This window comes from Dromaius novaehollandiae, chromosome 3 (genome assembly GCF_036370855.1).
Source record: "Dromaius novaehollandiae isolate bDroNov1 chromosome 3, bDroNov1.hap1, whole genome shotgun sequence".
NCBI lineage: Eukaryota > Metazoa > Chordata > Aves > Casuariiformes > Dromaiidae > Dromaius > Dromaius novaehollandiae.
Window position 1 is genome coordinate 26,746,863 of NC_088100.1, and position 71,761 is coordinate 26,818,623.

General features: G+C 40.2%; 2 protein-coding genes and 1 long non-coding RNA gene across 5 annotated transcripts; 2 read left to right on the forward strand and 1 right to left on the reverse strand.

Moving 5' to 3' along the window:
• The first annotated feature begins 7,028 nt into the window (after positions 1-7,028).
• LOC135327828 (uncharacterized) lies at positions 7,029-14,580 on the forward strand. Its single transcript, XR_010388223.1, has 2 exons — positions 7,029-7,666; positions 9,488-14,580. It is a non-coding gene; the product is annotated as an uncharacterized LOC135327828 (long non-coding RNA).
• A 5,601-nt stretch (positions 14,581-20,181) lies between these two features.
• On the reverse strand, positions 20,182-41,402 carry KLHL31 (kelch like family member 31). Of its 2 annotated transcripts, XM_064508575.1 has the most exons (5): positions 41,202-41,402; positions 35,872-40,297; positions 32,075-32,135; positions 28,560-29,763; positions 20,182-26,654 (listed from the first exon to the last, which is right to left on the reverse strand). In XM_064508575.1, exons 4-5 carry the CDS (start codon positions 29,729-29,731, stop codon positions 25,922-25,924), a joined length of 1,905 nt encoding a protein of 634 aa, XP_064364645.1. In that variant the 5' UTR covers positions 29,732-29,763; positions 32,075-32,135; positions 35,872-40,297; positions 41,202-41,402; the 3' UTR covers positions 20,182-25,921. The 2 variants fall into 2 exon arrangements, with proteins under 2 accessions (XP_064364645.1, XP_025958869.1); XM_026103084.2 differs by lacking the exon at positions 35,872-40,297.
• Positions 40,644-60,084, forward strand: LOC112984893 (elongin-A-like). Of its 2 annotated transcripts, XM_064508576.1 has the most exons (11): positions 40,644-40,732; positions 48,717-48,773; positions 50,440-50,552; positions 51,670-52,366; positions 53,819-53,918; positions 54,780-54,944; positions 55,273-55,370; positions 56,153-56,333; positions 56,769-56,892; positions 59,616-59,734; positions 59,861-60,084. In XM_064508576.1, exons 1-11 carry the CDS (start codon positions 40,655-40,657, stop codon positions 59,920-59,922), a joined length of 1,794 nt encoding a protein of 597 aa, XP_064364646.1. In that variant the 5' UTR covers positions 40,644-40,654; the 3' UTR covers positions 59,923-60,084. The 2 variants fall into 2 exon arrangements, with proteins under 2 accessions (XP_064364646.1, XP_064364647.1); XM_064508577.1 differs by lacking the exons at positions 54,780-54,944; positions 55,273-55,370; positions 56,153-56,333.
• The last annotated feature ends 11,677 nt before the right edge of the window (positions 60,085-71,761 follow it).

Sequence of the window (71,761 nt, forward strand, 5' to 3'; positions counted from 1 at the left end):
AACTAATAAAATAATAAAGAAATTTCAAAATAGTTCTACACTTCTGTGTAACTGTGTATGTGCTAATAACCTTGCATATTAACTTTGTGCAACATTTATATTTCAGTTGTTTATATTCACTGGTTCAACTCAGGCTTTGTAATATATATGCCTTTCATGTGGCATTCACGGAGGTTTTTTATTTTAAGTATGAAGGAACAGTTAAAGCTTAGCAGGTGAGGTAAGAGTTGGTATCCAAACTGTGCTTTGCATTACTAAATCCCTAAAGGCTCCATTGTTCTAGTATTTAAGGTTTATAGAAAATAATTGCCTGGTTTCTCTTCAATGCCTGTAAATAATTATATGCGTCAAATTCTAACCCTTGCAAATACTGCCAGGAACAGTAATACAATGTCTATGTGGTAATCCAGTTGTTCACATCCATATCTTTTTTAATCTTTGTCCAGATCCTCATTTCTGCCAAAGAATGTATCAGATGCAAAGATAAGACTAGGGGAAATTTTACCCTTGCCCCAAATAACATGTAATGTACTGTAATGTTTTATCACAAGAATTGTACTTTGCTCAGTTGTATAAAAAGGAAACTGTCTCCCTGCCAACCTTGCAGTGCTCCCATGCTCGGTAGTGCTGACACCAGAATTACAGTCTGTTTTGCTCTTGGGATTAGCCGCTATTCACTGGCTCCTTCCAAAACTTGGATCATAGGATCAATCTGCTCTCTCACTCCCTGTGGAGACTGTAAGGCCCATGTTGAGACCAGTGCCAAGACCATGCTTCTGATGTTTTTTCTGCACAGTATAAATTCATGCCAAATGCAAAGGGTCAGAAAAGCCTGAAAGGATCACATGGGGCAGAAGCAGTCACATCTGTTGAGAGACACAACGTAGGCTATTCTAGTCATATAGGAGCAGAGGTGCAGAAGGAACGCCAGATGTAATAGCTAGACAAAAGACTCGGTCCTCCAAGTAATTTCATCTAATACTAGTTAATTTCTTCCTGGGCTTTGATACAGGGATTATGACACCTTATAACTTGCCTTTTAGTTGTTGACAGTACTACAGCTTGCAGTCATATAAATTATCCCATTAGAAACCTTTGTACTCATGAAATTTCCTGTAACTTCTATTCCACAAGCCTGCTCTAACTTTGCTTTGCACAAGCAAGAGCTGTATAATTTTGTGGCACTCCAACAAGGTTTTAACTAAATCATGAAATAGTTGTTCAAAATCCTAGAGACAATCTTGTTTATTACAGAAGATTACATTTGTTAATAAGCCTAAGCATGCTTCAGACATTTCAAGAGAAAAGGCATGCACTTAGCTTGGTCAACAAATACTAATGAAGCTAAAATGTCAATATGACCTTTCCATTCTGAGCAAGTAAACCAACTAGATCAAAAAAGGAAGTGTTTTTCTTCCACTGAGTAGTTCGAGTATTCAAATTTTAGATCCTACCTGTATTTTTCTTTCGCAGCTTGTATTCCTTAGAGAGATCTTCAGGTCCTGAAAAGAATGGATGGAATATGAAAGCAATAGCTCTATTCCCTGTGTGAAACTGTATTGTTTGAGGAACTGCTCTACAGGGTGCTGTCTCACCCCTGCTCCCATTCACTGCTCGCACTACTGTTAGAACAAGTAGCAAGGGCCATGGGCTGCAGTGGGCTTGGTGTTTGCACCACACTTGTTTCTCAGACTGCTGTAGAAAGAAAGACATGACCCTGAATGAGAAAGGAGGTTGTGTGGCGGTGAGGACCAGATTCTTGAAGACCGGGGTGCTACAGTTGAAAGTAAATGTACAACTCTCAAGGGATATCTAGATGCTTTGGAAAAAACCTACTAGACACTACTCTACATTTTAGGCTGCTAAATATATTTACTATCTGATCTCCAAATGAATCTTCTGAGTTCTTTATATCCCATTTATCATGTTATTGCTCAATCCTCTGAGCCAGGCTGTATGAATACTGCTGGGCTGCAGATGGCTGTCAGGACAAGTCTGCAGAGCAAGTAACAAAGAATGAGATTGTCTGCAACAGGGCTGCCATGGCTGAAGGTACATGTTAGGGCCTGAGATCACCTAGCAGCTCATTTCCCCACAGAGGAAGAGGCTCTGTGCCCTCTTCCCTCCTCTCCTCCTGTCTTGGCCCTCCTCCCCTCACTTGCACTGGCTTGTGTTTTTCAGACCCTGCACCAAGCCAATTCTGTTTACTGGAATCAAAACCAAATTAACCCGGAAAAAAGGTAAATCATTTTCTGACGAGTTATTGAGTTGACTCAGACATGCTAAAGAGCAATGGGGCTAATGCAAAGGATGGGATGGGATTGTATGGCTGGGACTGGGTGTAGGGAAAGGAAGAGGAGGAAAAGAAAATGAGATCTTTATGGTAGTGGCAAGCTGGTAAATCAGCTTTGTTGTAATGTGCCGCTACCCCCTAAATAACACACAACCAAGTCCCAGTCGTACACAACTCACCTTCAGCATCCTCCTGCACATGTTAATTTTATTTACCATTATGGATTTACCTTTCATGGAGTGAATATACATGGATAAAGCTGTGACTACAATATTACAGATTAGCCAGTGTGATAGCAGCAGCAATGGCTTGCTCTAAGGGAAGATGGTCAATAAAGGCTGGATATTTTGTAATCTCATCTCTCAGCTCCCTCTCAGAGATGTCAGCAATCTGTTTTGCCTGCTCCAGAAGACACAGGAAGGATTTTTTCCTCCATTTTTGTTAGTTTGCTTGTCTGAAGGTTTTCTTTTTCCTATCATATGTTTCTGGAAACAGATTGGCTTTTCATCTTCCTCTCAAAAATCTGTGGAGAAAGTATGAGGCTAGCCAGCAAATAAATAAATGGTAATGAAATGTACTTCCCATGAAAGATTTAACATGATTCAATCAGAGGAAAAGAAGGGAAGCTAAGGATTGTCAGCAATGAGTAATCACTCCAGTGTTCAAAGTTTTTTCAGATTTCCTCAGGCATTTTCTATTTCTATTGAAGTCAAAGGCAATATGTCCATTGGCTGAAGTCAGAGCAGTTTTAATCTCATAAGTTTTAAACTGTCATCTTTTTTTTTCTTAATCTAAAAAAATGAAATATGATATTATTTCATAACTGGATCAGTTGTCTGATGTGTGGAGTCATCATTCATTGTAATGCGTACTCTGCCTTCTTGTATGATTTTTGGTCAAGCCATCCACTTTCAGGATCCTTCTAGTTGTAATAAGCTAATAAAACTGCTGTTAAGGATTTAAGAGAAGAGTGAATTCTCCTGTGTGCATTCCTGTAGAAACTGGATATGGTGGTGAATTCTAGGGAAGATCAGAGGGAATTTCATGTTCTCAGTCTCACATTTCCCAGTGATATCCTTAGGTATTTTTCTGTACTCTGCAAACATACCCTAGTCAGTCAGTCAGCCAGTCAGAAATGAGGCAGCCTGAGGACACTGGGATAACTATGCCCAGTGAGGGGATAAAATGTACCTTTTCTGGGGCTAAGCTGGCAGCTGAAACAGGCTGTGCCCTGCAAGGGCTCTGCAGTATTTGCTGCAGAACGTGGGAGTTTTAGGGTTGTGTCAAGAACTTAAGAGAAGGAAGAGTGTCCCAGCCGATGCAGCTGGATGCTGCTGTAGAGATTTTGTCTCTATCCCTGTCCCTGCCACAAAACCTATGGGGGCAGGACTTCTCTTAAACTTCGCAAGAAAACAAACTTCTCACAGGTTGCGTATTCTTCATTTTTTTAGTTTCCTATTTTGAAATATTGGGTGCTAGCAATCACAACTGCACCTGAATCTTACCGGAACTTTCAAAATAATAACATAAAATATTACTCTTTTAATATAATAAGAGCTATATTGGAAAAAAGTTCAGTAAACAGAGCAGGGTGCTGTGGTCTGAATGACAGCACTAATAGAAATCCTGGCAAGATTCTCATTAAGAATTCCCTGCTGCTGTATACTGAATGAAGTAGGGATCTCTAGAAAAGAAGAGAATGCAACTGTATCACTAAAAGGTTTATCATAATATATACACAACAGGGTGCCACATTAAGCTTCTAGAGCAAACTTAATTTTGGCATTTCATGGCGTTAGAAGGACTGACTTTGCAATGTTAATTTTCGTGTAATGCAGGCCCATATTTGTGGTGAGGGTATGTGTGTCATTTCCTGGGTTTAAAAATGGAAGGTGAAAATGCAGACATACTATGTCTATCCTATGCATATTGCCACAGTCAGCAGCAAGTTAGACATTTTAGATTCACAGCACTTACCTCTGCCATGTGTGCTGTACTACAGTTATACAGAACCAGTAAAGCATGTTTATCACAATAAACTACATCACTGTATAAGTCAGCAGCAGTACTATGAAAATCAGACCTTTAATTAGTTGGTAGTCAGAGAGCTAATATGATCAGTTTTGAATAATCTAAAAGGATCTAATCTTCTTCATTAAGAAAATAAATGAGTAGATCCTTTCTGAGCTCATTTTGTTTTTCTGTTGACATATCAATAAAAGCAGCCAGAAGGATATGGACTTTATTCTGGAGGAAACTCATCTATTTGCTGCAACTCAGGCTGCTCTCCCATGATTGAGCTGTGTCGTGTTGCTTCACTATGCTAATAACCCAGGTCACTCATTCAGCATCCATGGTTTATGATTCAATATCAAGTGAAGAACTGGGACAGCTTGTCGACATTTTGTCCTAATGGTAATGTATTATTTTAAGGGGAGTCCAAAGGGCAGCCTTCTGGAATGTGAATAGATGACTACCTTTAGCTTTAACTAGTTTTAAGTTGTCTGCTTATTTTCCAGATGGCACCTGTTCTCCCTAAATGACTTTAATTCCTTGTTTGAATTGAAAGATCAAATTTGTCACAGACTTTGCCAGTTTCCTACCAATAGTGGTAGGTAGCAGTGTGAAACCAGGAAATGGATAACTGTGACAACGGAGGTTTTCTCTTCTGACTAATGAGTTGATTTATTTTAATCCTGTGCACTGTAAATTATTTCTAAAAGCTTCAAGTGGAAAATCCAAATGCAAACAGACGTTTAATACTTAAAGGGAGTGCAGTTTGCACAATAGTTTCAGGAGAAGGGTAGTTTCAGTAGTTAAACTAACAGGAAAATCAGTGACTTTCTTTTTAAAGTGCCTTTCTATGCTTGTGGGGAGAAACCCAGAGGAGGCAGCCTTCAAATTATGGTAGGGAGTTCACAGCGTGGCAGCGCCAGGGAGTTTCCTAGGACCTCACCAGCGCAGGGCCCTCCTGGCCCGAGAGCCGCCTCGGAGGCAGAGCGGCTCCTCGGGTTCCTCATACCCATGTCAACGAGCACGGAGGTGCCTTTTGGATGTGTTGTGGTCTCCTACTGCCTGAAACTGCTAATTCATTTCGCAGAGGAGGAAATGAGAAGTTGTCAAGTTGCTCAGTCACTACCAATTTGAAACATAGTTAAAATAATGGCTGGAAGAGTAAAAAGCTGAAAATACTGTTATCCATGTAATAGATTCCTCCCCCTCTCCGGTCTCCTCTCCTCTCCTCTCCTCTTGAGTTTAGGGTAAATTTCATTCAAACTTGAAAACTTGAGTTTGTTTGTAATATGGTTCTAAATTGGCCAAAGGATACCCTTAGACAACTTTTGTGTTAATCTTAAATTCTCTGCAAAAATGCACAGGAGAACATCCCTCTTCTCAGGTTATGATGAGGGTCACATACCATGTGCAAGTCTATAATGTGAAAGGTCCCTGTAATTTCTGTCCAGTCATGCTCTCTTGGCTTTGTTTCACATGAGCAAACTTGCTAGCAAACCAGCTATTTCATATTTGCACATTATACTGAGCATAAAACCCTGAGAGCCACGTGGCTCTGGGATAGTCTGGCATTGCACAACTCCCCTGTGCTATCAACCCAAGAAAGCTGACACTTGCTCACTAGGGTAATAGGTAACAGTTCTGAAGACACTGGAGAAGGCCTTCATTTTATTAAATTGCATGTCTTTCTAACACAATATAAGGACCGTTGTCATTTTTCTAGCTATTTAAACCTATCTTAAATCTTTATCTTAATACTCCAATTTTAACTGCCACAAAATGGCGGCTTTCTGCAACTCTCAGTGGACCCAGCAACTGAAATTGGATTTCTGTGGGTCTGTTCCTTGGGATTTAGAAGATGCTCCTTTGGCAGAGTGGGCCTCTGCCGCAGGCTAATCACCGCATTGCTGAACCCCTTCCTCATCCCTCCATAAACAGAAATCCTGGCCGCCGGGCCGGGGACTTCGGGGGAGCAGGTGCCTGCAGACACAATCAGGGGAAATTTGCCAAATGCTTGATCTTTCACAGGAAACTGCAGATTCGTTGAAGACAACATTTCATAGACGCATATCAGTTCTGACCAATGTTTCAAACCAGAGGGGTCTCCTGGGAAAGTGCCAGCTCACCTGGGGAACTGCTGGGATGGGGACACGGGCAGGACACAGCCTCGCTGTGCTGGCTGACTGTGGGCTGACACCTCAGGCTTTCCTGCTGCAGAGCTGGGGGGGTGGAAAGCGGGAGATCCCCAGCTTTGTGAGAAGGTTTTGCAGGTTTGTGCTTGGATCCAGAAGGGTCAGCCTGCAAGGCTAGCTGCTTCGGCTCGCGCTCTGCCCTTCAGTCCCATGGGAAGGACGCTGCTGTGCTCTGGGCACTGCCCAGGAGGAATCCCAAGTGATGGCTGATGGCTTCATTTAGCTTTTCAGAAACCTGGTGACTTTTGCAAAATAAATACTTCCAGAGTCTCCTCTCCTAGGACTTTTAGATTGCGTTCCATTGCAAAACAGCTGTTACTATTTGCAAACCATATGACTTGCACAGCCCAGTCACAGAAGCAGTCAAGCGGCCTCCACTTTCAGGAAGCAGAAAGCTGAAAGGGGTGGCTTAGGGGAGGGTGAGAAGTCAGCTGAGGTTACACATTATATTGTTATGCTGACATTAACCAAAATCGCTGCCAAAAGATGTAGCACTCCCTCCCTAACCTGCTCATTCCCACCCTGTCCCCTGTGTTTGCACAAGCCTGCGATAAATGACAGAGGAGCTGATGGGTGAAATCTGAGCCAGCAAGAACAAAACTGCAAGTAAAAGCCTGGCTCCGGTTCTTGGTCTGCTTTCAAATGTGGCCACACAGGCGCGTGGGCTCTCCCAAGGCAGCGCTGAGGGGCAGGAGCCAACTGCCTGTAGTGGCTGCAGAGGTCAGGAAGAAACACGCAGGGCTGCATCTTTTGCTGGCTGTGCTGCCTTCTGCTTCCTGAAAGTGTATGCAAAGCTTTAGCGCAAGGGGGAGGTTACATGAGACGGCCAAGCTTGTGGAAGCCTGTTACCCTGGGGACAACGATGTCCATTTCCACCAAAACCTTCTGACCCTTGGTGAAATCCTTCCAATTCTCACTCCCCCTTGCGCCAAGGACGCATGGTGCCCATACGAGCACCAAGCCTGGCACCACGGCCTGCCAAGGTGGAGGTGAGCGCTGGAGCAGCAAGCGCACCACCCCTGAGGAATAGCCGCGGTGGGGATTTCCTGGGCTGTCCCCGCGATTGCAGAAATGGGCATGTGGCAACCCAGGCTGAGTGTGAAAAGCGATGTGTAGGAGAAGCTGGAAGGTGCCCACAGCCCAGCTGTCCTAGGGTTTCATACATGAGGTAAGTGGTGAGAATTTATCGTACAACCATGTGTTTCAGCTCTCCTTTTCATGATGAAGTTGAATAAGGCAGATTTTTTGCGTTGAAAAACTCCAGGCTCGCAGAGACAGGCATGTGGAAACTCAGGCTGAGCTCAAAAAGGGACATGCAGGAGAGAGTTTCAAGGTCCTTTACAAGTTAATGGCCATTTTTTTCCATTTTCTGACATGTAACAACTAAATATTCTCTTCTTCTTAAAACTCATGTGTCTCATGTGACTTCTCTTCCATCCTCTCGCTTTCATCACTTTCTTTCTTCATGACTGGAAGAATATATGTTAATTCCTGGAAAACCTTGCAAAAACCAAAAAGGTAAGTGAACTAACAGAGGGAATGGCAGTTCATCTCTGTAGAATAAGTTAGCTTTCTGGTGCTTGCAGTTAAATAACACATGGTGGTTTTAAATGCTGGGAAAACCAGTGTTGGGGTGCCTTGCTCTAGTGCCTGCCCTCATATAGGGGTTTTGAGCAGAGGGAGAGGGCTCAGAAAAGAGGCATAGAATGGCCTGAGGTGTGGGAAACCTGCTGTATAGACGCTCAGTTTTTTTTAACCTATTAAAGGGATAAATGCAGTTTTCTGAATTTTAATTTTTCGAAGAAAAAAAGTCCTTAATTTGAGATTTGCTATCTTTTTCATTACCTTCTCTAATTTAATGAGCATTTGTGAATTTTAAGTAGGAAATATTGGGTGCAGCTTTATGAAATTTATTATGTGGGACCTTAATTATTCAAATCTGATGAACAGGCATAGAATCTAAAACAGACTGAGTGATTCACAATAAATAATTTCTTCATTGAATTTAGCATCTTTTTCTGTTGAAATAGACACAAATATATTTTTACTTTCTCACACGTCCCCAAAACTTTTTGATTTTTCAGATCCTATGGAAAGAAGGCTTAGGCAATCACACTGTCTATTCATCTGTCCTGCTCTAATAGCTTTTAAACCAACTGCCAAATTTTAACACCACATAATAGTGTGACACACATCTCAAAAGAATTATGGTAGGATTCATTTCACCTAAGTTTAGACCTGTACAGTATCAATGTCTTCATCTGAGATAGTCACCTTGGTTCTCCTCAGAGTTGGTGGAGACCAGCTGGCACTTTTAAACATGATTCAAGTGACCTAATTTAGACATCTATTCTGGGATGGGCTGAATCACAGACCAAGAGTGCCTGTTTCTCTCTATTGCTTAGTAGGGGTGATCAGCGGAGATGACAAATAGTGGAATAGTGGAATTTTCTACAAGACTTTTGAGGGCAGGATCTGGTTAAGAAAGGAAATCTAAAATACTATCTCCACTGAGGCAAAAGCTAAAGTAAGTGCTCAGCAGTAGCTGCTGTGTTTGGCCGCAGGCCAGTCGCACTGTAGGTCTCAGGCTGCCAGCCAGCATGTCCCCTGGTAGGGACCGGAGGGAGCACACGCTGCTTTTCACTCCATGAGCGCTTAGAGGAGGTGAGAGGAAGACAAGCCTACTGTTGAGGTGAGCAGGAAGTCATACAGAGTGTTAGGGTCAGAGGAGCTGCCAGAGCTACTGCACTGGGTGATTAAGAAAGACACTAATTCGTAACAAACAAGGATCCACTGGGCTCACTGCTGACAACATGAGTTGCTTATTCCCATGAACTGACCGCAACCCTGCATGCTGTGACTGCTCAGCTAAAAAAAGCCATAAAATAACCCATTCAGCCTTTAGAGCTACTCTGGTCAGCTTATGATGTGAATTTCCTTTTCCAACTTCATAATTTTCAAACAAGCATTTTTGTGTTTTTCCCCACAGGAACTCTCTTCTCTGCAAATGTCACTGTGAGCACGCTTGCTCCTTTTCCTCAAAATTTCTGAGAAATTCCTCAGCCTACTGAAGCCCTGACAATGGTTATGCAGTTGCTTTGCTGAGCCGCTGCCTGAGAAGCATGACTGAGCAGTGCCTGCAGGATGGGCAGCCACCGGCAGCAACATCTCGTGGGAGGGAACAATAAACAGGGGAGGGCCATAAATGTTCTCAGGAGCCTTGCTAATCCCTGTGATGTCAGTGAATGAAGAGAGTCACCATCACCTTAATAACCTTAACAACAATTTGTGCCTTGTCATGGTGACTTTGAGTATTTAATCAGGCCGGGCATTATTTGAGATCTCTGCCTTAGCCAAAACGTAATTGCTCCCACCAGCAAGTTCTCTTCTTAGGATCACTCATTAATGAATATTTATTTTGTGATTTACCTCCTGGAAATAATGCCATCCATGTTCACTTTTTTTTTATCAGTAAAGCATAACTCATTAATGCTGTTTTCAGAGTGCACAGCGGAGATACCGAGTGATGTGGTCACTCGCTGCAAGCCGTGGAGTGGGTCAGTGACTCACTGGAATGGCAGCTCTATGGTGGGCAGTTTTTGTTTAGATTTCATTGCAGGAAAACCAAAATAAGTAATACAGGCTGGGAGAAAAGCTTCAAAACAAATGAACCGGAACAATCACTCCCAAACCAGTGCTATTCAGAATTTGGTTGAGTCTTATGTTGCATGATAAACAGTGACCACTGGATCCTCTTGTCATGTTCAAAAATAAAGTGATAACCAGTAAATGCAGAAGTCTGTCAAAGAAAAGGGCTAAATTTTCAAGTGATAGAAGCCTAATTAGAACAGGGGAAGGAAGTTTAGCCTCCGCGTGATCTTCCTTCCCATGCAGTCTTTGTTTTAATAAAGTTAAACACCACCTAGTAACCCCAGCTCTTCTTCGCGCTGATGTGATTTGAAAGCGTTGTGCTGGGGGTGACAGGGGATCCTAACAACCGGCAGTGAATTGTCTTGGTAACAGGAAAACAATGACAGCCGGCAGCGAACTGAAATAGCATAGTAGAAACCACATTTTCCTCTTTTCTAGACCCATATGAATTTTAGTTAGATTGAGCAGGTCGTGCTACTGTATTCCTGCAAAAAGTCTGTGAGTAGTTTCCGTGCTTAGTTTCACAAGGAGCAGGGCACTTTATATTAGAAAAAGAGGAAGCTCTGAGAGGTCTGAACCTATTCAGGTAGGATTTCCCCTGATGGAGTACAGCTGTAGGAAACTAATATAGCAAAATGCAGTGCAAAACCGTATGGAAGGGGCAAGGGATGGGAATTTTATTTTAGAGAGCCCTAAGTGAGCTGATTCAACCCATCACACTCTCACACCCACATACTCACAAGCACCGACGTGTGTATTCAAGGTGTCTGGCCAGGAGCCCTTGTGTGTGATATGGAGGACAAGCAGTGCTGCTCTTGGGTCCGCACCACTTCTCTTGGCTTAATCCTGACTGGCAGTGCTGACCTGTTGCTTGAACAGGCCTCTTATACCCTGTAGGAGTGATATAGTTGCTGTTATGGTGTGATCTTTTTGCCTCATAATCTTGTTTACTTCACTCTCTATGAATCTCAGGAAAGGTTACTGCCTGTTGGCCATGGTTGCTCTTTTTGGGTGGTATCTTAGTCTGTCCTGGTGGGGCAGCAGAAAGCAGCGTTGGACAGGATGTGCCATAACCCTGCTGCCTTCCACCTGTCATCAGAGCACTGGCTGTCTGGCCATGAAGTGAGCACACAACTCATTTCTCTGCGGTCTCCAGTTTGACTGCTGTCAGTTGTATCCTTAGTTATGAGTATGGATTGCTCTTTTGCCCTTGCTTTATATTTTCATCTGATGCTCTCACATATTTTCATTCCTACCTCACTCATAGCTATCTAAATTTTTTCATCTTTGAAGAGTGAAGGAGGGCATCCAGCTGCCTTCCAGTGACTTTCTTAGAAAACTTGGATGATGCCAGTGGCTCCAGTGTTCAGCCGTCTGCTGTGGGCTGGGGTTAAGAAGGCTCAAAAGGGGTCTTGAAACACTGAACCACCTGTGTGCTTGTGTGTCTGTTCTGCACCAGCCTTGTGGCTTAATAACACCTCAAACTGTTATACTTCTTTATCAAACTTTGTGTCTTATTAAACCTTGTAGCTTAATAATTTAAACTGTTGCTGAAAAGTGTTTCAGATTGCTTCGCAATGGATAAAAGAGAGCATGTGGTATTCAGCAAGCAATAGGCACAACAACCTCAAAGCAAAACTTGAAGCCAAAAAATCTTCAAGTACAGAGAGAGATATGCAATATCTAGAGTGGAATTCGGCTCTAGATGGAGGCTCTTATATTAATGTGTCTGCCTGTGGGTGTATACAAATATGCTTGGTGTCTAGTTTTTCACTATGGCCAGAAGAGATTAGTAGCTCAATTCAGTTGCCTAAATGTTGGTGCCAGAAGTTCAAGACGTGTAGTTGGCACATACAACAAAGGGGAAACCCATGTCTTTTTGGAGCAGCTGGATGCCAGGCAGGACACCCCCGCCGTCAAAACACATTCATGTGTGAATCGTGTCTCTAGCCAGTACAGTCAGTAAAGCCTACAGAGCAGCACAGCTCATCCTACAGCAGAATCTCATGGGTGACTGAATAAATCAGTTATAGGCTCCTTGGACTGCATTGACTATAACTGGAGGTTAAATATCTAGTGCATATATAGATACCTAAATATAAGTGTCCTGACCTTCAGTTGCTCTCAGTGTGAAAAAAGGCAATGCTGATTGCATTCAGCATGCTTGTTTCGAAAGAACAGTGGGAGATATGAAAACGTTTAGGTTACCTAACAGATAGTGCCAGCAACTACTGAATTTTGTGACTTGCATGACTAATCTGGCCTTTTATAAGTGGTCTGTCCTTCCAAAGAGATATGATCACATGGGAATTCTTTGAGCACTCATTTCTCATATGAACGGATCCAACTTTTGATGGCATGACCCAAACTTGGATATCTTCCTACTCTGCTTCTGCTGGGTGAAACAGTCCCTTTTCTATGACTCCCAGCAAGAATTTCAGTTTAGGAGATACGCATATCTTTTGTTTCAAAGGGTGGTTTGGTAAAGAAGTATTTAAGCTGTGACCAACAGCTTGAGGTGTTATTTATTACTCACACAGCACCACAAGAGTGCTCTGCATTGAGTTTTAATACATGGCTTATGATCTCTGCTTTGAGTTACTTTCAACTTTTGCTAGGCTTCTTTTGGAATTGGAGTGCTTTGCTATTCCTCTGGCTTCAAGCTTCTGCCTCTCCTTCAGAAAAGCTGATCTGTTAGTTCTGACACTGTGACCAACGTGTCCTTTCGTCAGAACTTGTTTGACTCCAGCAATGAAGCAAAGAGACCCTGAAATGTCACTGACTGCTGCACGGGCTGCTTCAGTGCATTCGCTATTGTTCCAGTGAGTGTGAGCTAATGGAAAGCAGAACATGCTTATTACAGCAAGCCATAATTCACTGGCTGAACTCTCCCAGTGTATGCAGTGACCAGCATAACAGCTTCAGAACAGCAGCTGGGCCAGAAATCTGTTGGCTGCACCATTCTCCCAGCAACATGGGAAAGAACTATTTTTCCCATCTGCTGAACTTTTGTAATTTCAAAAACGTATCCATGTTGCACTGTGCTGAATGAGAAAAAAAATCATGCAGGTGTTGTCCTGGAACAACCAAGACACTGGTGCTTTGGACTCTGCTTTGGGAGGCAGGAAACAAGTCTGCTCACACTGCCTCTCCAAGGGTGGTAAATATTAAATTATTCGTACGAACTGGGACAGACCTGACAGAGGATATTGAGAAAAAGAAACTTTCAAATAGTTTGGGGTCATATCACATATCTGAAATGTCCAGATAAAGTTCCTGGTCTGAGCTAAAAAGATGAAAGACGTATGTCCTCTCCAGTCAGGGCTGAGTGTCTTTTTATTGACTTCTGTGGGGATGATGTTCTTTTGTTGTGACCAGAAATTCATCCTGGAGCTGAAAAGCCTTTTCCTAACGGAACTGTTACCAAACCTGGTGCATTGCTATGAACTTTGATTTTAATGAATATTAATTTTCCAGCCTATCCGTATTGAATTATACCTCCTGTTTTTTAGATCATTTCTCCAATCTATTGGGATCCTCCTGAGTTGTAGTGTTCTTCCCAAAAAGCCTCACAGGCAGTTCATGCTTATGAGGTGAGGGAAAGTAGACGGGCCACTGTTGAAATACCTATTTTAACTACTAACTATTTTGACTTTTTTCCTCTCTTGCTCCTCAGCCACCATCATTACTGCTGAAAGAGGTGCTTTATCATGTTACTTTAGGATTCACCCCTTCCTGTCCTCAGGTTTCTGCTAGCACATGGCTCTCCCTGAGGTCACTGCGGCCGCGTGGTGTCCCTGCTATGACTGCTCCTCCTGCCAGTATCATGGAAGATGGAATATGGGTCCCAGACAGGGGGGACAGCCTGCCTGCCTCTTAGTGCTCCAGGGCAACTGGACGTTAATTAATTAGCTGCAGGATGGCCCAACTATGTTTCCCAGGCAGCCCCGAAGGCAAAGTAGAGCCAGAGAGCTACCATCTCCGTTCTTCTGGTGCCCTCCAGTGTTGCATGTCAGTAACAACTCAGTGGAATAGATCTCTTCAGAAAAGATCCTGCACACATTGTGAAATAATATTTTATTGGAAATATTTGAAGATCAGACACTGAATTAAGTATCATAATCAAACAAAAAAATTACTGACTTCGCATTAAATGGTGCTTAGATCAAAATAATTTTATCTTGGATCAACTATTTTTTACTAGCATAAGCAGTGTATTATTCTATTAATGGCACAGAATTTAACCACCCAACTTCCTTTTACCTAGACTGAGAAAGACAGACATTCATTTTTAATTTAGGAAAACAACACTGTGTTCATGGTATCTGAGTAGCTATTCTGGAGTGCCTTATCAAAGATGTAACAAAATTACTCTTTGGCTCACAAATAATACTGTACATAAATAACACAAAATAAAATCAGTCTGTTCTATTTGGCTATTTCTGATGACTTTCAGCAATATTCTGATCCTATTGATCCTAACAGCTATTCTTATGTTGCCACATGGGGCTTATTCCTCTGGCATACAAGATGTCCTTAAAATGAAACAAAGCATGCGTTTCCATAGCCTTGGGTAGTATTTGTCTTGTGAGTATTTGACTAAAGAAATGTACCAATTTATATATTGGATTTAAGTTGGTATAACTGTCAGCATAGATCTATGCAAGACCTACAGCTAGATTAAGGATAACTTAGGGAAAACCAGCTTTCTCTAATTAAATATTTCACTTGTAACATGGAACTTTTTTTGAAGGGAAATGATGACATAATAAGCTCTGAAAGGTATCTGAAATACAGAAATGTAAAAATTATGTCAGTCCCTTAAGTAACAAGGCAAGTGCCATAAGAAATAAAAGATACAGCTAATATTTACTGCATACCATTTTTTTCATTTTAGTGATACTGGAAAATAATGCATTTGTCAAGAGTGGTTTACAATCTTTTTCTTTTATGCTATAGTTGAGCTGTACATTTTGCAGTTTTTACTACACAGATTCATGACTTGTCTCCTTTTGTATTTTGCTTCCTCAAAATTGTCCCTGAATTTTGATCTGATCTCCTTTAGCTCAAGGCAATAATATACATTATTCTTTCCACCCCAGATACTTGGGCTGTTTTTAAGACTATAACCAGAAGATGAAGCACCTGCCAGTTCAGAGACAGGTCCTGAACTGCTGTGATACCATGTGTTAGTTTCTATCTTTTCTTTACAGATAAGCCCTGCATAATCATTTTGCCATCTGCTGTCAATACAGGGTCATAGACAGCTTTGCTGTTAGAAAAGATCAGGGTGGATATTTAACATTTCTTGCCTGTCCCCCACCCCCCAGCTCCAGAAGGAAGTCATCTACCAGCAATTAATGCCAGTAGCCCATTATTTTGCCTTTCCTGGGTGAGGTGTGCTAGATGGACATGCTGAAGAGGAGGCAAGGCCGCAGGCGTCCCCCTGCAGCAGCTCCCCAGCCGCTGTGGGGAATGTGCGGCAATGCCCCATTGGCCCCGTGCCCCCACCAGCCAGCACTCGTGCGCTGGCAGCCTTGGCAGGAGACTAAGGAGAGCCTTGCTCTTCTTCCCTTTCTGCACAGTGAAACAGGTTGAAATCTCTCTCTTACTGCTATGATCTTGGTTACGTCTCCTTAGAAGCAAATGGTAGAAGGTTGGTTAGAACAGTTTCTATCTGTAGTCTACATGTCCATTCAAAGAAATCTCTTAATGCCAAGGAAAGGAACATTCTGTCTGTTTTGGAGCAATGGCATTATTCACAGGGAAAGGTAAATGTGAGACAATCCAAGATTCAAGTCCTCTGCCTGAAGATGGCTGGAAAAATGTTTTACTGATGTACCTCAACACTTCATGCTTGGTGGGCAGAAGTTCTGCACCTACTTTCCCTAAGTCGTTTGCTTTCTGGTTCACACCACTAACAATTTGAAATACAAGCTGCGGGAAACCTTTTTTCCTTAAGAACTGTTTTCTCCACCTTATTTACACCTGGTAAATTCTCAAACAGTCTTCAGGTGGTAACAACATTTGCTCCTGCTATCTTGGACCAGATTCAGACATCACTGCTTGAACAGGTTTCTCCTCCGATGGAAATAATACTTAGCATTTGAATAGTTTTCTGCAAGAACTTGGAATGGTTGAGGGGAAGAACAGTAATATTAATTTTGATAAAAGAATTGTTTATATAAGTTATTTACAGTAAGTTTTATTAATTATAAGTCATTTCATGCTTTTACACTTACCAGACCTTCTGTTGCAGATGAGTGAGGAGTGATGCACTCCACTCATAAGAGAAAAACAGCATGCAGTAAGATAGTGATTTAACAAAATTCAATCATAAATAAGACAGCGATTTAACAAGAGTTGATGGCAAAGTTCACTCAGTTATTTACTGCATGGAGGACAGGGTCAGATGAAAGTGTGCAAAGGAGACCCTCCTGTTGAGTCATGAGGTTCAGGATGGACCCCCTTGCCTTCCAAACTCCTTCAGAGAGGAGTCTGGGTGCAGCTGGATCCAATCTTACTCCCAGACTTGGTCAGCTTGGTCAATCCTTTATGTCTGAAGGATTATGTGCACAATCAGAGACGTAACTTGCAAAGTTTTGTGAAGTGTTGCAAAGTTTCAGCATGCTATTAGTCACTTACCAAGGATCTGTCTCACGTAAGGAATCTCTCAACCTCAAGGAGTAACCTTGAGAGACGTCCCTGCTCAAGAGGAGGTTTTGCAGTGCAGCCCGCTGACATGCAGGAGAGCTCAATGGGCTCTGGGCTGGCCCCTGTTTATGGGGGAAGATGACTGACTCGCAGTCGTATTTGCATACTAAATGGATTTTAGTTGGTTCATGCTCAACTAGTCCCTGACTATGTGCTGTTTATGGATAGGTCAGGTTGGGGCGGAGGGGTGGGGGGGGAGAAGAGCATATTGGGGTGGGGGAGGAGCACACCATCACACCTTCTCAGATAATGGCTTGAGTGCTATCAATAGGTTTTCACTTCCTTATAGAAATGATGCTAACAATGCAGGGGAGTTCTTTTCTTTTTCCCACCCAATTTTAAATGTAAATTAACAAGAATATATCAGTCAGAATGTATACATCAACAGATGATACTATAAAAAAATAAGCACATCTAAATCAAATAATTTTTCATGCCACATGCTTTTGGGTACAGACTTACTATCATGGCAGAGTTTAAACTAGCTGATAAATGCACTATTTTTAGTCTAATTAGGATGCTGGGATCATAAAACGTCAAAAGGAAAATATTTCCCTTGCAGCATTTTTTACAAAATGGTTGCAGCATTTTCTACAAAAAGGTATTTAATCAGCTGATACCCTCCAAAAGAAAAGGGTATATTTATACAATTAGATTTTGTATGTAATGAATATGTATGCAAAGGGATAGTGTTTAGGGAATTCTTAAGTCATTACTATTCACAGTTTAACCTTTTCTGTGATTTCCTTCAAAAGAATAGCAAGCAAAAATCTGGGGAATATGAGATTTAGTAAACATTACTTACGTATTTTCATCAGTGCTTAGTATGACATCCTTACAGAACAGCAGATTATGACCTTCTTTTGCTATGAAAGAAAATACTGTTTGAAATGACCAATTGATGCCGTTTCCTTTTTCTTGCTTGTTGTATCTATTTTCTGAGACTTGTAGGTCACACAGGATAGGATTCATCTCCCCTGCCTTTAGCCACTGATATATTATATGTCTAGTCTAGTCTAGCCATCTAGGTTCCTTCTGCCATCCATGGTGAGATGCAGCAGCACCTGAAGGTGATGTGAGTTTAAGTGAAGTGAATCATCTCCACGCACATTATCTCTACCTCAGTGCACACAGCTGCATGTACCTGCAATCGTGTTTGTCTAAAACGTTACCAGCAAGAGTTTGTGCGTTTTTGTATATATACGTATGTATGTGGCACTGAGCTAAGAACCTTTCTTAGACTATCTAATAGTTGTGTCTAGTATTTTAAAACTTTATCATCAGCCAAAATACAGACAATAGATCAACTTCTTTCTAAGAAAACTAATGCTTATTTGCACTCATAGTTACAGAGGTATCTTGTTTGCCACTAAATCTATATTATCTTGCCTCTGTTTGTAAAGCTTAACTACAAATAAGCCCATTGTACTCCATTTCTCTTCTAATGAATTACATTTAAATACAAATTCCTTGCATCATCAGTCTTCTAGACTTGCTTCTTTACAATGGAAAGTGACTTACTCATTCAGGCAATCCTTTTGGGAGCTCCCGATGCTGCAGTAGGCACTTCAGCTTTGCACTGTTGTTGCACAAGAAAATGGCATTGATATTATAGGAGGAAATAGGCTATTTGGCTACTATTTCACAGTCCTAAGTGAAATAGTGCCTTCACATGGTTAGCCGGGCTGACCAACAGGAGTTGCTAATGGCTGATCAGCTCAACGAAAGCTCCTCCTTGTGGAAAGAAGTATGGAGAGAGCTAGTCATGATCTCACAGAAGTTAGTGGCAAAACTTTCAGTGACTTTAATGGACCAGAAATGAACAAAGGTGAAGCTTTAATGCAGTTTTAAACTTTTCTTGAACACCCAAAAAGGATGAGTTGACCTTCATTATCCCAGTTTTCTAGAGGCACTAATTCAAGTTTAATATTATGCATATGCTAAATACCTTAACAAATTGAGATTGCAGTGCTTTTATCGACATCTTCCTTTGCTTAAAGATTTCAGTCAAGCAGAAAGAAAACTGAAGCTAGAAATGAAACAGATGATGGTTACTCTAGAGGATGTGGGAACTCCGTCTTCTAGAAGTCTTTTCAGAGTGGGATTCAATGTGAAATTAAGAGAACTACACTAGGTGTCTACATATATTTCCAGCCATTGATATTTGCCCACAGAAAACGTGTTGCAGTGCCATTTGAGACACCTCAGGTACCCAAGATTCCCAGGACTGGTGGACATATTAGCATATCAACAGGACAGCTGTGCACCTCTGGACTGGTGTGTAGGGACTAGACTGGATACCCTGCAGTGCTGGAAATGATACAAGATGCCTATGCTGGAAATGATACAAGATGCCTATGTCTAGGCAAATTAATCCTCCTTAAGGGCTTGACTTTGTTGTTCACAGACAGACACCTAGTGCTATTTGTGATTTTTGAGACATTTGCACAAGTTTGGCAGATATGATACAGAACCTATAGAGAACCCACATCCTTTTAGAGCAGCAGCTGGAGACCAGGTGAGATAGACTAAGGCATGTCAGCTGGCACTAGACAGGTATATCTGGATCATTAAGTCCTCACCTTCAGACTTGACACATAGGTGAGCACACTCACAGGCATGTAGTGCCTCTTCAGGTGCCCTAAGGAGGCCCTAGAAGTGCCTGGGTCCTGGTTTGTGGTCATCAGATTCCTGTGGCCATCTTGCAGACAGAACGCTCCTCATCACCTCTGCTTAGGCATCTGAATCAAGCCCTTGGTGTCAAACACAGGGAACACTTTTTGGCGCTTAAAAAATTCCCATCAGTGGCACAACTTAATCTGATTTCAGAATTTTGACTACATTTTTTCCCTGAAATTTAGATGCTTTTAATTCTAATAATGTTTCTCACAGAATCAAAATGAAAACAAAACTGCTAATCAGATATCTAATCTAACATCCTTTCTTATTAGTCAGGTTGATTATTAAAAATAACTGAGATACATTGTTAAAAAGAAAGCCATTGTCCTTGTGAAAAAATAAAAAGGATGGGATAAAAGCGTCTCCAGTGTCATACTGTACACATCCCTATGACGGTGGCTTGACAGCTAAAGTATAACAGATATTCCCAGTTAGCTGATATGAAAGCAAAAATCAGCATGAGACTCAGAAAACAAAAGATATTTGAACTGCAATCAGGAGTTAGCCATATGGACATAGAGTCTCCCAGTTTCAAACTGACTTTACACTAAGAATAATTTGTTTGCTCTGTATGTTAACAGTTTTATTTAAAGCATACAACAAAAGAAATACTAACATGCTCTTATTTCCTCTTAACAATTGCTACACTACAAATCTTAATGTTTTAAGATAACATTCTCACATTACATTTGTAGATTTTTTTTAGATGAAATATGTTCCCTTGTGTTATTGCATTCCATCCTAAAACTGTGTAATTAGAAACCTATTTATATAAGCAAAATGTCTAACACTTACAAACCAGGAAACTGCTCTACATAAATAAGTTACGTTCTTAACTTTTCATGTTGGCAGCCAGGGCATCAACTAATGTAACATCCAGTGTATGTATGTTTGTGTTCCCATTCTTAACAACAGAATTCAACTAAGAATTCCTCATATATTTACTAATTGCTCACTTATGAAAGAACTACATTTTTATTGAAATTTTAATTTTCATTGAGACAACAATGAACTCATACTAGTCTTTTGCATGGCAAAACTCATCATCTGATATTATCTGTATCTCTCATACAAGCTACATAGATTTCCAGGTATTTCCCTTTATTCTTTAGGCAACCGGGAACAGAGCTCTGAGAAGTGCCACACTTCCAAAGGAGCACCAACGACTAATTTTTCACTCCTTTCTCCCAACAGGCATTCCAGACTTTGTCCTTTTCTTTACTGTGGCCAGCAGCTATGAGGTCCTTTGAATTAGAGTCACAGATGAGCTTTATGTACTATATTAATCTGTGCACCAATACCTTCTTTGGTGCCCTGTGGGATAGTCACTCAGTTAGGGAGAAGGAAAAAGTTAAAAAAAAAAAAAAAGACAACACATCATTTATATAACAGCCCAGTGTGACTCCACCAGGCTGGAGTCAGAGTGCAAATAGCTGCATTAAACTTTTTGATTATTTATACAGAGTAGACCTTTGACAAAAGAATAGAAAGATTCTTTGCAAAAAATTCAGGAGACTGTAGTAGGTCTATCGGCTTCAAGATCATCCTCCAAATAGGTAGATTCAGAATTTGAAACAAAAGTCTCTGCGTGGGTAAACCCAGGTTACAATGGACTGAGGATTCAAAGAAACTCAGAATTCAAGTTACAGTCAATTCAAAACTGAGTCTTGCTTTTCATCAGAAAGGCTGACCTGCCTCAGTTACATAGTATAAAGCAAAGGCTGCTTAGTGAAAGCTGTGTGTAGAAGTAGGTGCTTCCCTCCAACGCACATTTCTCAAACAGGGAACTAAGTCTTAGTCTGCTGACTGTGCTAAGTGGCTGTCTTCCACTTTCTGATGTGGAGGCCCTTGCAATGTCCGTCCTGTGTATTGCACAAGAACCCTGGGTGTCTACAGAGGATTTCACTGAGCAGCTGCCCCCTAAGAACTAATCCCTATAGGGAAAGCTAGTCTCTAAAAATTTCATGTGCCTGCGTGGTAAGTGGACAGCTGAATATTGAGGATCAGTGTCATGACTCCATGTTGGCCTTCATTGGACTTTGATACTTATCTTCCCATGCATTTAGTTCTTGGATTTTGATTCTCCAAATATACACACATGAGAATAACCGTATATGAAAGAAGTCCCACTGAATTCAAGAAGGTATTCAGGCTCATACAATTATTTGTGTGATGGTAGGGTCTGCGCCTAGAATCCCCAAACCCCACTGTTACTAGAGCAAAGCTTCCTCTAAACCCAGCATGGATTTTGAAGGAGTTAGAACTGCAGGATCAACTAAGCAAGGTTTGAAGATTATATAAATGAAGGTCTTATTCAGTCATTTCATTCATCATATATTTTTCCCTGCATGAACTGCCATTTAAAAATCTTAACATGGCACACTTTTTAACATTTCATAGCTTTGGTTGATGCTATAATATAGTCTACTTCCCTCTTTGGCTAGTTACAACTTGGCACTTAAGTCTACTGCACTCTGATTAAACCACAGATGATCTTATGAGTTCACTCCAGGAAGAGATTAAATGATTAGAGCTCATCTAGTAAGAACTAAGCACAAAATCTCCCTTACATCATAACTTTCCAACAGTAAGTTCCTCTCTCATGACCTTATAACACACTCATGCACCTATACAAGCATGATGAAACAAGAAAACAAAATATTATCAAACTGTTTCACTCCTAGATTGATGAAAGATTATTTTCAGATTTGAATTCCTTTGAAGCGCAGATGTTATGGCCTATAAAATGCATGGACATAAGGAACTTTGAAGATAACTGCATACATTTTTTTTTACTGGTAGTATAGCATTAAAGAAGATCCCTGTGTTGTTTTAACAATCTGCATCTTGTGTAGTTGGAAGCTCTCTGCTGTACTTGATAATATTATCATAGACAGTACTTCCCAAACTGCATTTTAAAATTTATTTTGGGGATATACAATGTTTCCAGTTCAACTGAGCTGTTCCTATTAAATATTTGGGGATTGAAAATACTGTGCTGGACAAAGATAGAAAACTGTTCCGTAACACGTAACATACAAACCATTTTTAACAGTTCTAATGAAACAACATTGTACATAAAAATGTCACAACTAGGGCAGTACATTGGTATGATCAAAATAATATGAAGTTCAGCAGGTATTTTCACATATTAAGGGCCAGATCCTGGCTCAATGTGCAGTTGAACCCTAAACAGATATTTAAAGAAAATAATGAAAACAATATAAAGCCACACTGGAGTGCTATACTAATAACAATACTATTTGTTCATCTACCTAAGATTTTTGGCCTGAAGTACATACCTAATTTGTGCAATGGCAGGAATATGTGGCCAATATTGCTTGACTCCTGTTCTAGGTCACTTTTTTATCAATTTCTTGTGGCGAAGGGCAGTGGAAGCTGAGACAGTGGTCTTGCTTCCGGGTATGGGCAGTTTTGGCAGGCATCTATATGTAATGTTCTGCCAGAATTTGACCAAGAGTGTGAAATCCTATACATTGTATTCAACCGTCCCAGTGAAGTCAACAGGACTTTTTTGTAAGATGGATAGGATTTGGCCCCCAAAGTTTTTAACCCTTTAAGTAGTAGACAGCATTTCATTGCACTTAGCCCATAATTCACAAATAGCTATTGGGAAACAGAAGATCATTGTTAACATACAGGAAATGCTGGCTCGCAAAAGAGGAAAGCTTGCAACAACATCTGACTACTCGTACCATTTTAGCACTGAATTCGTAAACGGAAAGAAAGGCACTTGCATGTGACACAATTTCATCCCATATTTATCTGAGGCCAAAATGATTGTTTATTCACTTCCTAGATACTCATTTAATGGGTGCCTTAGAAAAACTAAAAAGCTATCTGCTGTACATATTCAGATATAATTGGATATGCATATGTGTGACTTCATTGGCCTGGGTGGATAAGAAACTACATCTAATGGTATTGTAATTTTACAAAAATTATTGGAACAGATGTGTTTTTCAAAGGCCTTCTTAAATACTTTCATATGGAATATTTGGTCATGACTTTGGGAAAAGGGAAATTGTGCTCTCATCAAAGAGAATGCTTTCCCTCACTGAAAAGGGCAAGAACAGCATTTTTTGTACTTAAAACAAACCAATCTTACTCTGTTATACAATTTTATGTTTTGTTCCGTGACTATAAACTTGGATTATTATTCATTTGAATTAAAGAGAAGAAAGGGTAACTATATACACATTACATCAGTCAAACCCATATGGCAGCACTACTTTGACAGAAAGTCATTGCAGTGCAGTATATTCTAACAACATGCAGTACTCAAAAATAGAAATCAGGATTTAAAATTGTGTAGTCAGGAGGGAGACATGAACTCTAACTAAATTAGAACTGGAAAACAGGACTGAGTACCATACTGTTTAATACCAGATGACAGAGTGAATTACTTTGGCATTACTGTGTCACGCACATTGCTGATGCACAATATGTAACTGTAACAAAGAGCAATTAGATTATGACAGTCCTGTAAATGTTTGCCTCAACAAGGTCTGCACTTAGGGACAAATTTATAGAGTCCCCCTTTTGCAAATGAGATAAAAATTTGGCTGCCTTGTAAACACTGCTATGCGTGTGCTTTCTAGTTGGCACTGTATCTTGGAGGTGTCAATTACAACGTGAGGAAACTGCATGAAGGCTCTATGAATTGGTTAGAAGAGTGAATTTCTACCATTTGGCTTATATTAAGTAATTTTAGTTCCTTTTATTGTTTCTTTCCTTCCCAAACAGAAGGGTGTAGACATTCATTACTGATGCCAATCATGTGCTATCAAACTCTCAGGGGACATGATGGGATGCATATCCTTTTGGCTAAGGGAATAGGGTTAGTTTTCATGATTAATTCCCCCACTATGTGCTGAAAATAAGAAAAAAATTCTTAGAAGATAATTTGGGATGAGCAAAGGCTCAACTCTAATCAATGGAAAAACTTCACAGACCTCAACAGGCTCAGCATTAGTCTAGTCTTTGGAAAAAAGTGAATAAGCCCTCCTCAGATAATAAAGAAGGCTGCAATGAAGGCTTGAAAAGTAGGTACATAGTGGTTTGTCCAGGAAAAGGTTAGTTTGGGTCATGTTGTGTCTTTATCTGGTAAGAAAGGTGTTAAAATATCTCTCTGTTCTTTTTAAGGAAAGCGTCTTCTATTTCACCCAGTTTTCCCATCATTTACTGTTTTCTACCCATATACTCTATTCTTAAAGTCAGATCCTGCAGTATTTATTCAGCCTTTGTTCTGACTCCACTGGAAATTTGTCAGAATAAATATTGAATAGGAAAGTTGTCCTATGCATCTTTCTTCTCCGTGCTTGGACACCATTAGCCCTTGGTGCCTCCTGGCATGCACTCGGCTTCCAGATTTCCCCCCTGCTGTGGCAGCTCCTGGCTCCTTGGATTGGTGAGGGCCTTCTCAGAAAAGAGAATGTAACCTGGAGGTACATCCCTGCATAGACAGGAAGTGTAGGAAAAGGAGGAGATAAACTGAGTGGCCTTCTTGCCTCCCCTCTGGAGTGACAGGAGAGTCTCTCTGGACTGTGGAGGAGGATGCGGTTGTGATCTGCTCCTTGGTGCACACATGGAGGTTTGGAGAGCAACCTGGCACGGAAGGCAGGTCCTTGGGTCTGGCCCATAATGGTTAGAGGAGCTAATGTATTTTGTGGATTTTGCTCTTGAAAGCCATGTCATAGCATTAGGTATGAGAATTAAAGGGTTTCATTGCAGACAATAGATACCACTTTCTAACTTCTTAAGGAGAACATGTTTTGAAAAATTTTCTGTGAATATCACTACCCCAAAGGGAACATATGTACATACTATATGCAAAAGCTTTTTTTTAAATGCCTTTCTCAAAATATGAAATGCCTAAAAAAGAACAAAACTGACCAATTTTATGATGACATGGCACATTTCTACAGTATGTTGAGATTTATTACTAGTAATATTTGACTTTCATTTTGAGTTCTGAAAGCATTTAAAACTCAGTATTAAAAAAGCCTCACAACAACCCTCTGAAGCAAGTTTCATCTCTGTTTTACAGGTAAGGAAACATAGGCACAAAGAAATTAAGTGATTTGCCACAGATAACACAGTGAGTCAGTGGCAAAACCAGGAACAGAATGAAACACCTACTACATAACTATCTGTTCCTGTTAATAAAATTCATCTTATCTCTAATATGCTGTTTCACACCACCTGTATTAAAGATCATGAAAACTGGCCAATTTGCATCATTAAAGCTGTTGCAATGCCAATTTTTTTTCCATATAAGCACAAAAATGCTACTTAAAGGGTTAATTATACTGGTGTGCAGGTAAACGTCTTTATTTATTTCTGGTTAGGCCAGTATTTAAATACTGACTGGCACAGAAGAAACCGAGCTAGCTCTGGACTCCCTTGTTTTGTTGTTGGGCATGGATATTGTACAACAAGATACTCCCACAGTGGCTTCAGGCAACTCATCTTCCTCTGCCCATTCATTGAGATCTGGGTTATAGCACTGAATGCACTTCTTGTATCTCTTCTCTATTTCATTCCAGCCCCCCACTAAATAAATTTTCCCATTAAGTGTTGAGGCCCCTGCCGTACTAACTCCAGTTTGGAGGGGTGCAACGTAACTCCATTGCCCTGTGTAAGGACTGTAGCACTCCACGGGGAGAACATCCACTCTTTCCCCTCGCCCTCCCAGCTGTGAGCCACCCATGACATAGACCCTCTCCAAAAGGGATACAGCACAGTGCCATCCCCTTGGAGTGCTAAGGCTGGACTTATCCTGCCAGTTATCATTAGAGGGGTCATACATACACACTGAACGAGAATAAGCATTATTTATGTAACCTCCTGTGACCAGGATCCTACCATCTACCACTGCACTAGCGTGGCAGCACCGTGGCACCTCCAGAGGTGCCTTCATTTGCCACTGATTTGTTGCAGGCACATAGCACTCAACTGAAGAGAGACACCCCTCGGAGTTGCGACCACCCACTGCAAAAAGGAGGCCATTGAATACATTCAGGCTAAAGTGGGTACGCTTCTGATTCATATTTGCCAGGTGAATCCATGTGTTGAAACGAGGATCATATCTGAAAGCATTAAAAAAAAGAGGGTAACTGTCTCAAATATTCCTACGGTAAATTCTACAATCCTACATCTGTTCCCGTTGCTGCAGCTGTGGAGTTTCTAAATCACTATTTTATTTTAGTTATTTACCTAGCCCTTTAGAAGTGAGTGGAATGAAACTGGTATTCCTGTTTAAATTTCCAAATAAATTCAGTTTTTGACTTTTGAAAAATGTGTTTATATCATTCCAAACAATATTATTTCAATAAAGCAAATCTAACTTATTCCTGTAATTCGGTTTTGTATAGCAACCTCATTAGAATATTGGGAAGTGATTCTTTTAGCATTCAATGGAAAATTTTAAACTTTTTTACAATTTTTGCCTACAAAAGGCCTACAAAAACAAAGATGTCAAAATTTACTCAAACACTTTTAAAAAGTGTTAGGTGGTGATTTATACTTGCCAACTTTTTAAATGGTAGGTGTTTTTCTTTCCATGTCATTCATATCAAATTAGATTAATGTGGAAACGACATCTTTATTTCCTAATATCATACCTGTCTGACATAACATTCTCTGTCCTTGACATTCAAATGAGCAATTTTAAGGTAGCAAATACAAAATTATGATTCTTTAGGATAAGATTGTGAGCAAGGTACATAATTAGGCCCATAAATTTCTTCTATTGCATGGTGAGGGGACTAGAGAATCATATGAGAAAAAGACCATGTTAGTTTACATACAGTATTGTTATCTGTCAGCTCTGAAAGCTGACTTGTCCAAGGTTAATGGCAGAACAGAGAGCAGAACCCATACGGCCAAACACTCGCCTGACCATAAATATCCCTTCATCATCCACACAACCAAGGCGTGGACTGAACACCTTATGAGCTTTACGAGAAGCCTTATGAGAAGGTGAGGCATAGTCTTAAGGCAGAAGGTTTGGAGACCAACAAAGTAATCTAATCTGCATGATGTATTCTTCTGACAAATTAGATTACACAATAAAAATGATTGAGAGAACATTCCTTATGCATTAACTTTATAAGTTCATTGATCTCTTCAGAAGAGGTTATCTGCATGTTTCTTCTGGGAGCAGAAGAGGAAACATTGGTAGGACTATAGCTGTACATTGGCATTACCTTTTAATTGTCTGTTAATAGACAAAAAGCTGAGTTTTCTCACCTCCAACCTTTTCTTCAAGCTATTTTGTGCCACCAGCTTTTAGGCCAAACTATTTATAAACTAGTAGGAGTTCCCCATAGCTTAACATACAGTAGTACCTTGACTGACCCTCTTCTAACCTTGCTATCACCAATGCAGTTCTTGGATGACAGTACGTGGGAATGGCAATATTACAGAAACCAGGGATTATTTGGAGGCATTGCAGAAGAAAAAATATAGCCTTCAAGAAACCGTGACATTGTTTCCTACTCTTAAGAAATAAAAAAACCACAGGAAATGAAATGAAGTATAAAAGCTGGTGAAAGTATGGTGGATGGTGCAGAAGAAAGGCAAGATTATAACATCTAAAGGCTATTTTTCAGAATTTTCTGTGATGCATCAGCAGCTTTTGAAATTTAGAAAGTCTCACCTTGTTTGATTTTGTGCATTTTAATGCTACCTTAGAGCCTCCCATAATTTTAATATTTGAATAGGTGTTATTTATTTCCTCCAGTTGGAGTAAGTGTTCTCAATCTTCCTCACTTCTCAATGTGCATTTGTAACCATGGTGGAGTTTTTGCATGACTTTAGTCGTATATTACTGTTCATTCAAAATTTAATACAGAATAGCATCCATACCTCCCCCTACCCTGTCCTCCTTCTATATGCTTGGACTGTACATGCTGCACTTCACAATCCAGCTTGGTCTATCTCCCTGCACTGTGGGGAATCAATTTCTCCAACTCTTAAAAATAATTGGTTACCTGCAGAAATTGCTGACTGCATGCTTGGCTTGGTTCCTGGCATCATTCTGGTCTTCCCCACCGGCCACATACAGAAATCCATCCATCACTGTCACACACTGATTAAAACTTTTAGCAGGCATTTCACTAAGCTTCTTCCATCCGTTTTCAGGATCTCTGTATAAGATGTCTCTGCTAAGAGACTTTTCTGTTAGTGCAGGGCGTCCCCCAACAGTAACTAACACTCTGAAACCTCCCCGAATCCTTGTTCTTCTGGACTGCAAAGTATTCTGATGATAGGGAAGCAAATGATAATTCATAGCATCCACTAGAAGTTTATGGCAGTCTGCATCTTGCATCATTCTCGGTACAGTTTGAACATAATTGACGAGGTCTTGAGCTGAGATGGTACCAAAACGGATGTTACCTAAAAGATCTGCAGCAAACTTTACTCTTCTTTGGTCAAATTCCAGCCATTTTATTGCAATCTGGAATGCAACAATTTCAGAAGGTAACTGCAAGTCATCATCTGCAAGAAGTTCATTAATCTGATCAAAAGTAAGTTTTAAGAACTGATCCGTTTCTGAAAATTCAATGAAGTTGTCTCTAATAAATTTGTGTGCTGCTTCTTTGGTTGTTTTTAGTCCATATGTTTCTGCAATATTGGCAATGTACATACAATTCTCAACACTGATTTCTTGGATTAGAAAATCACAGCACATCTTTACAAGAGTGTGAATTTGAAGATAGATTGCTGTAGAAATAATACTACCTATTGTATAAAGTGAGAGAGTAAGTTTTCCAGTATAAGCATAGGTGATAACAGTAGCTAGACCCAATGGGGATACATCATTGAGGTCTACTCTTTGCGTGGTTGGATCTTTTTTTAAGATGTTGTGAAAGTAGTCACTGCTTGAAGCCATCACTACCTTGTGAACACTGAAAGATTTGGTTTTGGTACTGATAGTCAAGTCACAAAGAAAATTTTCTTGTCTCATTCTGCTTAGACCTTCCAAGAGATTTGGGCTATACGATGAGTCGGAAACTTCAGATGAGATGCAGCTGAAACCATTTCCTCCCTCTAAGAGTCCATTCAAGCCATTTAGTTTACTTAGGGGGCCATCTTCCACAATGATAGTCATTTCATTGATATCTGCTTTGTTCTTTTTCACATTCTTCTTCTTAGGTGCCATGACTGCAATGAACTATTACAGTCAAGAGTTTGCTAAAAATACAATGAAAAGGTTTAGAACTACATTGCAGTAGCAAAATGTAATACCTGACTGATTATGCAACAAATCTAAACTTTGTCAACATATAAGAATAAAACACATGATATAATGTATCTTCCCAAGAACAGTTATACTGGCTTAGATTGGAGTGTCGCTGTTTATTAATTACAATAGATACCCAAATTACAGAGAATACACCTAAAAGAATTCTTTTTAAAAAAAATAAGATTACAAAAATCATGCTCCCCTATTCTCATGACATTCAAAAAGTTAACTTCCCTTTCTAACCATTAAATGAGTTTGCTAGAGTGGAAAATTTTGTAAAAATATTTTAAAGTCATTCAGCATCTAGATCTGAATTCACTAGTCTGAAGCATCGAAAAGATACAGGCCCCTACCCTGTTCATCCTTACTCCAGGGCTAGTACGGATTTACAGGTAAGTTAATTCAAAATTTGACCAAGAAATATTAATAGTGGGAGAAAGTCTTTCAAAAACTAGCAGTATAAAACATAAAGGAGAAAGTGAATTTTAGGTATGCTGTTATGTTGATTTTAGAATTAGGATCTGATCCAAATTGCTTCCAGGTTTGTAACTTCAGATTTATTAGACTTACAATATGCTATTTCCCATGTCAGATTCACAAATACCTTCTGTTCATAGCACATTTTGCTTGCTTTTCCATATCAATAATTTGAAACTATTATAATCTTAGTTTTAGGATTTTGAGGAGATTTGGGAGGGAGAGGGGCCTAACTTTTCCTCGAAAAAGATTTTGTGCAAACTCTAGCAGAACGTGTTATTTTAAACACATTCTTTATGTGTGAAGGAAATAATTATTTCCATACAGTTTTGTTAGAATAGATGTTTGAATTATACATATCAGCTCTAGGCAAGTTCCAACCCTTGCTGAAATGAAGAGCCAAGCTTTTGTCAAACGCACTGTGAGTTGGCTCGTAAGTAATCCTTAAAGGAGCTATTTAAAATATATATATGTAAATATACCAGAAGGAAAGCACTGATCCTGAAAACTTAAGTTAGAAGCCGAATTGCTGACAGCAGCATTGTTTGAATATAGCACTAATCTTCAATATATCCTTTATTTTAAAACAATTACAGCAGCTAATTTTCTTTGTGATCCTTGTGTTCATAAAAGACAGAACATGGAGAAATGCTATTTAATGACAAAACAAAAAAACTGGATTATTTAGTAGTTCAAATTAAGAAATAAATCTCCATTAATATCTCAATCTACAACCTCATCACATAATTTTTTCTTTAAGTGTATAGCATTTAACAAAACAATGTTATAATTATAGAAAGGAATGGTTGCTGCCTGTGAGTACCAGGATTTTTTTTTTCCCCTGAGGGGTGATGATTATGAGCAGAGCAGGAGAGGAGGAAGGCCATGTGTGCTGCAAGTGTCAGTGTCACTGCATGCTGGCGCAAGCCGTGATCCCCAAATGTGGCTGTGCCAGCGCGGCGGTCAGCTGCTGCCTGTCTCCCCCCGCGGCGGCTGCATTCCAGGAGCTGCATCTGTTGAGACCTATCAGAGTCACCTCCAGGAATAGCAACGGCCCAGCAGCTTGCCATTTTAAGATAGGTTCAGTTGAAGGTGTATCTGCTCTTCTGAGTATACTTTGTTGGTTAGCACAATTTTTTGCAATAAAACTATGTTATCGCAAGTATAATGTCCATTTGTTCACTGAGAGTAAAAACAAAACAAAACTTTTGGATGTGTTTTTCTATGTTAGCCACATATTTATAGCTTTTTATACTTATAGCCACAACTTTACAGCTGGCTAGGGCATATTCTTTTGGCAATCATATTTTTGGGTCTAGATATTTTAGAGACCCATAACTTTTACAGATTTTCATACATGTGCCACTTAATGCGCACGTATGAAACTTAATGCACTAAGTCAATATAAAGCTCATTTAAACATGAAATTTTAAGCTGTTTGTTAAAAAATGTCTACTCTAAATTTTTTCCTGAAAGATACTTTTTCGTGAACAGAAATTTCCCTAGCTAGTTTACTGTATAAGCAAAAAAGTGAAAGGAAATGCAAAACCAGTGAAACAAATCAGACAATCCTGTAATAAATCAAAGTTACTGAACTCTGAAAATCCTGAATGCTTTGGTTTTCTATAGCCTTTTGCCTTTACCTAATTTATTTCAGTTTAAGAACAACTCATGCCAAAAGATACTCCAGGGTCCAAAACAATGCATTCAAACAAACAACCTTCCCCCCTTTACAATTTTGTCTTCTAAGCATTATCAAAATCAGGAATTAAAATCCCTTACCCTCCTCAGAAAAATGTTGTCCCAGAGCCGTCCAAGAAGCTGTCAATGCAAATGCCTCTTTCTAGGAAAAATGAGAAGACAACAGGAGAGGAAAAGTAGTAAAACTAAGAGGGAGAGAAAGATGAGAGGGCACTTGGTAAATCCCAGCTTGCGGTTTCTGGCGTGACCCTTTGCTGTCACAATGAGCAAAAGAGACCGGAGTCTGCGCTCGGGCGCTCTTTAAAATGACCCCTCCTCTCTGTGCCTCTCTCCTTGCCGCTACCCAGCCAAAGGAATTAAGTTTCCCTGGCTTGCCTGGCCTTTAGAAACCAGCAGAACAAACCTGGCTCCTTAAAATACACAGGTAGGAGGAAGAAAAGGAGGGGAAGGTGAAGATGGTAGATCCACGAGGGCTGAAATTTGCCCCGTGTAACTGGAGGGCTGACCACTGGATTCCCCGCCTCAAAGTCAGGTGCCTTGGCTTCCTAGGCGATGCTGGGAGGTGGCGAGGTTGGGCCAAGGCCCGTATGCTCTGTGGGGACACGTCGGAAATAACCAGCAGGAAATGCCAAGGGAAAGCTGGAGCTTTACTTCCACTTTTCTCAGGCTTTTGGTGCCTGGCTCCGGCAGAGCGGAGGAGGCTGCCTGCCTGCCTGCCTGCCCTTCCTGGTCATGTTCTATTTCTTGCCGTTAGGTCATTGCTGTGTTAGAGACCTACTTTGGCTTTGAAAGCCACTGGCTCACATCTTTTCTCCTCTGAAGTTATCCTAACTTTTGGGTTATAAAATACACTGAAATATTTAACCTTCACCTCTGGCCAGTCAACTCAGGAAGAATTTGAAGCCAAATGCCCACATCCCAGACCCATTTCATACCACTGCAGAGGTAAAAGCGGTGTGAGCACCTGTGCATGGGAAGGGAAGGACATTGGGGAAAGCGGAAGTCAGAAAAAGCGAAGATTTTCTCTTGGTTGTACTTTGTGTAAAGCTTAAACTGGCAGATTTATTGTATTACCTTCAGGCTCAGAGGGTTTATTGCAACAACTACTGCAAAATAACACCTGTCATACTGAACAAAAGGGCCCTGCTGTGCTCCTGTAGTTACACAAAAATGAAAAAACAGAATGGGCAGTGGGATGCTGCCAAACATATGAAATGAGAGTATAGGAGAGGGACGTGCTGCAAAGCACTTCTAATAGTGATAAGATGATCAGCTTTCTTGAAGAAAACGAAGGGTCAAGCTGCAAAAAACAAAGGGCAAAGCCTTATCTCAAGAGATATTTTAGGGACTTCCCCTTGGTATATTATATGTCTTTTCTCACATGTAGATTTCTACTGCTTAAAATATACTATTCAGTCATCCTAAACATCCATTTAATATGTGGAATGACATTAATCATCAGCTTAATGCATCTCCATATATCTTTATCTTCCAGTTCAACCTATTAATAAAACTCCTTACATGGACAATTATTATCCACTTTTTTAAAGCTCTGCCTTAAAAGGATCAGTTGTAATAGCTTCTGCAAACTGACCAAGTTTTTTGCGCAAAGAAAATATACCCCACTACGCTTCATGAGTTTTAAGAAATCAAAAAAAAATTTGTTTTTGTAGATGGAACAAATTATTTTCTAATACAAGACTCCCAAAGCATATACATAACAGTGACTCTTAGTATACAGTGTTCCCTTTTCTAACAACTCATATGCAGACTTTTATCAATTTTTATAACTTTTATGATGTCTGGAAAAGTCAACATTTTTCAGAGAAAGAATGTAATCTCTTTTTTCTCTTGTTTTCTGGTTAGTTTTTTTTTGATAAAAGGGATATTTATGATACAGAATGAAGACACTATCATAACCTGCAGAACATAAAGATTATTCTAATTTTAATACCATATCTTAAAAATCTTTTAGTATATTGTAAAATAAATTTAAATTTCATTCAATATCTAAAAATGTCTTTCCAGCATCCCTATATCATTCACCGTTGAAAAAACACAAAAAATACAATGAGGAAATACCGCCACTGAAAATGTAAAACTCATTCCTGATTTTCAAAAAACACTGAACGTCCTTTCAGCTGTGCAGTGTATAGATACCCAACTCGTTGGGCATGCCTCTGCAAATCTGTGTGTTAATACTGACACAATCGTCAGACACCTCCCATAGTTCTGAAACTTTGGTTGTACTGTAGGACAAAAACACAGAAACTTTAATTACTTGGTCTTCAAGATCAGAGGACGATTGAGAGCATACTTGGCTATCACACAGTATTCAAGCTGATCTTGGAAGTAAATAGTCATTCTCATTTTCCATTAATTTGCATACAACAAGGTCTCTTCCAAAGTAAAAGGTATCAGGATTACCTGCAAATTATGATACATTTTTTAAATTCAAACAATTGATTTTTAATATGCTTCTTTATTTTCAGATATTCTTAATAGTTTTTCCTTTGTATCTTGAAAATAATAAGTCATCTTTCTGATTATTTCCCTTCCAACTGGAAAGCAATTAATAACTATTAAAAATATTTTTATAATTGACCACAGAAGATACACATTCTTTCAATCAAGTTATGAATTATTTTCTCATTTTAAAGAGGCAATAATACGTTTTTTGGCAGTAACTTAAGCTTTTTTCTTGTCAAGATGTATCCTTTCAGGTATGAGTGAATCTTGGGGGGAAAAAAATGTAATTTGCTGCCGCAATCTAGTGATCTGCATGAGTGACTAAGGAAAATACTATCAATTTGTGTGTCAGGTCACGTAGTCATGTTTTAACACTCAGAGGAAAAGAAAGCAAAGAGGTTTCAAAACCTTTCAAGAGGTCTGTTCTTAACCCAATAAACAAGAGTAACTTTTATGACCTGCTCCATGTGCCCGAGCCAGAATTAGCAATTGGAGAAGTTCTTCTATCAACAAAGACAGGCCTTTAAGGCAGTTAGTACAATCTTTTCTAATCCATTACTGCACTCTTTCTGGAAAATGCACAGCCTTTTCTTTAAAGGCAGCATGTCCTGATTTGTTGGTGGAATGTTAGCATCATGCCTATGCCTCTGTGGAGATCTACCTTGCTCAACTAAAGGTATCTTAACAAAATTTAGACCCAGCCTCAGATCATGACTACTTCGTTTGCTCTGAGTTTACGTATACTTGGCCAAATACTATGCACCCCAAAACTTATATTTAGTTTACTGTGATAAATTGTATGAAAAAAACCCTTTTTTAAATGCATTGGTCTGAATATATGGGGTAATCCTGTTCCTAATGCCTTTAGGAAGGCTGAAGCTTTTTATGCAGATTGGAGATATTTTGAAAGTAGACTGTATTTCTGTGGGAAGTGAAGTCTTTTCAATTGAAAGACTGAAAAGAAATGCAGGATTCTTGCTTTTTAAGCTGCTGAATAAAGGCAAACTTGGGATCAAATACACAGGCCTTGATTCCAAAGAAAGTGCCTTAGAGAAATGAAACTGCATTCAGCAAAACAAACAACTCTGACTTAGTCACGCAGAACTCCCTCAAGAGACAGACCTCTTACAACACTTGATCACTCCAGTTCCCAGTTCAGTGCCTAATTTTGGTCAGTCAAGCCTTTCACATCAATTCACCCCCTGTAACTTTCACCTAGCTCTTGTTCTTAGCTCACTCAGAGCCTATTTCTCTTTCTGGTTTCACAGTTTCCTCAGAAAGTCAAAAAACACAGGTAGTACAGCGCAGTGAAGACCTTAGGGATGAGAGTTTACAACCTGCCGAGCTCAGCTGACAGCAAAATACAGCTCTCCGGCATGTAGCGACACAGAGCAATTATCAGAGCTAACCTGCGTGCAGCAATTTCTGCTCTTCCTGGCAGGAGTCCCACATCAACAGCCAAACAAACACATCTTCATAACAATCGGCATCAGCTGCCAGGTTTGAAGGGCCAAGTAAGCTGGGAATCCTTTTCTCTGCAAAAGTTACGACAGGCAATACGAGAAATTTTCCAAATAGACCTGGGCTAGTAACATTTTCCTTGTTCTATGAAAGTTTTTGAGATTTGAAGTATTTTCTTCTTCAATGGAATGAAATTGAGATCTTTCAAAATAATTGTGCAGAAATGCAGTGAGCAGATTTTCGCTATCCCGCAAAACCCAGTAGCTTGGCAGTTAAGGCTTTCAAGCAACATGTGGGAAACCCAGTTTTAAATGCATAATTCATATGAGGATCTGAACCTCACCTTCCCTAATCCAAGATGACTTTAACCATAATGCGACTGTGGGCTGAATCTCTTCCAAGATTTTTTTTTGTATAAGTTCCACCTTCTGTAAGTAATTGCATACTATTAGGGCGAGAAAAATAGAGACTAACTAGTTGTAGACGGCTGATTCTAAGGTAGAGTTGATGAAGTCTCCAGTACATACTGTAGAGATGACTTAATTACTTCTATAAAGTGGAAGACTTACACGAGCGTGGGAACTAGGCAGCCAGTCTGCAGCAGGAAACTCAACTTGGATCTTCTATAGCCAACCCGAGTGTTCTAACTACACTATTGCACTACTGGCTACTTTGGTTTCTGCACTGATAAATTTGTTAGATGTGTTGCCAAGCTGTAATAAGATCTACTTGCAAGGGTACTAACTCTAACACGCAAATATCAAATAAAAAGGTAATCCTCTTTTGCCCACTTAAAATTCCCCTGCAATTAGATGGGATACACTCTTTTTAATCCTTCCCCACACACTGTTTTAAAGAATGGTAGGTGATCAATTGATCGATCTATCTTTCTATCTTAACCTCCAAAAAAATATGGCAAACATATCTTTTTAGGACAGACTCATTCAGCTTCAAGCCTTTCAAGCAAGCACTTAGCTCCAGCAAGCTCCATGACAGAGGTCCTATTTCAGCTACACAGCTAACATAGTGCTCTGTAGACCAAAGACTGATTCCCTGCCATACATTTTTTGTGACCTTATATAAGTCACAAAGGAACCACGCTGAAAGTTGTGGTACTTCAAAATGCTGTTCCCCTCAAAAAATGCATTCACCATCAGGCTATAAGTAAGGCAGGACAGAAGAAAAAAAAAGATGCCTTCTAAAGCCTTCCAGCAAAAGTTTGAATATTGTGTGAAAAGGACAAAACCAATCACAATGTGGGGGAAAAAAAAAAAAAAGGTTTCTTCCCCTTGATGGCTTGTGTTCTGTTCCAGTGCTGAGTCTTATTCACTGACGTAATTGTAAAATATATAACCAATTCCTGAGCAGACTTTCCCCTCTTCAAAGGGATACTCTCATTGGTGGTTTACAGAGTCAAGCTGCTTGATTCGTGCTCACTATGCACTTCTCTCTGCATTTTGGCCCATTTTCAACAGGTCCCTTTCGATAGCCTGGGACAGGCACACCCTCCTGCAATGTGGGATGTGTGGCTTTGAATGTCCCTTCACCTTTGGGCTCAGGATGACCTTGAGCTTTATGAACCTCATAGGCCAGCAAATACTGTAGTGCCATTGCTAGTAACAGGCCACAAGGCTTTGCGGTAAGCTAATGACACAGGCATCAGGAGCCATCAGGCTTTGTCCGGACTCCTCTTGCCTTGCTTGGAGATTTGTTTTAGCTTGTAATAGCAATTATCTAATGACCAGGTAACTATTGCTTACTTTAATTTTTACTTAGCTTTGTACAATTGTATGATGCAACATCTATAGTTATACAGATTTCTACAACAAATAGTTCTCCTGCATAGAATAAACTATCTATGATTCTAGAATAAAATGCAGCACAGCGGAGTAAAGGCATGGGAAGATGGCAGAGGCCTTGGAAGTATAGACAGAGGATGATACTGGAGGCCCCAGGGGCTATAACCAACTCACCCAGGGCCAATTAACGGTCAGCAAAAGAATGCAACCTTGGGAGCTGGGTAAAAACAGTTTCGGGGTAAGAAGAGAGGAAAGAATAAATACTCAACATATGTAAAACACGCCATATATAATAAATTTGGGTATTAGGTAGAATTACAGACCCAGGAAAAAAGAGCAAGGTATAGAGCATGTTAGCAAACATAAAAATGACCCCAACTAGATCCCACAGTGAGAAGGAAGAAACCATTAACATCAGCAACATCCTCCTCCTGGTGAAGGACTGGGGATCTCGATGTCTTTCCAGACACCTCCTCCCTAGAATGAAATCACTGATGCTAAGACCCACAGGGGCAACGGAAGGGTGGGCATAATATCAGAGAAAGGGGTAGATACTAGAAAGTTTGTATATATATGCCATTTTAACCATATTTAATTTGAACTGTGTTACTACCATTGCAACTGAACTAATAATTCTTTGATATGATTGCCAATACTTCAATTAGACTAAAATGACTTCGTATATCCTATGTTTTCCTTTTGCCTATACCAAGATTTTGAGGGCAACAAACTAGCGGGAGTTCAAGCAACCTATTCTGTAACTTGGATGCAACAGATTGGTAGCAGTTATGTCTCCTTATTTCTGGGTGAGTGTTTTATCAATTAAGTTACTATCTGAAAGATGGATAACAACAGTTCCACCACCAATATTTTAATGAAATTTTTTAAATGAAAGTGACTACCATTGATATATGTTGCACTGAATTCAAGGCTATCTGGCACTGTCACGCAGAAAAATTTTCAGAGCTTAAGTATGTCGTAGCCATCTACTGATGATGAAATACCTAGATAGGGAAGAAGAGTTTTGATAGACCTTGCCAGCCACAGAAATTTTATCTAAAGTCAAATTTATGTCATGGGATTTCTGTTAGCCTGGACCTTAGCACTCTTCTGTGGCTGTAAAGTAGGAATTGTCTGGCTCATAGACATTTTTTGAAAGTAGCTCTGCAGTCATTGAGAAGCACTCAGAATGTGGATGCACCTTGGGAAGTATTTCTACAATAAATACTGCTGTGATTGCCATGGCAATATCCATATCAACTATCACATAGCCAGCATGCATTTTAACGATTAGTAAGACGTGGACTAAGAACTCAGAAACAGACCCAGATTTCCAGGAAGCACATGTGCAATTTCTTTATTCTGTCACCTGTGCCTGCTACCTTTACCTGTATGTTAAAATCGCAGTAGTATGCCTATGGGTGCTGGTCATACCCTCGTTTGCTTGGCCTTCCTACACTTACACTTGTCACTGTGTTTGTCAGCCACTAAGCAGCCTTACAGCCACACAGACAACAGAAATACCACAGACCTTACTAATTATCAGCAGATAACTGAACTTTGTATGAGCAAGTGCAAATGATTCCAGTGCTAACAACAGTCCCATTCCTCATCTGGTGTACCTCTGGGGGGCAGAGACTGCCTGCACCTTTTCATGATGCTGGCACAGCCATAGTGATGGACTTGCCTTGTTGCTCTTTGCAGGATAAATGCCATGGTGTTTCTTGGGACAGGCTGTTTTTCTCCCTCTGACTCTGTTCCACAGACACATTTAAATTATAACTGTGCTTGTTAAATACTACGCTGTATATTTAAATAAACAAAGAAAAGCATATACTGTTATTACTTGCTGATGGCTGATAGCAAACAACCAGGTCAACTGCAGTTATCACCATTACACTCCCACAAGAAAGAGGTACTTTGGGTAAGATCATATAGGCTGTGTCTATACTAGTAAGACAACAGGATCAGAGCTCAGGCCAGGGCACTGAAAGGTGGCTGTCCATATTGCTTGTTAGCAAGGCCTCTGGCATGGTTTTAGCCTCAGCTATCAAATGCAGTCCCAAATAATCCCTCGGCAAAATTCGGAAGTTAGCTTGTGTCAAAGGCCATTTCCACTGGGCAGTTTGGGGGCAAGTGTGCGCCCTGGAGGATAACGCGGTCTGACAGTCCAGACAAGGCCAGCCTTCACGGGCTGCCTCGGGGCCAGTGCAGGGCCACGGGCTGTTCGGTCGATTAGCGTAGATGAAGCACTATGAACCCATTAGGTAGCTCTCCAGCCTCTTCAACATGCTGCACACTGTAGGGCTGTATGGATCACTGTTTCCACAAGGTAGCGTCTGGGAAAACAGGTTTGTTACGCTCGCTGGGCTCTCGCTGGCTTGAGGCAAAGACAAACTCGGCCTTGGGTTGGACAGCAGGCATAACCAAGAGACGCCCGGGGCCGCAGCAGGGAGACGGCTTGTTGTACTGCTGGTGATGGTGGTGGAGAGAGCAACGTGATTCAAACGAGTACTTCTCCCCACCTTGCTCCTCCCCAGGAGGAACACTCTGCACACGCCCTCCCAGCAGAGACCTGGAACAGCAGAGGGGAAGGACACATGCTCATGGGACCCCTCCGGGCCTCTGAACACCCACGAACAGGACTGTGAGGCCGACACCAAAAGTACCTGCACGGCACCTGGGAACACACTGTGTGGACATCTGTTAGCAACTTCTTCCAAAAATATAGCGGGTGGGGGGGGCGCAGCGGAGCGGGGCAGAAAGCAGTGAGAGGAAAGCAGAAGCTAAGGGCACCCCGAGCACCCCGCCACCAGTGGCCGAGGCGAGGCCGGAGGGGCCCAGCCATGCCTCAAGACGGCGGGCAGCGCCGCCTATGGCGCGGCGGGCGCTGCTACAAGAGAGGCGGCGGGGGCAGGCGGGCGCGGCCGCCATGGCGGAAGGGCGGAGCGCCGCGCGCAGGGTGCTGCGGCTGCAAGCGCGCCTCGGCCGCGCGCAGGAGCCCCGCGAGGTACCGGGCGGCGGCCGCCCCCGCGGGCAGGACGGCGGGAGGGCGGCCCCGGTTCCGGCTCCGCCTCCGCCTCGAGCGACGGGCCGGCCCCCGCGCCATGCCGCGGCTGGGGCTGTTGCGCGGCCGCGCGAAGCGCTGCACCGCCTCAGGGGCGCAGCCTGCGTGCGCTGGGCGGCCCTTAACGGCCGCGGCGTGCCCCGCGCGCCGGGCCCGCCTCGCCAGGCGCCACTCGCCCCTGCCGGGCGGGGCGTGCGCAGGACGCGTGGGGCGGGCCTGGGGTGCGCCCCCGTTTGTAGAGTTTGGCACCCCCGCTGAATCACTGTGTGGGTTATACGTATGCGTGTATACACACCAACGCACGGCAAATGTGGAGTGCGGTATGGGTGGAGTTTGGGGGGCGGGTTTTGCTGCAAATGCCCGTGGGAGCTGCGGCCCTGTTATGCGAAGGGGATTGTGTGGGGGTGCTCACCTCGCTGCGGTCCTGCTGTTTCCTTCGTGGGTTTTGCTGCTTGGCTGTATTGAGTAGAGAGGGGGGTCTTTCTGCTGAATTCAGCTAATTGAATGTGCTGAGCCAGTAAGTTGCTGCTAGTACGTGTTTTAATGAAGTCCTGGTTCCTCTCACTGGCTGTGGCAGGTCTTTGTGAACTGATTTCAAAAACTTTACTGAGGTCACAGGTCTCTGCTTTATTTCCTCCCTGGTTATGACCCGGAAGGAGCCGAGGAATGCTGGCTAGTGTTCAGATTGTCTGTGATTGTTTTTTATCTTGATGAATGCTAAAAACTTTTTTTAAGTAACCAAGAAATCCTGCATAGAATCAGATGACAATGGAAAAAAGGGCTACTAGAAGTAGATATAGTGTCATTACATCAAAAATGTCCTCTGCATAACAGGCACTGTTAGTTGTGTGTGAAGTCCTGTCAACCTGACTAGAAATGCAAATCACAGCTGCTGAGGTGCTAATTTCTATGTTCATAAAAGCTTTTCTTCATGAAATAGGTGTTTTTGTTTGTTTTAATGGCATGCAGCAGAAAGTGGGAAGTGTCAAATCTTGCATTATTATTCTTGGTACAGATAGAACAAAGCTTCTCTTATCTCTGACAGAAATTAAACAACCTGTAGGTAGGAGGACTGCTCAGTAGCTGCAAGAGGTAGATAAGGCATTCTTGAAACAAGCAAGCATCAGGTGAAAGTTGGATCAGAGCAGCCTAAGGAAGCAGTGCTTGACACCCTTAAGATACAACGGAGAGAGGGTGATAAGGGCAGGCTCTGGGGAGCGCAGGCTACCCAGGCACTCTGCGTCCTTCACCAGCCACAGTGTCTGAACAGCAGCCCTATCTCTTACCTGAAGGGCAGTAAAGCAGTAAGCCCTAAATTTGACTTGCCCTTTATTAAGTTATGTTTGACTCAAGTGGATTCAAAAGGTACTGAGGTTTGAATTTGGTTGGCCAGATAGCAGAATACATTTTCCGTGACAGATTTCTGAGATGTTAGAACTTGATACAACTTTGTGAAGGCATTTGGAGGCAGAGAGCAGCTGTGCAGTTTAATATCCATTGTACTTGGTAGTTAATAAACTTTAAAAGCCTGATTATTACACACTTTGAAGACAAACAGTATATATGAATGTATGCATGTACATATATATGAAATACTGTTTTTTTTTTCCCTTTGCCAATAATGCTTTATCTTCCTGGATGTCAGTGTTGTAGGCTATAGTTATCCTAAATGCAAATATCTGTGTACAGTTACTTTTTCAGATATTTTAATTTGCAGTTCAGCAAAACTAAAATCTTTTCTAGTACTACAGAAATGATCAGACTTTACAGTCTTTAGATTCTTTAATACTTGGGGTTCGCGTTGAAATGCTGGTCTGAACAAAAGAGATTGAAAGGGAATGGAGAGAAACAGTTCTAGTGGTAATTATGTTTCCTAGGTGATCTCAAAACAACGAATTTCAAAATGCATCCAGTTGAGAACTGAAAATATAAATGCTGTGTTGCAGATCTGGTTCTATTAAGGGAAGAGACACAGCTTTTCTGTGATATGGCCAAAAGCAGGTGTTGCATAAATTGGGACTAATGGTGGTGCTGCAGCGCTTCTACTCTCTGGTAAAGCTGTATCTAGCAAAATAGAAATAGTTATGGAAAACAGGGGCTAGGGAGTGGAGGAGAAGGGAGAAACTGATAACTGTAAATTGGCAGACATGAAATGCCCTGTTAATAAAGGGTAAATCTAGTAATAAAAAACCTGTGGTTATTGCATCTAAAGACCATGAGAAATGTTTTAAACACATGTGCAAAGGTTAATAAATATTACAGATCCATATGTAGGTAAGTGTTGATGTTGTCATATATTTCTGTTCCGTACTTGAGAATAATCTTGTCTAATCTTGTTACTTTATTAATAATTACTAAATACTTTCTGATCTGACAGTAACTAGGGAGGATGCAGAATATCAATTGCTCATATTGAAAGGTTCTTAATATGCAAGGTTTGATAGCTGCCCCATTGAATTGTCAGAGAATTGACAAAAGAATAAACAGAATTAATGAGTTAGATATTTAATGAATTTCAGGGTATTAGGGAGGTTCTACAGGACTGGAAAAATGCTATAGTGACAGTGTTTATTCAGGCAAATGAAATGATCCATGTCACTGACATTGAAGTAATACACTGAGCAGCTGCACAATTGTGCATATAAGATAACTGGTGTAGAACTAAAGAATGATATTATGGTCCATGCTGCTCAGTGAGACTTCTTGTAGCTATTCTTGTCAAATTCATCTTAAATTGTATTCAGCTGACAGCAACTGTCATAAATACACTTAAGTCCTAAAAGGTATTTGACTTCTGTATGATGCTGATTACAGTAGCAATGTATGCACCTGATGCAATATACAGAATGGATTTAAAATACACTCACCAGAAATAAGTGAGAATCCTCAAAGAATGTTTCTGGGGGGAGATCATGCATTGTTCTTGACAGGATGTTATTCAAATCTTTCTTCATTTAGAAGAAAGCAAGCATTGTAGGAAATGTTGCAAATACCGCAGTTACTTGTGTCAAATGAAGAGGACTCTTCTAGAAAACAACTTTGATCATGTGGTAGGCTACATTCATTTCAGCAACATGCATTTTAACACGGCTCAGTGGAAAGTCACAGCTAGGAGCCGTGAATATAGGTCACTCAGGATAGGAGACTGTATTTTGGAAAGCATTGACTCAGAAAATGATTTGGAGCTCTGATGTATTACCAGTTGAGCATGAAATTGCAGTACAGTGTAGTGGCTTATGGACTAAATGCTATCTTTGGGTAGCTTAGGGTTATGTTATTACTACTATATAGTATTAGAGGCACAATTATAGGAATATTATGTTCTGTTCTGGGGACTGTTTTTTAAAAAACAATGCTGACAAGCTGGAAAGATTTTCGGACAGCTACAGAATGACTGTAGCTCTGACTGGTATAGTTTACTGAAACTAGAGAACTTGGTCAGTCTCTTTAAGGTTAATGGCCGAGAGGTAAAGTATGTGATCAGTCTCTAAATCCTGTGTTGTATAAGATGTTTGAAAGGAGAAGACTCCTTTCTTTAACAGAAAGAAATAATGAGATTCAATAGCTGAAAAAGAGACCCAGACAAATTTTTACAGAAACCAGCAGACAACTGGCTTTTGCTGGTTGGTGGAATTTTTTTTTGGGGGGGGGGAGGGGCAACTGAGCATAGGAAGGACTTGAATGTATTAGGTTTTTCTAAACTGCTATCTTCTAAGACTTGATGTCCTTTCAAAGAAGGCGTCTATCTCAGAAAGAAGTTACAGACTTGATGTGGAAATTGCCTGGTGAAATTTTATTTTGCGTTATAGAAGAGAGCAGGCTAAATAACCCTAAGGATCCCTTCTGAACTTGGACTCTGAATGTTGTTGACTCTAAGCAGGTTGGATGTATGCTACCTTAAGAGCCTTGAGGTTCTCAGAATCATTAAACAGCTATGTCATTTTGCAGTTGTCAAGTATCTGTCTTAGAACTGAGGGAAATGTCATCTTTAATATTAAAGCTAAGCAAATTCCATTTTCCAACAGACAGAAGGTTTTATATATAAAATACATGCACGTGTGTGTGTGTTTTTGAATATATATCAAAATAATATTCAAAGGATATGGAATGGTATAAAATATTGATGCTGGGGATCAGTCATGTCTAGTTCCGGACTCAAGATGCTTCCTCATGTGATGTGAAGAAGATAAAAGTAACTTTGAGATATAACTAGCTAGTGAGTGAGGAGAAGGAGGTAAGAAGAGGAAGGAAGGAAGGGTGGGAAGGTGATTTTGTGGTGAAACATTGTCAGTCCCTTGACCACATGCTGCCATAGGACCCATCTGTGGTGAACTGGTCCCGTCCTTCCTGAGGGGTCTGGGCTCAGCTAGAAAAAGCCAGGAGACTGTACAAGACTCTGCTAAGAGAGGCAGCAGCACTAGAGTAGGAAGAAGCAACTGAACCTGAGGCACCTGGCATCTAGTGATACCATGACTCTGCCTTCAGTCTGGCCTCTGGAAATCTGTTTGCTCATGTGCTTCTTATCCGCTGTTCGCTACTTTTGTACTACCTGCTTTTCTTCCTTCCCTTTGATGTATCTCACTCCTGAGCCTATTGTTATCTTTGTTTTCTGTCAGACCAGCAGGTATGTGCCTGCTCTCAGTTTGGCAATAGGACTCTATTTGTGTTATCTCTTTACATTGTGTGAAGACCTGTGTCTTGGGCTTGACTTGAATGCCACTTATGGGAAAAATAACAATTCTAAAGACTTTGAATCATCCTCTAGAAATCAGGAATTTATTTAGGAAATACATAGAACAGTTCAGGAATCATAGAGGTAAATTAAGTTCTTCGGGGTTTTACAATCCTTTCCACTTCCTTTGTAAGTTTTTTCCATGAGAATATAGTTGATAGCAGTATGTAGGATAAAATAGTCTTAAAACCAGCAAGGCGATGGGGGATTTAATATGTATTGCATGTATATGGAAAGACTTGAGGAAAAACTACTGCCTGCAGAAGAGCCAGGTGGACTAAAACTTTCCTGCTAAAAGGAATGGTTAGAACAAGGCACCCTAACAGATCAATCTTCATATTCCTTTTACTTCAATTCATTCAATAGATGTAATGATGCACCGTATGAATATCATGAAAAAGAATCTTTAGAAATTCAGGTTTTACAAAGAGCTTTAAGTTTCAGTGAAAAGCTTTACTATGTCATATATTTCACAGTATACCTTTTTATGGCCTTCACCAAAGCCTGGTAGGTACTGAAGCTTAGTATTTGTGCTTAAAAACCACCAGTCCTCCCCAGTCTTTGATAAAGAAATCAAAACTCTCTAGCAAATTATATAAATACAGAGTTTCTGAACTATTACTGAAGTTTGCCACAAATTAAATTCAGTTGCTTCCTGACTGTGTCTGTAAGTTTGGTTTCTAAATGCCAAGTACTCTGATACCAGTAATTCTTACTAACAGGCTATATACTGTCATTTACATTTCCCATTTATAGTACAAAGCAAATGGAGCTATCTATCCCATGGTGCTCCCATACATACATAGCTACTGATCTCATTGCAGACTAAGCTATTCCTTGCTTTCTAGAGGTCAGGATTGCTTCTCTGAAAAAGATTGTCATACTGTCTGATCAATTCTTTCTAGTTTATTTCTAATGAAAACCTCTCACTTGTCTTAGTTTACTACATGTAATGTATTTCAAAAAAGCAAAGCAAACTGTTCTTTGGCTTAAAAAAATTTTGAAAGCTTTGTCTTTCATTAAAATGTGTTGACTTGTCATCTAGGTACTTTTGTAATTTAGCTTTTTTTGAAGTTGTATGAATAGCTATTTCCTGGTACCTGAACCTATCTCAGAGATTCTTCTGAAATGAACTCAGCTTTATAAATTAACTTTTGTAAGATGGGTCAAAAACCCATCAAGAGGAAATACTCAGATCTCCCATTCTCTTTGTAGCTTGATCAAAACATATCTTTAAATATTATTCTTCCATGTCTAGGATTGTCCCTGAAGGCTCTGGAGTTTATTCCCTGTGGTTTGTACTGCTTGAATATCTAGTCATCCTCTATAGCAAATTACTTCTTTTTGACTACAAAATAAATGAATGTGGATGTAACTTTTCAATTGAATTAAAAATAAAACTGATACTGATAACTTAGTTTCTAAAACTTGTGACTAACAGTATGAGCAAGTGTGTTTTTGCCTACTTTTCTAAACATGATCTTTGCATCACTTTTTTTCTGATGGGAGTTATTTAGGAAAAAGTCTTGAGCTTACAACATAACATAGTCCATATCTGTGAAGTGGCTGGTAGAAGTTAGATTTTAAGTCTGTATTATCCTCAGGAGGAAGGGGAGATCTCTTGAGATGCAAAATAGGTTTTAACTTCATTATATATATTAGTACTACTGTCTGGCTCAGGGAATACCTTATTTTTAAACAGGAGATGAGCAGAACTTCACACTGTTTTTGTGCTGGGGCCAGAATTTTGTTCAGGAAGGTGTTTTGTTTTTAATAGGAATCCTGCCATTTTGTAGTTAGCTGCACTTTTTGAAGAAAGCTGATTTTTTGGATAAAACATCTGGTCCTGAGTGAATGCCTTACTGTTACAGCTTTTCTCATGTTTTCCCAGGCTGCAAAATTCTTCTCCTGTATTTCTTTAGACCACAGAAATGCTATTGCAGGGTGAATGATTTGCAGGAAGAACTGCATGCCAGAAGTGTAGGTGGAATCCCACATTTTACACTGAATTTCACTGTGTACGCTAGGTTCTACTTTCAATGTGCTATAGGAACTTCAGTGAAATTTAGAGCAGTAGTGGAGAAAAATGCTCCCATAGTGCTATTTGTAATTTGTTTCTTCAAACTTGCTGCTCAGTTATTTTTGTACCTCTTCTACCTCTTGCAACACTATTTCAGAAGCCAAATATAATATAATAGTTGAAATAACAGTTTAACTGTCTTTTATCATAGCTGTTGTTATAGCTAAAAAGTTTCTGGCTAGTCTTCTTTTGCATCCTGGCAATTCCCAGTCATTGCATTTGGAAATGGTAATGATCTGAAGAACTAGAATAATATCCCAGACTTTCTTACAGCCATATGAGGTGCTCTTACTTGAGTTACACATTAATTCTATCATCTATATAGCAACTGAGAAAGGAACTTTGTGAAAGATGAGGCAAATTGCTTGTGTGCAGTTGACTGAAGAATTCCTCTGCTGTGTACTACCAGATTGCCGAAGAAACTTGTATTCTATTTATAAATAAGCCTTTTTTTTGTATTAACAAAATGCATTTCATTGGAAGTTGAGCTGTTCTGCATTAGAAAAATACTTTTCTGACTTGCTTAAAATATTGATTTTTTTTTTTTTTTTTTTTTTTTGGTAACAGGCGTGTACTTTGTTGGAGTGAAACAAAATAGCTGCTCTACCTTGATTTGTTGTTGTTAATGTACAAATAAAGTTTTAGAACTTTGACTTCTATTTTGGGTTGTTGTAAACTGATTTCTCCAAGGCTGTTTTGTCCTTTTTTGGCTGTAACTGAAGAGGGGATGGATTGGGAGACTTGCTGCTTTTGCATGGTGCTGCTCCTGCATAATGCCACTTTTGAATCAGTTCTGTGCCAAACAATGGGCACTGGTAAACCAGGTATGGAGGCATGTATGCAGTCTGTATTATGGGTTTTAACATAATCTCTGTAGTGAGACATTTGTAGTTTCTGAAATTATTAAAATCTGGGTAAAGTAGAGCTATACTGAATCCCAGCACAGATTTCCAGCAGTGCCATTAGGTGCAGTGAAGGAATGCATACATTTTCCCCAATTATTGGATGTTACTCAACACTTGAGTATTTTGGATTAAACAAATGTGAATGAGGATGAGAAAAACAGGATAGAATTTATGAATATTTGTTCAGTAAAATCTAATGTTTCCTTCCAGATTATAAAAGCACTTAAGGGACTACAGGATTTGGATATAACGCTGGACATTCTAGTGGTAAGTGACCAGTGATACATTTAACTCTTAGTGTAAAGTTCAGGGGTCTGCAATCCCAGAAGCAGTGAGAACTGTTACACTTTCGTAATTCTGACTGTTAATCATGGCTTACTTAGAGCTCTATGTAAGTAACCGTGGAGCCTTTTCCAAAAGCCAAGCTGGAAGCTGGGCACACAACTTGACAAATGCAGCATTATGATACCAGTGGTGGTACTGGACAGGGATCTGAACATGTAGAGAACATATTGCTTCTCAAGGTTGGTTCCTTCTCACTGTCAAACTGCTTTTGGGTCAATATTTAAGGCAAAACAAATAATGATAATCCATGCTTTAGGTCAGTGGCTAAATCTTCTGTCTGTATCAGCAGCTCAAAATTAGTTTTTTATCTAAAGAGTAGGCATCCCAAATTACACATCAAGGGTATTTTTGACTTGCTTGCATCATCACCCAAGCTGTATACTATCAAATCTTATATTAGAAATCCTCACACTTGTCTGGGAAGCTTTTTAGTTATTGTGGGGAAATGAGTCTATATTTTGGGACAAAGCAAAATGGCATTTCTAGTGGTTAGTTCTTCAGGGAGGAAGAGAAAAATGTGTCAGCTAAGGTATTTTGGCCAGCTTATTCTGGCAATGGCATTTGTCTGCCTAAACTGAGAATTCCGCATAATTTTACTGCGTTTTTAAGAACATAAATTAAATATCCCACATGAATAGTTTTAGGAAAACCTCCCACTAATAATGCTCTTGCATCTATTTCAAATACACTGAACTTCCAAACAAGTATTCCTGATATTACAAGGAAGCTAAATCTCTTTAAAGTGAATATATTTGTCTAAGGCCCTAAGGAATTCACAGGAATATCTTTCACTAGTTGGCAAGAGTATTAATAGGCTACTGTTGTCTTATTGAGCTCCAGGAGTTGTATGTATCTTAAAAGTGAGAGTTTGTGAATCAGAGATACTTACTAATACAGGTTTTGAAAATTCACCTGTGGTATTTACATCCCCACAAAGTCTGCAGGACAGCTGTGCTTGGACACACACAGCTCAGTAGAACAAGGCTTGAAGACATGAGGATAACGTGAAAACAGTAGTGCTGGGGAAAGCAGAAAATGAACTTGACAAGTTTTAAATATGAAGGTTTTGTCTATCGCTGAAACTGTTTAGTCATATGAATTTCATTTCTCTGGCCCCTCTCACCATAGTAATTCTGGATGTATTTTATATGACAATACAGCCAGCATAGATGCTCTCTAACATGCTAAACTAATCCATTCAAATTCCCTTTAGGCCTGTGCAGATATACTCTAATTCACTTCAGCAGCATGCATTTTAAGCCCTACGTTTGTGAACCTAAACATTCAAGACAAGTGAAATTCCTGAAATACATACATTTAATGGAGGGAAATAATAACTTTTTAGTTTTATAAATTACAACTGCATTTTGTGCTCCATAGTTGGGTTTTATATACATACATACATATGTATGTATATATATGTATGTATCTTTCAGTTCTGTTTGTTTGCAGTATAGTTTGTAATCTCATTAGCTGCATTAAGACTTCCCTAACTACTAGGCTAATACTGTTTGTAGCTGTTTAAGAATTTTATTTGGGATATTAGTCACGATTTATTCCCCCATCTTTCTTCCACTGTCTTCAATAGGAAACTGGCATAGGCAAAACTGTTAACAGTTTGAGGAAACATGCCACTGCTGGGAATGTAGCTAAATCCCTGATAAACCAATGGAAAAAACTTATTCCTTCAGAAAGTGAAAGGTAGGTGTGAGCTTACTTCCCCCTCCCCTTAAGTTAATTATATTGTATTATTTTCCTAAATTTTCCAAGTTGTATTTCGTAAGGTTTGGAATGACAGCTATGCATTATGACAAATGCATAAAATGGATTAAATGAATATTTATAATAAATATTGGAAAACAAATTGAAGCATTCAGTGTGGGTCAGTTAGCCAGCCAGCATGCAGACTTTAACTGCTTCTTGACCAGCACGAGTTCTTAGGCCACAACTGCTGTAAGCAAAGCCAGTGATGGGCACTGTTCTTTAGTTCTTTAGGCATATGAGAAGCTTGCATTTTCTTCTTGGCAATGAGGTGGTGGTTAAATGAGGCAGCTCTCTAGTGATTTGGTTATATATGGGGCTTCTGTAACATTTCTGTTTATGTGGGGGGCGGGCTTTCCATGTTGGAGCAGTTGTTCTGAACAGATGAGATTTCATCTCATAATGAAACAGCCACCACTGCCATCATCAGGCTGACTGTGCTCTGGATGTTTTGCAGTCCTCTTGATGATAATATGAGGCAGTTAAGCTAAGGAGTGTGGTTTAGATTAACTTCAGTAGTGCATTTTAAATCCAGAGTTGTTCAAATAACAGGAAAGTGAAATCCCAAAACCAGTGATAAGCAAAGCGTACTGGCTGACATGAAACTTGTATCACCTACACAGCACTCTGTAAATTCTATGTCTCCTAGCCATTTCATGTACCATCTCTGTTATAAAACGTGCAGGGAAACTTGTGTAAAAACAGTGGACCAAGGCAAAGTTCAAGATTTTGAACAAATAATACTATGTCAGGTATTTCTCCTACTGATTCTTGTGTTTGTCCTCCGCTTTTCTAGTAAGGAGCACCCGAGAAGCTGTCCTGTTTGTCTTGCTCTGGCTTTTTGTTGCAGTAGTTGTTGATGTTAGACCCAAGAGCTGCTTCCTGGTTTTATGTGCTAATGTGGAAGAACAGTAAGAGCACAAGAGAGCAAAATTCTTTGCCACACTGGTTTAATGCTTTTAGTTTGACTAATGTAGGTGAAAAGATTGATTCTCCTTCAAGAAGTTACCTTCGGATTTAACAAGGGGACCTTTTATTTTTCCTTTTTGTATTGCAGTGGTCACAGAGGCAAAAAACAAAGTACTGAAAAAGAGAAATATGAGACAAAATCTTCCATTTCCAAGGAGAATAAGCCTTCAGAGAAATCTAAAGCATCTGTACAGGCCTCCAAAAGCTCTCCCATTTCTAAAAAGTTGAATAAGGAGCATACTCGTATGGAAAACAAACACAGAAGTAGAGATTCTGAGTCTCAAAAAGAATCTGATAGTAAAGAATGTAGCAGCAGTGGTTCTAAGCATGCTTCCCAGGGTACCAATCCTAAAGCTAAAAAAAGTATCTTTAAAGAGACAGTGTCCGCAGACAGCAAAAAACTTTCAGACAAGCAGCATTCCGTTGTAGCCAATAAAGACTTATCCCACCTGAAGGAAAAGACTGGTAAAGGTGCTTCCAAACAGAGAAATCCTAAGCATGTGAGGAAACCAAAACAAAAACCTGTCCTGAGAAACAAAGCTGAGTTACCTAGTGATGAGGAATTTGAGTCCCCTACTATGTCTTTTGAATCTTATCTTAATTATGATCAGGTTACAAATAAAAGAAAGAGGAAGGCTTGTTCTACAAGTAAACAGCCAAAGAAGCACGGTGAACAGAGGAGCAGCTCTTCAACAAAAAAGACTTCAAAATTTCCTCCTGCAAAGGAGGAAGAAGAAAATGTACAAAAATCTGAGGATGATCCATCAGAAACTCCCAGTAAAAAGGTAAACCACTGCATGGCTGAGCTAATAGCAAATAAACTGCAGACAGATCAACTCTCTGTCCTCCTATTTTCAGTGAAATCCAACTGTATTTTAAGCAACAGATTGCATGGTTCTGACATATCAGCTGCATGGTGATTGCTAATAATTATGGATAATTGGGGACAAAAATGATTACTACAAACCAGCAGTATACAATATTTGTCATGTGTTTTAGGATTTTATAAGTGACAGTCTTTTCTCTGTTCAATATCAGCTAAAATGCTTTTTACCTATAAAGTAAAGGTGCTTAAGTATGGAAATCTGTACCCTTCATCTATTCTTGACTAGTTTGGTTTTTGAATATAGCAGCTGTTTGACTGTATAGTACAACCATTTTGTCAGATGTGGGGTTTTGGCAGTCAATGATAATGTCTGTCATGGAACAAAACAGATTTTTTCATTTAATGCATTAAAATAAAGCATGGTGTTGTTTATAGAAATAGCTTATGCATGTTCTTAAAGTGAAGTATCCTAGTCCCATGAAGTAGAAGTAGCTCAGGTGGTTCCTCTGAACTGAGATGGATCGAAGCACATTTATTAGACTTTAATTAAAGGTCTCTTCAGTGTATTTTATCCTTACCATGATGTGGTAGCTCCATGCTTTATTTGTTGTGGAACATCTACAATCTGAATATGATACCTTCTGTCCCCAGTTGAGAAATATTAATGTAAAGGTTTGTTCAATGATATTCCAGCATAAACTGTTTGAGTAAATGATATCTTGGATGCATAAGTAATCAGGAAATTTTTTAAGGATATTAAAATGAAGTTCAGGGAGATGCAATGCAAAATTTGCAAGTGCTTGCCTTAAGTCAGGCCTCAGGTATCTTCCAATTTATATCTTGCACATAGTGCTGAGCATCTGTAGTGACCTGTACCTATCATGCTCCCTAATCTTAAAATTGTTTTTTAAAGGGAACAGTTGATAGTTATCTGTGAAATGTGTAGATTAAATGGCTTATCAGCACAATATAGGAGACCTGCTAGAAACAGATAGAAAGATGCTTACTTTTTTCTGTCGTTGTCTTTTGTGGCATTTAGCCTGCCTCTAAACATTTAACTGTTGTTTTATCATCTTTCAGTTTTGTCTTGTTCACTGCACACCTCTAACCTCAGTAATGGTTTAGCTGAAAGCCTGTTAGCTGAACACATCTGTTCTGTTCTTTAATCCCCTCTTATGCATGGATTGCAGATATCCCACAAAGTTCCTTTTGTGATGTGGTTTTGGTAAGTAGAGAATGAAAGGATGCACTGAAAAGTAATCCAGTGAGTAAATATTAGTGCAGAAAAGCAATAATTTTGGTTATCCTAGGTAACTCTCTTGGATTTGCTTACGTGTTGTTGTAGTATATTTTAAGCCTTAGTAAACTCAAATTTGGAATGTTCAAGTAATGTTTCCTTGACTGTGTATAGGCCAAGATGGCATCCCTGCAAGATCTTCTTAATACTCCACTGCCTAAATTTCTGCCAGACATCTCAGTCTCTTCTCCCCCATATGCTGCTGAGTTTAAAGGTAAGTAGTATAGCAGGCTGATGAAATACTAAGCATACAGTGCATTTTTTACAGTTCTATCCAGGGGCAACTTTATCCTCTTTTCTAATAAAACATGCTAGCTCATCTTCCCATGGCAAAGGAATACCTGTCCTTCACTTGTGCCCATGTAGACATTATTCTGAATCAGAAGGGAACTATAAAGGCTTCCTCTTGTGGTCTGCTAAGTATGGAAATGTTGTGAAAGGTTACCACAGGTGTAGAGGAGGCATAGATAAGGTAGCCATTCTATAGGCTGTTTGTAGCCTTACTTCTCTATATACCTTGTAGCAGAGGTAGCATTAGTAGAAGTGTGCTTAGGTAAAAGATATACAGGAAGCTTCAGTTCTGGCTTCGGCATAGGGGCTTTATTAGCATTCTTATTCTTGGATGTCAAAGTGCTGGTGACTCCACTTGCAGTTTCTGTGAGGTTGCAGTGGTCTGACATTACTCTGATCTTGAAATATCACTGCTATTGCAACTTTAAGCTGCTCTAGGATAACTCAGTAATATCAGCAATATGCTGCAGATTGGTAACTAAGGGTCCAATCTAGACATGAATACAACTTATGTAGATCTGAATTAACTCGTGTAAGGCTAGTTTGGGTAGGTGCAGTTTATTTGTGCTGTAGGTACTGTCTTGCTTTTAGAAAATGATGAATGGACTTTTGTAACATAAAATATGTGAAAGCCCAGAACTGATGCAGTACCTTCATATTCTAAGGAAAGTTAATATAAATGTGTCACACCAGCTGTGTTTCTCTCAAAACTGAAACTGTAAAACATTTTAAAGTTTTCAGAGGTAAAAAGCCCTGTCTGATGTTTTTCTTCTGACTTCTCCAGCACCTGTTGTAGAAGCACCCCACCAAGTCAGTGAGACAGTTCAATTCACAGGACGGAGACTGAACTCTAAAATGCAAGTTTACTCTGGCTCTAAAACAGTCTGTCTTTCAAAGATGCTTACACTATATGAACAGTGCATCCGTGTGCTTCAAAATAATATTGATTGTGAGTACCTTAAGGGCTTTGACAGGTTGCACCTGAGTGATCAGGAAGTTGTTTATTCCCTTGGATGGACAGGGAGGGGAGGAGTACATATCAGTAAAGATGAGGGAACAGCAATTCAAGGATGCTTCCTCCATCCTCAGATATCACTGCCAATCAGAATATAATTGCTGACTTACAAATTTTTTCATCCCATGACTTCAGAACATGTGTTCTGTTGGGTGTTTGCTAAAATAAAACTGTATTTTTATTACCCTTAAACTGTTAGGTAAGTGGTGTTACCAACTGAGTAAAATAAACAGGACACTGAAATTACTGTCCTTCTTTGTAGCTCTACATGAAGTAGGAGGCGTGCCCTTTGAAATTCTTGAGCCTGTGCTAACGCGTTGCACACCAGAGCAGTTGTTTCGAATAGAGGAAAGTAATCCGGTAACTCTTCCCTGTTAAATTCAGGTCACCACAAAGGACACTGAACATCTTTTTCTGCCTTCTTTGCACCCCTTCTGATAAAGATTCTCCACAGGCTACACTTTTTCTGCCCTGTATATTTATTTCTTTGGATTCAGCTATCATTACCAAGCTCTTCTTTCTCCACTGTCAGGATTTAAGGCATTTGTGAAAACTGTGACTAAGTGAAAGCCAGTGTGGGTAGAAAAATATGTCTGTTCCTAAAAATTAAAGTATTTGCCACTGAAGTAGCTAGGGAAGGCGTGGTAGAACCAGTTTGTTTTCGAATTAAAAACTGTTAAGGCTGCAAAGCATACAAATTGGGAAATACTTTTGAGATTTCATGCACGTAGTACGTTTCTTACCTATGATGTTAGCACCTCAGCTCCATGATATCTTTCAGCATTGAGGTTCTGAGTGTGTGATGCCACTTAGTGCAAGTCACTCACTTCTCTACATCTCCAAAATTGAGAGCTGCTGTGGCCTGGACCTGTCCTAGAAACCAAAGTCTAGCCTATAAGCATGGCTCATTAACTCATGCATAGAGCTCTATTCTCTGAAACTCTGTAGTTTCTAGACTGCAGTCAGCATCTCTGCATGGCATTGCTGTGCTCCTTGTGGGTGTACCAGTGAGTCAACACATGCCGTGGGTTTTGTTCTGCACTGCTTGCCACTGGGCAGTCAGGCTTTGTCTACAAGGCAGGTGCTTCTGAGTGTATTACTTCTAAATCTTTGATTTTAAAATACCTTGTGTTCCAACCAAGACATTCACAGAAGAATCAGACCACTTGTGGAAGAAACACTGTCAGAGGGATTTTAAAAATGAGGGCCTCCTGGAATATGAGTCTTGGCGTGAAATGTACTTGAGGCTCTTCAATCAGAGAGAAGAAAAACTGAAGATGCTTACAAAAAACATTCTCTCAGCTCAGTCTGAGAAACCAAAAGGTAGAATATGTGGGTGTATCTTCAATTTTTGAAAACCGGTCTTTTCTGCTATTCTTGATACTTAGAATAGAATAATAAAATAAAATAGAATTTGTTGGTTTGTTTACACTGAGAAATAATGCTATAATGGTAGAAGGCAATATTCAAGCATACTGTTTCTTTTAATTAAAAAGTTGCACACAAAATAAACACATGCACTAACATAATACATTAATACACACAACATACTGTAGACAGATCTGACCTTGTTGGTTTAGACTGAGGATTCTGTATTGCATTCTTTGTATATTGCTATAATTATAAATACCCAAACTAGTTTACAGGTTGCATACAGTCTTTCTTAATATATAGAACTTGCCATTGTTCAATCACTACTTTAGTACTAGATTCTGCTTTCCTGAATGAAAGACATGTAACTCCTTGCTTCTGTTTTAGGCCGTCAAGTAAAAATGGCTTACATGAACAGTGTGGCAAAGCCACCCAGAAACATTCGCCGGCAGCAAGAAATCCATGGGACAGCAGGATCTGTCACTCAACTTCATCCCATGGAGAAGTACAAGTAAGTGTTCTGTCTGGTGCTTTTAATTTAAGATTACATGTCTTTGTCAGCACAAAAGCTTGCTAGCAAATTACTTTGAGGTGATAAATAGCTCTCTCTACTTCTCATTTTTTTTTTTAACAGTTAGTAGCTAGAAACTAATTTGCCTTTTGTCTTGTGTGCTTTTTGGTACATTGTAGTCATACTTCTCAAGTGCCAGTGCTGAATTCATCCTTCCAGAGTGATCTCCAGGTTACATTAATGCCACTCGACATCCTGGGGAGATTCCAGTTTTCATGTTCTGCATTTATAACCCTGTATAGTAGTCTGCATGTTCTCCTGATTTCATGCAATCCCCATCAGCTGTCCAGAGTGAATCTCAGCAACTGTTAATATACTTGATCATGGGTTTCTGCTTTGACAGGTTAAAGGAGAGTCTGGAACAGTCAGTAGTGATAGCTAACACTTATTACTGAAGGAAGAAAAAAACTGATTCCTCAAATGTTTCCTTTGTACAGCACAAATACAGGTTTTCCTTGTGGCAGACTACTTCAGGACAGCTCAACAGTCATGGGAACCAAAGCTGAGATCTGAGATTTATCCTACCATCCCTGCAGGCCTAACAAACTCTGTGTCTAAGAGGATGGCCTCAATGGGAAGGCACCAGCTTCCCCATAGCCTGTGGTTGTTTTTGTATTGGCATAACTGCTCCACAGCTTAGCTCAGTTAGAATGATGCCTTCAGGGGAAAACAGAGTTCATCTGGTTTACTTTGAATTGAATTAGAGACCAGTTTTGCAGGTTGACAAACGTGGGCAGACAGCTTAGAATGAGGAGGATAAAACTCAGCTGTCGCAAAAATGATGTGAGACTGACTAGTATAGCTGAGAATGTCAGCAGAGCTGTTCTAAGTAGCTTCTGTCCTCACAGTGCAGGGCCTGCAGTTGTGCTGAGTAATTGCTCATGTGCCCCATACTGTAAACTAGATAACTGAACTGACCTGAGTTTATTGGGGGGAACTACAAAACCTTGGGAAAGTGTATTTAAGAAAAATCTGCCTATTTCAGCAACTTGATTTACAGTCTAACTGCTTTCTTTATTGGTGAAGATGAGGGGGTGGTAAGTGGTGGTACTAGGGCAGGAATGAGAGCCTGGATGCAGGAACTTATTGAAATCAACTTTTATACCATAGTTTGTATAGCAGCACCTTTAGGTGCTTAAATTAGGAAGCTTCTTTCCAGGCTGTTGTTATTAACAGTGAAAAGATAGTTTCCCAAAAGCAATAGCTTAAGATACTTCAGGTTAGTCTTCTGCTTTCAATTGTCCTTTGGGAGGGCATATCTCTGTACAGAAAGACCAGTCTTCCCATTCAGGTGCTTAAAGTACAGTGTAAATGCCCTTTTTGCTTCAGTGCTGGACCCATCCGAATGATCTACTCAAAGCCCTGCACAGTCTTCTCAAACATGATAAATTAAGAAGAACTGCTGTTGTGTGAAAGAAGCCATAAGGAGGGTCATTGCTCTGCCTTGATGAGAAACAAGAGCTTGTTCAGGCACAGCGAGTTCATTACTTCGACCATATCCTCTATAAACCTTCTGTCAGTATTACAGGTTGTAGAATAGCTGAAGTCTTCATTTATCTTGCTGGTCTCACAGGAATGAAAAAGGTCCTGTGGCACATGTGCAGATCCCTAGTTATAGTAGGTAGTTGTATTTGCAGTTCAGAATGCAGCAGTATGCATTTATCCAGCATGTGTTAACTGGCAGCAAATGTTAGTGACTGATTCTGGGGTGTACAAGGCTGTCCAGATCAGTGATGTAATGCTGAGACAGTTAAATGCTGTATTTGTTAAACTGTCTTTAGTAGTGGTTATCAGCTCTATATCTGAGACTTTCTCCATCTTTGTTCTGTTGATTGAGTACTCTAACCTAATATTTAGAGTTAGTTATTGTGTATTTTTCCTAGACATTCCTAATTTTAAAAAGCACAGAAAACTCATTGTGTAAATTTGCCCTTGAGGGGTAAATGACTTAAATCGTTGTTAATTAGCTGCTAAATTTTCATGTGGGGAGACAAGTGGGGGATGAATTGGATTCTTTATATGGCTTTGTATTTCTAAGGTAAGTAGGGGGTGGTAAGTGGTGGTACTAGGGCAGGAATGAGAGCCTGGATGCAGGAACTTCTTTGCAGATTAATTTCAACGTAAAAACATCTCTTCTGGAGGATGCAAAAGTGGATTTCAGTCAGCGCTGACAATATTTTAAATAAAAAGAAAAGCTTCCACTTTGCATTGTGGACTGACCTTTTTGGAAGATAGCTTCCTTAATTGCTGATTCAGCTGTGTTCAAAAAGAAAAATAAACATGCAAAGAACAAACACAGGGCATAAGAGAATCTGTTATGAATCACTGTGGTATTACTAAACATTTTGTTGGCTTGTCACAAATTCTGATTATTTAGTTTTTAAGGCAAGAGACTCATCAAATTTAATAAATGGAATATTTGTGCAAGAAAGGACTAGATGACCTCCTGAGGTCCATTCCAACCTGAATTATCCTATGATTCTAAATGTACCACTGGTCACAAGACAGACTTGATAAAGAATACTGTCCTCAGCCTATTGGTATGAGCTATAAAGTCTCAAATTTTTGTGATGAATAACTTCTATTTTTTCAAAAAATGAGCTAGAGCAAATGGCAGCTTCATACAAAAAGCAAACTTTTTTCCTATTTTCCTATTTTAAAAGAACAAGGATTCCAGAAATCAGAGACAGAAATAACACTTCATCAAATCCAAACTCTACTAGCAACGGTGGAAGCTCCAGCTCAAGTGGAGTGACTCAAGATGGGAAGAAGCCTGTAAAAAGTAAATTTCCTAAAATTACCAAAATAATTGTTTTAACTCACTGACTATTAATGTATGCGTAATATTTATGCTAATGTCACCTAAAGTAGCTATAATACTAACTGATTTTTGTTGTTGTTGTTGAAGGAATTGCGCCAATTATGAGGAAAACTTTGAAGGCATTCAAGAATACAGTTGGACGACGATAAAATGAGGCTATGTATTTGAAGCTTATGTAAATATTCATATATCATGTTACAGCTAATGAAATTTAACTAGTTAATGTAAATCTCATTCAATTTGACGTAGTCAGAAATAGTTATGAAATGTTTCAGGAGCAAGTGATTTGCAATAAAAATCACCCCCCCCGACTCCTTTCATATTGCTGCTTCCTTCTGATTCATGAATTAGGAAAACTGAATTGAAATGAGGTCAGTACACACTAGTGACAAATCATGTGGTGTAGACTTTTGTAGATGCTGTCTTCCTCAGTTTATTAACACATTGCATAAGATTCTGATGGAAGCACTTAAGCTGGTGGTATATCTTACCAGAATTAAAACAAACCTTGTAGGAGAGGTCACAGAGCATACATAGATAGAATTGCAAAGAGGTCTAGCTGTCTCTAGCACAAAAGTGTTTTGAAAACTTAGTGTATTTGTTTCACTAAAGGTTTCCACTGAGACTTCTATATTTTTCTTTTTATGAAAACCTCACGTGACTGGGTTTTAGTTTCTTTTCTCTTCCAGAAAAAGGAAACTGTCTTTCAAGACAGTCTTGGATGTGCAGCTTTACTTCTGACCTGCTAGAATTGGGCTGCAAAAATCCCTGTATTCAGGTACCAAATACTTTTAGCCCACTTACTTGACTTAGACATACTGATTTATGATATAGACAATGAGCCTTTAAAGGAGAAGTTGGAGAAGTTGATATGTTAAAGGGGTCCTTTGGAAAGCTAAACAAAGGTGTTTTTGTGTGTGTGTTTTTTTTTCCTTTTGAATAGACCTTTAGATGGTTTAAAAATGCAGGATTTATACACAGCCTGAGTAAATAGGGCAGGCTGGGACAGTGACTTAATGAAGTCCTGCGTGTTATTCAGGAGCTTCTTCCTTAGTTAGGACAGTTTTAGTACAGTAACTAAAAACAGACCTGTCATTGTGTGATACCAGCTAAAGGCATTAAGGCCTTATGTTGGAGATGCAGTATTTTGGAAACAAGCAGAAGTTCCTAGGGAAGCCAAGAATGTCATCACCCTGATGCTATGGTGATCTTACAGGAGTCATGCAGACCTCAGAATAATCCCTTTAAATCTAGAAACTGGTGCTATACTCTGGTCTGCTGCTTTGAGCCTTCCATGAAAAGGCCTAGCTCACAACCTAGAGAAAGGACCCTTTGCTTTCAAAGTGAAAAGCTATCAGGTCTTGAATAGCTGTCCTTTTCAAGAGGTGGAGGCTGCTGCAATTTGGGATTGGTTCGAGTGGGCCTTCTCTTAGAAACAAGACACTTCTCTGTAGTTGCTTCATTGAAAATGGTTTGCTTGTGTGTGTTGTAAGGCTGGCTTCTACTTTAAGACATGGCTTCTATGTAGAGGTGCTTTTTCTATATGCTGCACTCAAGTAGGTTTTGTTTCTTCCTTTGTACTTTTGTAGGACTGAACTGTAGACCTTCTGCTGAAGCACAGGGTGAGATCATGACACCAGCAGGTTGTTTCTCTTACTCAAGAAACTTTATCCATGAATCTCTTTGCCATCCTGTAGACTTACAGGTGAACTATAAAAATACTGCTACAGAATCTGGCTCTTATCAGCCAGATTCTTATTCATACATAACAGCTTGTGCAAACGCTCAGTGTTCATAGAGGGATTTTGTGAAGTCAGCAGGTATGCCACTGTGTTTTGGTTTATTTGGGGGAGGAACGCAGGGGGACAGATTTCCTTGTTGATTATAGTTGCATTAAAAAGAACGAAAGATGAGAATGGGAATGATGATGTGAAAACTTCAGAGGGATCTTTTTCTGTCTCTGTAATCCAAAATAGGCATTGAGTAGTACAGAAGGTAGTGTAGTGTCTGTCATTTACGTCTGCATATGTGCTTTTGGGAGGAGCTCTTCAGGGCTCAAACCAGGCTGAACTGCAAGTGTACCACCTTTTATCCATCAAATAGACTTTGGTCATATAGTTGCTTATCAGTTGGTGGTGGAAGTTTAACTATACTGGAGGTTTGTACCATCCTATGTAGTGTGAATTATTCAAGAGTTCTATTTGCTTAATCACTTTTGTTTGCCATAGGTATTAATGGTATGCCCTTACATAACAAAAGACAAAGCCAGAACTAAGCCTTCTGTTGAACTCCTAGAGAAAGCAGCTAGCACTTGAGCTGCTGTGAAGTGTGCCCTTGGGAGACTGAAGGGTAAATGAAGGCTTGAGGCAGCCAAGTGATACAATCTTCAAATAATAGTTGCATCCTCTGTACTGTACATTTGAGTCTGAGAGATGTCCTTATCTCTGTTGTTAAAGACCTGTAGCAACTATCAAGAATGTGTCACATAGCCTTTCCTCTGACCATGTACACTGCTTCTGGGATGTGCCTTTCCTAATCAGTTCAAATTGCTGGCCCTGGTTTGTAGGTTGGTTTCACAGCATTCAAAAAAGGTAACACAATACCCAAAATAGCAGGGGATAAAGCAATATTGGACAGGTAACCTACTGTTAATGTGGGGGACAGCAGCCATCCATCACTACGATGCTGGGCCAACTAGGGAGCTAAACATTCCCTAAACTGCCAAGTAAACATACATCTAGCTATGTTATTAAATAGTGTGGTAGTGTAAAATATCTTTCTGCCTTGTTGGCTTCTGATGACAAATGGCAAAATGCAAAGCTTACTTCAAGAGGAGATGAAATGCAAGACTGAGCTGCACAGTGAGCTTTCTCAGGTCAGCTGAGGATGGATGAGGACTGGATTTTTCTCAGCTGAGGTAATGGAAGGACCAATTCTGCAATTCAGTTTCTTCAGTTTTAGCAAACAAAATTAAGCATGAGTGACAGGAAAAAAAAAAAGTAGCTTAAGTACACAGTTACTGAAGGCTGGCTTTGCTATTGGGGATGACATTCTTTTGCCTCTCAAGTGCCTTAGTCTTTAAAAGCTAAAGACCACATTCCATTTCTGCTGAAGTAGTGTTGCTTATCTGCCTTTTCCTCTTAAGTCATATATTATAAAGACTAGTGTTTGGCAGCTAGAAGTGCAAGTGCAACTAGAAGTGCAAGTGCAACTGACATTCTCCTCAGTCACATCTGCTGAGCTGGGGCAATGGAGGGCAATATCGTGTCTACAGGCCAAATTCTTCTTTCTGGCAATTCCTTTACCTCTGCATTATTTGAACAGTTCTATGTCCTTTCAGAGCTAAGCTTGTGTGTTGTCACCACATGAGCACACTAAGAGATACTGGCAAAGCTTTGTGGAGGGAGAATTTGACTTCAGGACGAAATGGCCTTCATCTTCTCCCTGTCTCTCACTTTACCAAAGGGTACAGTACCAAAGGTACCTTTCTCAGAGATTTACAGAGTACCCATGGGATCAGATTCTTCTCCAGACAATGTTCCCATTAGCAAGTCGTGTAGACTAGAAGAAATGAATCTTTATAGCAAAATAGTTGGTAATACACACATTTTGGGCTTTTTTCTGCTTCCTACTTGCTATAGTCTGTTCCCATGGACTGCATGCCCATATGAGGCTGGAGTATATCAGGTGCACTCCTGGAATGAATCTTCCATTTCATCTGGAGGGAATCCTATTTTTGTGATCTGATGCTGCTTCATGGCACAAATCAAAGCATAAATGGAGGTGAATGGGAAACTTATTTCAAAAGCATACTCCTAATCTGAACTAAAACACTATTGTAAATGCTTCCTCAGTGTTCTGCCTTCCATCTCTTTACACAATTACCCTAGTAAAGAGTAGTTCTTGCTAATTCTACACATTCTTAGCATCATACTGAACAATACATGGTATTAGAGCATTTTGGCCTGTAGCAGATCATTTTCTGTCTGGAGGGTGTGTGGAAAGATTTTTCTGTTATACATTGCTCAGAGTGGTTGTCATATCCCTCTTCCTGATAAGGCCTTTATTTTCCCATTGTGTTCTCGGCCTGTTCTGTGTTCTGCCCTACTGGCTCTTAGCACCCAGGTGGAGTGCAGAGCCTGTCTCAGGGCAGCTTGGAGTAGGAGACCTGTGATCCTTCCCCCCAGGTAAGCGGTTATTTGGATGGAAAGAGTAAACATCATGAGTGTATGGCCTTCTCTTGCTTAGAAAAGGCCATCACTGCAGCTCAAAATTCTCTTAGGATCTCTCAGTAGCCTTTCATCCAAATGTGTATCCCAGCACCACAGCTGCTTTTCCCCACTGATGTTGCTCCCATAACTGACGACATGAGCAAATTCCAGTTTCTAGTGACTTAAATAGGTAATGGGAGAAAAAAAAATACTGTCACAAAGGAAAGTCTGCTGTTGTGGGAAAGACCACAGATGAAGAAAGCTGGGTGTTTTTCTGTTTGCCCCCCCCCCCCCCCCAACCTGTACATTTCAGGCCTAGAAGCTGCTTTCCATTTCCTGCCAGTGTTTGTTTCATTGCATTCAGGAACACTTTCCATCTTGTTAGTCGTTGATCCCAAAAAGAAAACTCAGCCTGACTGCTTTTCCACTTAAAGAATAGATGATCTTTAAATAGCCTTTATGATATGAAGGGAAACACAATTTTGAGGTGAAGTGTTCTTTCTTATGAGACCCTGGGATGTGAAATTCCAGGAGCTGAGCTGTTCTCAGAGATCATGTTTATGTTTAAATTCTAGGTTAAATTCTGGGCTAAAGCCAGCAGTGGGTTTAGGGTCTGGCTTGATGCTTTTGGAAGAAATTGCAGTATGCTTAGTTTCCTCAGCTCTTGCTGTTCCAAGGGTCAGTATTTGAGTGGCTGCTGAAGTGAGGCATAACAGGGATCCCTATCAGCAGAGGTGATGTTACATCTCTGAGCGTGATGCCGTTCACTGTTGTGCCTGCAGATTTTTGAGGACTTCCGGAAATCACAGGATAATTTTAGCAGAGGGAAGAGAAATCCCTTCACATAGTGCTAATGTCAAACTTGCCAGCTGAAAGCTCAGGAAAATGTCCAAAATATTCTTCTTAGATATACTGCTCTTTGAAAGAAAAGGTGAATATTGCCCTTTTTTTTTTGTTCTTCCTCTTCCCCCTCCCCCTCCTCATGGAGGGGAAAAAACAGCAACAATTAGCTCTACCTCAGCTACCTGCCTTTCCTCTAAAAATCCTGGAGGTCTTCGGCAGGATCATTCAAGGCCTTGGTTAAATAGCCTCCCATCTCCCCTTGCAGCCATCCCTCGCCATTGAGCAGAGGCTTCCCTCCTCCCAGAGAGTTGCTAAAGGTACTGCCACCAACAGAATTTATCAAAGTATTTTTCTCTACATTTGTAACTAGTTATTGCCACCAGAGGCACTGAGACTACTTCTCCAGATCCTTAATGTCTGCTTGTGACAAGTTTAATACTGCCAGGTAAAGGAGGGAAGAAGCCCACAGCTGAAGGAGTAGCTTGTTCTCCTGGTACGCTGTCTATGGGAGGAATGGTCTTTTTCCTGTTTCTTTACAGGCAGAACATACTTTTTTTTTTCCTTTTTTTTTTTGGCCTTGTCAGTAACTTTCATATGGACCACTCCCCCCGCTGCCCCCAATATTTCTTTTCATATCAACCAGTTGGGGAAAAGGATGATGGTCCTCACAATCAGTGAACTGGATTTGAGCTATGTTCAGTATATCTTGCTATGATCATTTTGCTTCAGTTTCCAACTAGTGTCTGTTTTGGGTAGTATTTTTCAGTAGTGAAACTCTTCAGAAAGATGGTGGGATTACTCTCTAATTATGCTGTTTAGCATGAGGATGGGAATAAATCATTCTTCCTGCTTTTAATGAAAGTAATGTACAAAGACTTATTACCGTCCCTGTTTTTCTTTTAATTTCTAGTAGAAGTTTTTAACATGCTTATTAATTGTTTTGACACTTGTGAATTGCATCCTTGCACAACTACGGAATCTTTCTCTTCTTCCTCTCTTCACTCTTTACTAGAGCTAAAATGTACTTTATTTGCCATGGTACAGTCATTTCCTCTGGTTACGTCTTGTGTTGTTTGTAAAACGTTGACCTTTCTCTAGTGATCTTTGAAAGGGTGGTTTCTATGTACATTTTAGACATGGAATTATGGTTTTTCAAAAACAAAACAAAACTTGTGGAGAGTTGGGATGCAAAATAACAAAATATGAAGAACAAGTATTTCCAAATAAGGAATGCATCAAACCCAGAAGACCGCCAAAGAGACTGGTTATGCAGATGGGCATACAAAGACCAAGTCTCTGGTAACCTAGGAACAAGATCAGCAAAACTGGGTTCTCTGAAATGGAGCATCCTAGAATCCAGGGACTAAAGGTCTTATGCATTCAGCCCTCTTCTGTGGTCCTAGACAAAACCTATTAAAATAGACATGCTTGCCAGGATTGTAAAATAATACATTGAGGCTGCCAGTTTTTCAAAAATTGAACATCAAGTATTCAGGAAACTACCAAATATTTTAAGGCACAGAAATCTAGCATCTCTTTCAGATTCAAAAGAAGAAACTATTCAGAGCAAGATTGTTTCATTTTGGGGGAAAAAAAAATCTTTCCCCCAATCTAAATCTCAGCTTAAATGCAAAACTATAAAGATACTTATGTCACCTTCATTGATAAAGCCCTAAGCAACACTGTGGGAAGTGCCAGTGCAAATGTTTAGCAGAGTGTTTTGTGAACTCTGTTTACAGACAAATTGCCTCTTCCTATCCCTGAGCAGAGACCTATAAATGGCACTTGCTCAGGGAGAGGGCTCAACAGCTATGAAAAAATCTTTTGTCCTCCTACAGAACTGCAAATGGATATCCAAATGGCAGATAAAACTCTTACCACTTCTCCAATTCTTATCTATTGCTGTTCCTACAGAATTGTTGAGCCTACAGAAGAGATGCTGTTTGCCAAAGCCTGTAAAAGCAGGAAAATGACCTTTCCGGGCAGAGACAAAAAAGAATGAGCTTCCTTTTGCCTTTGTAAGAAGGAAGGAGCCTGCCATGTAAGAGGGGTAAAAGCTCCTGAACTACTGAGGTTCTCAGGTTGCTGAGACCTGACTGGGAAGCAGTATTCCTTGTCTTTAAAATGCTGATCTCTCAGAAGGGGAAAAAGTTTAAGCCCTTGTCCTCCTGCCACCTTGTTCCTTAAATTTTATGTCTCTTTCACCAGCTAAGGCACTTTCTCTACTTACAGCTCTTCATAACACCCAGTGAGTGCTCAGCTTTTCTCTCTCACGGATGTGCTATAGACAGCTCTCTACAAAATACATTTCTCTGTTACCTGTGGTGGTGTGCTTTTCAATGCTTTCAGACCTTTCTGTCTGAAAGATAATTAGTCTGTCTGAAATTTAGATAAACACTAAAGTGGCATATTAAAGTATGACTTTTTAAAGCATTAGTATCATACTTGAGTGGTGCTGACAGCTGAGTTATGGGCTTAGACACATAGAAAATCTTGTGCACAAAGAAGCTTCTCCAGGTTTCCAGGAAGTCTGAGACTGCTAGGAAAGCTAGCCTAAGTCAATAACTTATTTCTCCAGCTGAGGGGTAAACAACAAAGACTCCAACCATAAGTACAGAATCTCTGTCTTGATGAGGAAAAAGAATGATACTTAGTATGGATCTGAAACTGCAAAATGAATTTATCAGTGACCTTATAACAACGAACTAACAGCCCTGTGTCCCAAGGTTCTGTTATCTGGGTGTTGATCACTGGCCGGTCACTCAGTTGGCATCTTTTCAAATTTCTTTCTTTGATAAGGGGGCATTAGGAGGCTGACAACCTCACTGAGCTTTATAATCATAGCACAAATGATTAAGTGCCTTCAGAAAGGAAGGAATACTTGAGGAAAAAAGGCTTACACTGCCTCTCAGACTTCTTCATCTACTCTTCTCTTTGGGCCTGATGAACTAGATCAATACATATGTTTTCCGAAATCTGTTTTTCTAGTGACTATTTGGAGATCAAATACTTTTAGAATAGGCAGAAACTGGAAATGTCAAGACATCTGAGGAATCTTGAGGAAAACAAAAGTTTCCTCAAGAAGACTGTAGCCTGGGTCTACTGTGAAGTTATTTAATCATTCAGTGTTATCAAAACTTTCAACCCTAAGATGATAGCATATCTTGATTCTTTATTATCTGTATCAAGAGTTTTGAGAAGAAGAACTCATGCATAATGTATTAAGCATGTCTCAGTTGTTTGAGTAAGACTGAGCTATATTTTCCATTTAAATCAGTATTAAATGTTGAAAAACATGGTATAATTTTCTCAAAATTATGGCACTTACAGCACAGAAAGGATTTTCTGAGGATTTAGGGGGAAATCAGCTATGTGTCAGACCACATTTTTTGTGTTGCTCTGACTAATGTAGTGTTCTAAATAGTTCTTAGCTCTTGGCAGCTAAAGCACACTGAGATGCTGAGTTTTCAGGGGACGAGACAACCACTCATCCTATCGTCCTCTTTCTCCTTGCTCCAGAAGAAGCAAGATTCATCCTTTTTCCAAATGATCTGTTGAATAATAACAAAAAGTGCCTTTGTTATGGAAATAAATTACTGTAATTGTCAAAGGGCAGCAATTCCCTGCTGAGCTATTGTTTCCATAGGAGAGAAGACTCTTGTCCTTTTGCTTGGGTGCTGACCTTCCTCCTCGTTGCCTTTCTACTGTTTCCTCACGCGTAGTGCCTGGCTGCCACCAGTTATGCACAACTGTAGGGGTGAAGATGAAGTTCTTAACTAGCGGGAGACAACAGCAGACTGCCTTTTCCTTTCCTACAGCTGAGGTCCTCAGTCTCAGATAAATCCTGTTTACCTAAGGCTAAAGGCTACTTGGCTTTAATAAGGTGGTTATACTGTGGTCACCAAGCAACAGAATTTGGCAAGAATGATGACAGCAAAAAGATAGCCACGTCAACCATATGAGTGCAGTCCTGAGCACGGTGAGGAGTCAGGCTGGTTCCACGCATCCTACCTCCAACACTTCTTTAAACACAGCTTCTAAGTGCCCTTCCTGTCTCCAGTCAACCTTCCTTCCTGATGGCTGCCTTATGGCCCAGGCAAAGTTGCTATATACAGGCTACGCAGAGTTCACATGCTCCAAGTGGATGAGCAAGGCCTGAGTGTTTGTATCCTGCCTGAGCATTTCAGGAGAGTTTACAGTTTTAGGCACCAATTTCCTCCTGAAATTCTGTAGAGTTTCTCTAACTCACTTGGACAATTACGAAAATCATGGCCCAGATCATTTCCTCTTAAACATCTTCTGGCACATGCTGGCCTGCAGTTTAGAAGTGTTTTCTCAAGATAGATGCCAAACTACAATCATGAGCAACCTTAGAAAAGGCTAATCCCCAATTGTGAGTTTAAAAATAATACTCTGTTTTTTGATTTATCATCCAGAGTGTTGATATAACCATTTAGTGTTGCTAGCTGTCCCCATAATTATTGAGTAGGGTGATCTTGGTCCAGCCTCTTGTTCCTTTCAAAGCCTGTTGGTGTTTCCTGCCCCTCATCAGAAGAGAAATACTCCACCGTGTCCTTAACCCCATGCTGACACCTCATCATTCAACCCAGTTCTAGCAGTCCATATACCTGCCTTTCCCTTCTGTCATAATCCTTCCTCCTCCAGCTTCTACTGGAGCTAGCAACGCAGTACTACATGAAGTAGAACATTTGCAAGATGCTCTAGTATGTATTCTACCTTTTTTCCTGTTGCATGCACGTGCTTTTCTTTTCTCTTTCATTTTCAGGATTGTCACCTTAGTTCCCATGTTGAAACCATTCCATTTTCCCCAACAGATATTTTTATAAATGAATTTCTGATGGCATTTTTCTGTTTCTGAATGCTAACGCAGAAAGTTAAAGCTTGCTAGTTTCAGAGACTCAGCTGCTTGCTGCATAATGTATCCCAAAATAATCAGGATACTGTTGACTTGCTCAAAAATCAAGATATATTTGCTCTCTTCAAGTGCTTGTTCATACTTTTCAGTGTGCTAAATTAGTTTTCTTCACGTTTTGGCTTGCCGATTTGTTGTTAAGTGTGAAATAGGTGCTTATGTTCCTGAAAGCAGATGTAGAGCTCAAATTCAGGTTCAGAAAGTCCAGTTTGGATGCCTGTGTTTGAAAATGGGACTTTTCCTCTGAAGTCTACTTGAGTAGGCTGAAGAGTCGATGGAATCATGTGTGAGGTGGGGTGGCAAAACCAAGCATTGCCAGAATCAGGACAGAATAACTAAATGGGGTTGGCCTCCAACAGCTGCAGCAAAGGAGAGCTGCCACAATGGTAAGAGGAGCTCTGGGGTCTCCCTTGCTGCCCTTGCCCCAGGGAGGGGGCAGGAGGGGGGCAGGATCAGGGTAGGAGCAGAGAGACACAGCAGCGGCAGGGGAGCCGCAGCCACTCAGCCTCTGCAGGATGCTCCCGGGGAAGCCGTCATGCCCCACGGCTGCTGCCCGCTTGTCTGTGCCCAGAACACCTCAGGTTTTGCTCATTCTCTGCTCCATTTACAGCCTCACACAACCAGTGGGCTGCACCTGTTTTGAAGAGAGCAGATAAACACACTGCCACATGCTTGTGTAACCCAGACTGTGATGTCTCTCTGCAGCTTCTCAAAAGACTGATTCCCCCCCCTCCCCCGCCCCGTGCTATTTTATGTAGTGGAGAGAGGATACTTTGGAGCAGCAGTAGCTATGCTGATCTCCATGCAAAACATTTTAAGATCAGTTGCGTGGAGGTCTGGTGGCCTTGGTGTGCTCCTTTCCATGCCTGTAGCACTGTACAGGACCAGACATCTGAACTCGCATCGTTAATCAGCTCTCACGTTGGCCTCTTTCTGTGTTGCTTGCTTGTGCCTATTAAATAAGGGGAAGATTTACTAAAGGGAAGACTTCCTTGAATGCCTCCCTAGACCACCATCATTTTATATCTGGGGTATGTAAAATACGTCCCCTTGTCACACTGGATCCTTTTGTACAGCGCTGTGATTTGCGGTGAGGCCGCAGCAGGCGGGAAACCCTGCAGATTTCATTCAGGGTGAGTTAGCGATTCGCTTGAGTGTGCTGATAATGGACTGCCGCTTTCCATTTATGAAAAAGCAAGTGCAAAAAGTTGAGAGAGAGTGACATAGCTTTCAAAGCATGCCACAGCACATTTGTGTTCAGAATATAAGGCTTGCTGCTTCTCTTCATGGGGAGCCACATCAGCTCTTTATACGCTTCATCTTTTTACCTGCTTTAAGCAGAAAATATTATTTAAAAAATCTCTTGTTTGTCTGAGACAATGCTTATGGCAAAATAAGTGTTTAAGAAAGTTAGAAAAACCTGATGTTCCCAGGACACAGATGCGGTGATGGTTGCTTTGTAGGAATGTTGATAGGAGTTTTCCACTTAAATTCCCTGGACTTGGGGGGGATTAATGGGAGAATAAATCTGAGGGAAGATGTTGATGCCTGAACATTCCAGTGGATTGGTGGAGAGGGCATGCAGGACTGAACTTGGAAAAAATAATTTTCCAATGGTAGGATAATCCCTTCAAAATCTGTTTTCTGAACATCGTGCAAAGATACTATGTCTTTACTAATGCCTGTGTAATTTGAGTGTTTGAGCGGGATGAATATCTTTGGACAAGTAGCCCTGACAAATGTAAAGGTTGGCTATGGACACTGCTCGTATACATGATCAGTGCTTAATAACTGTGCAGTAGAACCATTTAGATTTGTGCTAATATTCAGTATTTGATGTTTATTCTTATAAAATGTACACTGGAACTTTAGAAATATAGGAATGGCAGGATCCATTCAGACCATCAGATGACTTGCTCAGTTGCAATATTCACAATCCGTTTAGGCCATTTAGCACCATTTTGGAAAAACAAAACTCGGATATAAATCTATTATTTTTCA

What these genes read in the sequence shown, in the direction of transcription:
- KLHL31 (XM_026103084.2), bottom strand. Translation starts at nt 29,731, where the DNA reads ATGGCACCTAAGAAGAAGAATGTGAAAAAGAACAAAGCAGATATCAAT. An exon ending in GCAGTCAGCAATTTCTGCAG is followed by an intron (nt 26,655 to 28,559) that starts GTAACCAATTAT and finishes TAATGCTTTCAG; the next exon opens with ATATGATCCTCGTTTCAACA.
- LOC112984893 (XM_064508576.1), top strand. Translation starts at nt 40,655, where the DNA reads ATGGCGGAAGGGCGGAGCGCCGCGCGCAGGGTGCTGCGGCTGCAAGCG. An exon ending in ATTCCTTCAGAAAGTGAAAG is followed by an intron (nt 50,553 to 51,669) that starts GTAGGTGTGAGC and finishes TTTGTATTGCAG; the next exon opens with TGGTCACAGAGGCAAAAAAC. An exon ending in GCTTCAAAATAATATTGATT is followed by an intron (nt 54,945 to 55,272) that starts GTGAGTACCTTA and finishes CCTTCTTTGTAG; the next exon opens with CTCTACATGAAGTAGGAGGC.